Below are 72089 nucleotides of genomic sequence, written 5' to 3'. Positions count from 1 at the left end.
ATGCACAATGTGGATTGGGATGGTCTTAGTAATTGCATTGAACACAAGGCATTTCGCTCCTCACTTATAGGGGCATTAAGGATGGCTGATTTTGAAGGATCACATCCTCTCTTAGAGATGTTGGTTATAAGCTTTTAAGCAAGGTTGCATAGAATTCAAGGAATGAAAATTCTGAGATTAATCTTTCTTTTTCCATTGCTTCACTTGGTTTAGATGAGGAACATCTCATAGCATGATCATCTTCTAGCATGTTGTCATCTAAACGTACTGCTTCTTTACAACATTGATTAAATGTTTTTGGGTTGGTTACAATGATCAAGTTCTATAAACGGTTATTCTTTAAGCCCATCATGAAACATCTCTTCAACTGAGAATCATTTAATTTTTACCATGACTCACATCGTGAGTCCAAGAGTTTTATCCGAAGGATAAAGTCTCTAATGGTTTCGTTTGGTTGATGCTTAACTGAATAGAGTTCTTTTTCTACACTCCACTAATCACCTTGTCTTGAAAAACCGTGGATAAAGGCTGTTTTCAAGGATCTAAAGAAGGTGGTTTTGATCTCGTTGACATCAATGTGATGAGCCATCAACTAGCTTTTCCCTCTAATCATAAGTTCAACACATGTACCTTGGTGGGGTAGTTTGGTAGTTTTATCCGAAGGATAAAGTCTTTAATGGTTTCGTTTGGTTGATGCTTAACTGAATAGAGTTCTTTTGCTACACTCCACTGATCACCTTGTCTTGAAAAACCGTGGATAAAGGCTGTTTTCAAGGATCTGAAGAAGCTGGTTTTGATCTCCCTGCTGACATCAATGTGATGAGCCATTAACTAGCTTTTCCCTCTAAGCATAAGTTCAACACATGTACCTTGGTGGGGTAATTTGGATTTCCTAAGGCTTCACATCTCTGTTCAAACATTTGAATGAATTGAATAGGATATGTTGTTCTGTCGTATTTGCCCATGATTGTGGACATCTATATAATCGCATTTCTATATGAGTCGCTAAGGCCGTATGTGAGTGCTTTTGTGGGTAGGGACTCACTGAGTCCTTCGGCAACCCCCCTTCTTAGAGTAGTCAATATGTCTAAGGTGTGGCAATCCAGGGGTTACAAAGGGTTGGTACCTACTATAAGATTGGTGGGCACGTTAGGTAAAGGACAAAAGGCCGGTGCGATTGAAGTAACAAGGAGTGTAAAACCTCATGACACGCTTGTTATAGGCATGTCCAATGGTATTAGGAGGTGCATTTAGGGCATAGATCTCAATGGCTTGAAGATATCAGTCATTGGGTTCAGTGAGGGTGTCGGCCCACGTAGTCCCTCTATCGTTGCCATGTCTCGTTGCCTAATTGCTCCTTAATGAGCAAGCACAGGTGTTTTTTTAAAATATTATTTTTGTATTTTATATTTTCTCAGAGCCTGTTATAGCCTCAAGAGGCCTGGCGTACTCTTTTTTGGGCTAAACGAGTGTTAGTTTTTGTACTAATTAGCTTAGATGCTACATGCACGTGACCGATGTCTTAGGGATATTTTTGCAAAAAAATTGCACACTAGTAACTTCCTAGATAAAACAGGAGGTCCTAAAACCTATTTTCCATCACTCTCTGAAGATTAAAAAATTTTCTCATAATTTTTCCCTGTTTTGCAGCACGTTTTTGAGGGTGTTTCAAAAGGAATTTTGAAAAACTCTGTATGAGAGAGTTGTAGTATTTTTGGAGTTCTATAACTTTGTCTTCTTGAGTCGTTCATGCTTTTGTCGATTAGACCCTCAAAAAGTAGCTTGAATATATTTCAAAGTCGTTTTTGTGTTGTTTTTTATGATTTTGCGTGCTTTTTGAGTTGTTTTTTGCCTTGATTTTTGGGTCGAATTTTGAGGCTACTGGTCGAAGGTCAGAAACGATCAATTTTGACTTCGGACAACCAAGACCAAAGTTGAAGAGCTCGATGTCAACTTTCCGACATGAGTCTTAAAGTGCCTTCATTGGATTCACGGTTTATGAGATATGAGCCTCCAAGTAAGGGTGTTTTCCAGAGCCCCCTTTTTTTATCAAAGGACCTCCTTTCACGTCGTGAACTAGCAGCATGCAGTTCACGACGTGAAGTAGACTTCACGAATTTTATCAACTCAAGAGGAATTCATCCAACTTATTGGCAGGAATCAAGAATTGGAGGAAAGAATGAGAGCCATGTGCGCTCGAGCTTCCATGAATTTGAATGAAGAAGACAGATATGACCGAGAAGATGGAGAGATGGAAGATCGTCTAAATTTTGATGATAGACAGGGTCAACGAGAAGGGCAAGGAGAGAAATTCTGACAAGAAGCAGCACATAGAACCTAGTGAAATTTCTATAAGCCCTTAACCAAGAGTTACTACGCGGGTTGGTTCCGATCTTTCAATACATTGAGCTCTTAAGGAGTTGCAGGATATAGTGCAGGCCATGAAAACTGCTATGGGCACATGATTTAAATTGGGACATGTATATGACTTTCCCTCAAACAAGTTACAAAGAAAAGGTCACCACTAGCAACCTTTAATGGAAAGGGGAAGAGGAGTGAAGAAGCAGAAGCATGGATTGAGCAGCGTGAAGATTATTTTTGAACATGTAACTTCAGTGAGGAGGCTAAGGCAAAGATGCCAGTACTTCTTTTTTAAGGTTTTGTAAAATTATGGTGGAAGTCTATTATGTGCAGCAGGGACTTACGGAATGAGGACATCACATGGCCTCTGATAAAAAGGCAAATGATTCAGCATTACTGCCTGCCAGAATACCACATGAAGATAATGAATGAATTTTTAAACTTGGAACAGAGGGCACTTACTGTTGTAGAATATCATGATAAATTTTGGGACTTGTAGCAATATTCACCCTCTTTAATGGAAAAGGAAAGAGCTTCTTGATTTGTGAATGGCTTAAATAAGCAAATCGAATTTCTAGTTAAGGATAACAAGCCAACTATAGTCCAAGATGTTATGCTGCATGCCATGACATATGAACAGATGGACAAGAATGAAGAAAGCTTTGGAAATAAATGAAAGGTATCAAATCTGTTTTATGATGAGAAGGGAAATTTTATGCACAATAGGAGAATGTAGATTGGTGAGAAGAAGAATGGTAATCAACCTTTTCCTAGAGATGGTAGAAAAGGCATGACGTGAAGGGTAATGTTTTCGTTGTTTATGAAAGGGTCATAGAACTTTTTTTTGGAGTTAATGCATAGCTTTAGGATTATCTTTAACCTTTTTGGTGGGTACTTTTACAAGGAGCAAAAGAGATTAGACAAGCTAGTCAGAAATAGGAGTCTAGGTGGCATGGGTGTCACATGGCATGGGTCAAGTGGGAACCCTATTTGAAGAGGTCTTGGAGGTGGCCTTAGATGCTCTCATAAGGGGAACTAGACATCATGGATGATGTCATGGAAGTAGGTGCCTTCTTCCCCCTCTCCCTATAAATTTGGAGGTGACACTTAGCTCCTTATATCCATTGTTTAACTCTTGTACTAGCACTTGAATAAAAGAGTGGTGTGCCTAGTTCTTTGTGGACTACATCTAGTATCTTCTTGAGTTATTTTGTTGCTTACATGCTTATGGAGTGCTTGTAGATTTTGGGTCAATTTCTAACATGGTGTCAAAGCCATGTTGCATGTTAACACTCTCTATGTGAGTTTTTTTATTGGTCAAGTACTTGGTTAAGCATGTCTAGCTTGTGGTTTATATCTTTGTGATGCATGTTTGGGTAGGAGATAAATTTGTGTGAAGTTCCTAATCTATACATTGATTTGGAAATATCTTAGTGAGGATAGAATCCTATGTGGAGCTATATAACTAGTTAAGTCATTATTATGTTTCATGTCTCTCTAATCATGCTCTTTAATCCTATAAAGCTTATATAATAAGAAGCATTCTCTAAACATTGTTAAGAGAGTAGAGGCTAATATTATATAGGGCTAAATTCTATTTTGAGAAACAGCTTCGAGCCTTGCATCTAAAAGAGTGTTTCTTTCAAATAAGGAGCATTACCTATACTGATTTGTTTGCTGAGGCAATTTGCTGCTGAGGCCAATACTGAAGCTGCAAAAGAGATTGTTTTTAATTGATGTCTAACTGAAGGACAACAACTACAGCCATAAAAGTGGAGAGTGCTGCACTACATCAAGTAGAGGCAACTATGGGCATAGAAGAGTGTGGTATGTTGCGGAGGACACCTTGGAGAGTGCTGGCCGCCGCGACTGATAGACGAATGCAGTGGTCATCCTATAGGGTCAAAGCATTGGAGGAAGCACTAAAAAAGCATTGTCTGGGGACAACATGCTGAAAGCACCTCATTTGTGCTTTGAAGGGATTTTCTTGTCTTCCAAAAAGTGCATATAGGTTATTTTTTGTTCTTTGTTATTCCAACCATTACAATAAAAGAGGAGTGGATTGTTAAAAACGGAAAAATGTGGGACGTTTTGTGTCCCTCTCTCTCTATCACAGTATACTTTCTAGCATAGTGATCTCTTTGAGAAATTAGGCAATTGCTTCTCTCCACTGTAAGCAGAGCTCTCTCTCTCGCTCCCCCTCTCTCTATCTTACTCTCTCTCTCTCTCTCTCTCTCTCTCTCTCTCTCTCTCATATGGAGAGTGTTAAATCAATAAGGCTAGAGAGTGTTGAAGCAATAAGGCTAGAGCAGATTGAAGCAAAACTGATTTTAGATTTACAAATTCAAGGGCAACCACACTCTCAATGGATTTTCACGTCGCTAGAGAAGAGCATAATTAGATCTTGGGAGGCTTTTCTATGAAGAAGAGAGCAAAGTGCCACAGACAAACATAAGAACAAAATTGTGATGCTTGCATGTGGAATGCAACTAGGATGTGTGTGAATAAAGCCTATGTAAAGAAATGGAGTCACATAATAGTCATTCCTGTTAAAGATGCTGCTATATGCACGAAACTATGTTTGAGGGACCATATGAATTTATTGGAAACAATTAGGGGACCAGATGAATTTATTGGAACTTACTTACAATTAGGGGGCCAGATGGCTTTATTGGAACTTACGTACAATTAGGGGAAATTTTGTTGTACTTGCAAAAAAGAATAATGAAGAGGGTGTGGACTTTTACATGTTGAGGTGAGCACAACACTATAGTTTGTTGGATCAAGAGTGTAAGATTCCTCCCTCCAGCTTTTGAGGTATGCCAGTGTAAGAACCTCCCCTTCTGGTCTTATAATTATTTCCCTCTCTAAAATAAAAGAAATATCCTATTTTACTCTGTTTTGGCCTAGAGAGAGAAAATATCTAGAGAGAGGTATTTCAAAATTGAGATATTTTTGGATATAAAAATCCTCCTAGTGTCTAAAATGGTTTCCCCTGAAACAAAAATTCAAAAAGAACTTTCCAATTTGCAATTGGAATTAATTAAAAATAGATATAAAAATAGGTATAAAGGACCTTAGCCTAAGGGTCCAAATTTTTAGAAAATTTTGGATTATGGTCCAATTAAGATTCCTATGCACCAATAGGATCAATCCAAGTGTAGGGAGGAGATAAATTGAAGAATAAAAGAAAAACCCCCCAAAAATGAGTAAATGCTCACATAAGATGAAGAGTGGACTAAGGACCAAAGAAAAGAATAAAAAAAACTCAATTTTAACACCTCAGTGTGGGGATCTCCCCTCATGAAGTAGGCACCTTTTTCTCATCATTATCCCTAATTTTTTAATCAATAAAATGAGATATTTTCATCTCTCCTCTCTCCTGTTTCAAAACTAGATCCAAAAAGTAAGCTAAACTGACCCAAAAATGGTCAAAAATTGACCAAACTGATCTCGAAAATTTTAGAATCAGTTTGCTTGGTTAGAGGCTCACTTTTTCGTGTAAATAGAAGCCTCCTCCTTTTTAAAAGCTTAATGGTGTTTATGCACTATTAATCTACTCCTGTCCTGAGCCATCTACATTGAACTTTTTAATAATTCAATTATTTTTGGCCTAATCCTCTCCAAAGTGAATTGGTGGCCACTATTGCTTCAAACAATAGTAGAATCCTCAATCCCTCAAGCCAAAGCAGAGCTTACAAGCTCCATGTAAGCTAATTTTCTTACTTTGTTTATAAATTTTAATGAAAAATCTATGGTTTTCTTGATTTTTATGTTTTGCAAATGATTGAATTAAATTCAAATGCTATGCCTTGGATGAAAAGGCCACCCCCTTCTCTTCTTTACATTCCAATCTTTCTTAATCTTAGAAAGATTAACTAAGTGATTAATTAAACTCTTCTTATTGTTTACCTCTTGAATTTAGAAAATTATGTTCATTAGAATTCTACAATTCTAAGTTGGGTTAATTAAGTTAAATAAAGAAAGATAAAAATGAGAAATGGTCAGCCATACAAAGGAGGTTATGGCAAAATTTTCCTGAATTTTGTGAAAAAAAAAGTTTGTTTTTATGTTATTCCAAAAGAGTAATTCCCACCATTTTTTCGTCTGAAAGAAATATTCTAATTACTCCATGTATATATTCACCTATAAATATGCATGGATATCACTGATATTAATTTTTAAATTTGATTTCTATGCATAGAAAGATGCATAATGGATTTTTTTAATTATAAAAGTGTTATTCTTATTAAATTTGATTTCTATGCATAGAAAGATGCATAAAGGAATTTTTTTTCTATAAAAGTGTTATTCTTATTAAATTTGATTTCTATGCATAGAAAGATGCATAATGGAAATTTTTTTATTATAAAAGTGTTATTCTTATTAAATTTTATTTTTATGCATAGAAAGATGCATAAAGGAATTTTTTTAATTATAAAAGTGTTATTCTTATTAAATTTGATTTCTATGCATAGAAAGATGCATAATGAAATTTTTTTTATATAAAAGTGTTATTCTTATTGAATTTGATTTTTATGCATAGAAAGATGAATAAAGGAAATTTTTTATTATAAAAGTGTTATTCTTATTAAATTTGATTTTTATGCATAGAAAGATGCATAAAGGAATTTTTGTATTATAAAAGCGTTATTCTTACAAAAGAATTTTTGATAGGAATAACACTTTTTAAGAATTTTTTATAGGAATAACACGTTATTCCTATCAAATTTAATAGGATTAACACTTTTTATTTTAAAAGTGTTATTCCTATTAAATTTGATTTTATGCATAAATAGATGCATAAAAGGATTTTTTTAATAAAAGTGTTATTCCCATTGAAGTTGAATTTTATGCATAAATAGATACATAAAGAGTTTTTATATCAAAATTAGAATTCTCTTAAATTCTATGTTTAAATCGTATGAGTATTTGATAAATGAATAATTAAATACTCTAAGAGATAAATTTCTATCGTTTTATATTCACATGGACTGTAAGAAGAAAATTCAAGAAATCTATTGAGATGAGATGTGTATGAATGAGATATGATGTGGATAGATGTGATGTGATGTTATGTGGATAGAATGTATGTGATGATATGTGATGTGAATGAGTGTGATGCGATGTGATGTGAAACGGGATAGATGTGAATGAATGAGATGTGATGTGAATGGATGATATGTGATGAAAATGGAGAATGTGTATGTTAAGAATGGATGTGGATGTGGATATGAAGAATGGATGTGGATATGCTTGTGTGAAAGAATGGATGTGGATGTATGTGAGAGAATGGATGTGGATGTGTATGTGAAAGAATGGATGTGGATGTATGTGAAATAATGGATGTGGATGTGTATGTGAAAGAATGGATGGGGATGTGTATGTGAAAGAATGTGATGTGATGTAAAGAGATGTGATGTGACATGAAAATATGTGGATGTGAAGTGATAGATATGAATGTATGGATAGATGTGAGTAGCGATACATGTGAACGATTGGATGGATGTGGACGAATGAGATGAGATGTGTATGAATGAGATATGAATGTATGGATAGATGTGAGTAGCGATATATGTGAACGATTGGATGGATGTGGATGAATGAGATGAGATGTGTATGAATGAGATATGATGTGGATAGATGTGATGTGATGTTATGTGGATAGAATGTATGTGATGGGATGGTGATGAGAATGAATGTGATGGATATGAATGAATGTGATGTGATGGAGGTGATGTGATGTGAAATGGATAGATGTGAGTGAATGAGATGTGATGTGAATCGGGATGTTAATGAATGAGATGTGATGTCATGTGAATCGGGATGTGAATGAATGGTATGGGATGTGAATGGATGAGATGTGATGTGATGTGAATCGAGATGTGAATGAATGAGATGTGATGTGAAGTGGATGTGATGTAAATTGGGATAGATGTGAATGGATGATGTGTGATGTGAATGAATGTGATGTGATGTGATGTGAAACGGGATAGATGTGAATGAATGAGATGTGATGTGAATGGATGAGATGTGATGGGATGTGAATCAGGATGGATGTGAATCAATGAGATGTGAGGTGAAATGGATGTGATGTGATGTGATGTGGATCGGGGTAGATATGAATGGATAAGATGTGAATTAATGTGATGTGATGAGATGATGTGGATATGGGTAGATGCGAGTGGATGAGATCTGATGAGAATAAATGAGGAAAGATGTGATGAGATGAAAATGATGTAAATGGATGAGAATGGGAATACATATGAAATGGATGTGGATTAAATAATGGGATATGGGTAGATGCGAGTGGATGAGATCTGATGAGAATAAATGAGAAAAGATGTGATGAGATGAAAATGATGTGATTGGATGAAAATGGGAATACATATGAAATGGATGTGGATTGATGTGGAACAATGTGGAAAGACGAGAGTTCGTTATAGAAACTGTATTTATGAACTGTTTTATGTCAAGAATGCTGGGGAAGCATTTTGATTGTCTTGTGAATGAGGTCGTCGAGACCTAACTGATAAGTTGCAATAGCTGACGGAGAGTCAATGGAGAACGTCTCGTGTAGCAAGGTCCACTGAGGTCTTGACCAGCCTCAGTTCAATTTAAATGGTGAGCTTCTTGTACAGTGGATGAGAGACCATGGAAGCGGCCTATGAGTGAAGCGCTAGGTGACCTGCGAAGGATCCTAGAGGGTGCTGACCATACGATGCTCGGGCTGTGGGTCGCCGAAGATACCCACACGTGCATTGGGGAAGATATTTGGATCAAGGAGTAAGAGTTGTTTTTTGAATTCGGGCATGGATCTGGTTGATTGACCTTGCTGGTCCTCAACGGATGAGTCCATGGCTCTTTGATATGGATCTGTTGGTTGATCTTGTTGATCTTCAATGGAGATTCCATTTTGATTTTTATAAGTGAATATATTGCTAGATTCTATGAGCTAGGAACTATTGAAAAGGCCCCTGAGTGGACAAGTGGTGAGCATTCTGGTTGCCAATGATGCCATAGGTACAAAAATTTTTCTATGGAAAAGAATCAATAGTTGTGCCTCTCAATGAGGAAAAAAGCATTGGTCTCTATGATCTAAGTGCAAGTCTCTTCCTTAATCTGACTATGGGACTTACAGGCTTGGTTAAATCAGTTCAGTTAGTTAAGGCTCTTGACTACGTTAGAGTAAAAATATCATGGAGGAATCACCCATGCTTTCCAGGCAAGGGAAGTCTTTTCGGGTTCGGTTTTGAAAGAACGGAGGGATTAGTCTCTTGTCTGGATATACATGGGCGAAGCCCTGAGTGAGGGACCCTGCCCCCGTACGTAAGAAGTGCTACTTCCGCTGCTAGCACCCCAGAATTCGTTGCGCAGTGGGGACAGGGATCTTTTAGCTTGAATGCACAATGCAACTAGGATGTGTGTGAACAAGGCCTATGTAAAGAAATGGAGTCACATAATAGTCATTCCTGTTGAAGATGCTGCTATACGCACGAAACTATGTTTGAGGGACCAGATGAATTTATTGGAACGAACTTACAATTAGGGGACAATTCATTGTACTTGCAGAAAAGAATAATGAAGAGGGTGTGGACTTTTACATGCTGAGGTGTTGCCGTGAGATGCAAGAAGCTACATGAAAAATGAGAGATGCATGGGGAAATGAGTATTCTCGGGGCTTCCACTATGTTATTGAACATTATTACAAGGCTAGAGATGCACAACACTATACTTTGTTGGATCAAGAGCCTGAAGCTATCATCCAATCCCATCTTGTAGGTGTGCCAAGTTTGAACTGCCCCTGAAAGATGAGACAAGTAATATCTACTTCTTGTCTCATCGAGCGTGCATGAGGCTATATACTGTTCACTACCTTATGTAGATAAAAACACTATGTAGCTTTCAAGTTCCATGAACTACCATTAAAATTAATGCAACTTTAAAGCACCTTTGTGTTTGACAAGCTTTTTGTTGTGTGTAAATGGATGTGTAATTCTATGTGTGTTTAACTATTTGTGTGTATAACTCTGTGTGTGTAACTGTGTGTCTAACTTTGTGTTTGTAAATATGGAGGTGTAACTGTGTGTCTAACTGTGTGTGAGTGTGTGCGTGTCTAACTGTGTGTGAGTGTGTGCGTGTCTAACTGTGTGTAACTATGAGTGAGTGAGTGTGTGTGTGTGTCTAACTATGTGTAACTATGAGTGAGTGAGTGTGTGTGTGTGTCTAACTGTGTGTGTGTCCCTCTAACTTTGTGTCTAACTGTGTGTGTGTAGCTCTACAGGTGTAACTGTGTGTAACTATGCATGTGTGTGATTGTGTAGCTATGTGTCTAAATCACCATATGCTGCCAAGTTTGAACTGCCCCTAAAAGATGAGACCAGTAATATCTACTTCTTGTCATCGAGTGTGCATGAGGCTATATACTGTTCACTACCTTATGTAGATGAAAACACTATCCAGCTTTGAAGTTTCATGAACTCCCAATAAAATTAATGTAGCTTTAAAGCACCTTTATGTTTGACAAGATTTGTGTGTGTGTGTGTGTGTGTGTGTGTGTGTGTAAATGGATGTGTAATTCTATGTGTGTGTAACTATTTGTGTGTATAACTCTGTGTGTATAACTCTGTGTATAACTGTGTGTCTAACTTTGTGTTTGTAAATCTGCAAGTGTAATTGTGTGTCTAACTATGTGTGAGTGCGTGTGTGTCTAACTATGTGTAACTGTGAGTGAGTGAGTGTGTGTGTGTCCCTCTAACTATGTGTCTAACTCTGTGTGTGTGTGTGTAGTTCTATAGGTGTAATTGTGTGTCAAACTGTGTAACTATGTGTGTCTGTGGCTGTGTAGCTATGTGTCTAAATCACGATATTCTACCACTACATTAGGCTGCAGCCCTTCAAAAAGAACCCACTCTGCTGTGCTTTGGTGCACCAAAACTGGTGCTTAAAAGCATCATAGTCAATATAAAGACATCAATATTAAAAAAGATTTTGAACATGTAAATATAGATATCCTTTGCATTATCAAAAATTTTACACATCCTCGCCCCAGGAGAGTCACAATATCGACGATTTTTACATAATACTATTTTTACAAAAAATTTGGACAAAAGGGGATTCTCAAAACTTTGGACAAAAGGGGATTCTCAAAACTTTGGACAAAAGGGGATTCATCAGCAAAACTAAGATCTACTAGTTTTACTATAGTCAATTACAAGTTGATCGATGTGATCTCGACCGTTCTGTATGGGGTTGAAAAAGAGCCACATCTTTGGGAACGATGATTGCGCCCATCTACTTAACCAAGGCAACAAGGTTTTGGTCAAGTACTTTAGATCTTGTGCATCATCCTTCGGGAGCAAACTCCTTTGGACAACCGTAGGTGTTGTCCAGATTTCGTAGACTCTTGTATCTATTGTCATCCACCAACAGGGTGTTGTTGCTGTCATATTGCAGTAGCTTATGCCAAACAGTTGATAAGTTCTTCAAAAACATTGGCTTTTGCCAAAAGTTTTGAGGAGCACCACGAACGCACTTGAAGTTTGGCAATAATATCTCACAATCCTCCTGCGAGGACAACACCGCTGAAGTAGAAACACAATATGAAATTAGCCCTAGACATTGCAAGACATAATTAAGAGGCTAGATTAAGTACAATCTACTAAAAATTTAGAGTCCATACCTAAAAAAACCATTTTTATTCCATAAAGTTGATAAGCAGCAGGTCATGGAAAATCTAATATTGTGGTATGTGCAAGTGCTCCACAAAACAATATCCCCCAACTCTTTTAAGCCTTTTAGAAAACTCCCTGATATACACCATAACTTGTTGTCCACCCTGTGTACTGTGAATTCATTCAAATTTCAAAACTTTAAATGTCATGGCTGTGTGCCCCACACCCTTTTCATCAGTATCCCATTCATGTCCACCACAAACAGTCTCCTCTTCTTTGGAATCCCATCAACTATATCTTTCATAACATGACTGCTCACTTCAGGACCGCTCTTCCGTAGCACCAATTACTTCAGCACCAACTGATGAACTACACATATTGGTAGCACTAACATGCTCCTTAGGTTGCTCTTGAACATGTGTAATCCTGGTTGAACCTATATATGAACATCGACACACTACTACATAATTCACAAAATAAGGTCATTATCAAATACCAAAAAAGAGAGACATGTTTCAAATACACAATAGAGGCATAAAGACACATGATTTTGCAAAAGATTAATACATTGAAGACAAATTGTCAGTACATAAGGTGGCAATGATTCCATGGTAGAGGATGCATGATTCCTAGAAGTTGGAACTAGAGATGATAAGAGGTGTCAACGATGCCAGCGCACACACCCCCACATGCAGGCATAGACAATCACACACTAGGATACAGATTTCCTAGATGACTTGCATCTCCTGGCTGTAACCATAGATGATACCAGCGCACACTCCCCCACACGCAGGCATAGACAATCACACTAGGATACAGATTTCCTAGATGACTTGCATCTCCTGGCTGTAACCATAGATGATACGTACACATCTTCTTCATCCTCATCATTACCACTAGGTTCTTCTTTGGGGGGATCTTGATTCCTTTCACTTGGGACTTTTCTCATCTTTGCAAGCCTTGATCTCAGAGTGTTGCACGGTGATGTCCCATTTGTGGATCTACGCTTAATAGGTGATCTAAAAGTGGACTTTGTAGGGGACTTTGCATCTATACATTTGCACTTTGGAGGTGACCTCATAGGTGGTTGCAGCTATATATCCAATTCTATTCACTCCGGATCGCTGCGTGTACCCCTTCGTTTGGGTGAATCTGCAGGTTTGTTCTTCTTAGCTTCAGTCAGTGTCCCACTAGAAGCACTTCCATCATCGTGAAAACCCAGATTAGACTTTGCAGACTTCTTTGCTGGTTTAGGAGAAACCTCCTCAAGGACAATATCCCCCTTTCCTAGATCTGTGACCTCCTTGACTGCATACGACAATATTCATATCTAATATACACTAACAAACATGATAGGGAAAGCAACAAATGATAAGACTACCAATGTACAAATCATGTCACCTGGTTTGGGGGACTTTGCATCTATACATCTACGCTTTGGAGGTGACCTCACAGGTGGTTGCAACTGTATATCCAATTCTATCCACTCCGGATCGTTGCATGTACCCCTTCATTTGGGTGTATCTATAGGTATGTTATTCTCAGCTTCAGTTGGTGTCCCACTAGAAGAACTTCCATCATCTCGAAAACCCATATTAGACTTTGCAAGCTTCTTTGCTGGTTAAGGAGAAACCTCCTCAAGGACAATATCCCCCTCTTCTAGATATGTGACCTCCTTGACTACATATAACAATATTCATATCTAATATAAGCTAACAAACATGATAGGGAAAGCAACAAATGAGAAGACTGCCAATGTATAGAGCATGTCACCTGGTTCACGGTCTTCACATGCACATCCTTGTTGATAGATTGCCTCCTTGTGTCAGTCATCTCCATCGTCTTGCCATCTCCCACTACACTTCCATGAGAATATGTGACTAAAAAAAGTCAAGACAACAGATTAATCTTCAAATCCTTCAAAACAACAACATATCAAAACATATTAGTTCACATACATTTGAATGGTGTAAGAGTTTCATCCAATTTATCACCAAAGTTGTCCTTGAAGTCCTTTAAGCATATATGTTTTGCTTGTAATGTGTGCAAGAGAAGAATAAACACATAAGCAAACATAAAAACTCAAGAATTATAAATATGCATCCTCACAAGCAAGCATAAAAGAAATTATTCAATACCTAAAGCATTGGTGCACTCTTTACCCAAGCGTCAAGACCTAACATCCTCAAGGTCCTTTCAGGAACAATCTGGTCACACTACTCTAGAGCTACACATTTCTTTACCTCCACACACATGTGCACAAGGCTCATGAAATGATAAATGTGTTGGCAAGGCAAGAAAAACACCTCGAGTGCACATGCATTGAAGGCATGACCACACCAACAGCACTCACTAAAGCCAAAAATTCTTATACCCTCCCACCACACCCGCCGGTGTTGATAAAAGAGGCCGAGCCAGGATATGAGTGCTTCCATTAGCCTTACTTTGTAGCTCTGACGCAAAGCTGAAATTCAATCTTGCTTTTTCCAGAGTTCTCTTCCAAAGTAGCCTGCCATAGAGTGCACCATAATCAAAGAAACATGAAATCTGTATGCACATAAGTATTAGCACCATGTGATTGAATCTAGCATATGTGCAAACCTTCAAACCACCATGCAGAAGTAGTGAAGTACAGCATTGAGCTAATGTGCAAAGCTTCAAACCACCATGCAGAAGTACTGAAGTATAGCATTGAGCTAATGTGGTATGCTTTAAAGCACCATGCCCATTGAAACAAGCATGTGTGCAGTGTTTCAAAGCACCTCTAGTATATCATCTTACATGTGTAGTGCTTCAAAGCACCATACAAATTAAATGAAGCATATGTGTAGTGCTTCAAAGAACCATGCAGTAGAGGGAAGCATATGTGCAGTAGTGCTCCAAAGAACCCTACAAATTGAGTCAAGCATATGTGCAGTAGAGGGAAGCATATGTGCAGTAGTGCTCCAAAGCACCCTACAAATTGAGTCAAGCATATCATTGAGCTCGTGTGATGTGCTTTAAAGCAACATGCTCACTAAAACAAGCATGTATGTAGTGCTTCAAAGCACTATCCACCAGCACATTATCTTGCATATGCAGTGCTTCAAAGAACCATGCACATTATCTTGCATATGCAGTGCTTCAAAGAACCATGCACATTGTCAAGCATATGTGCAGTAGTGCTTCAAAGCACAGTTCATATTGAGTCAAGCACGTCATCTTGCATGTATAGTGCTTCAAAGCACCATGCAGAAAGAAGCAAGCATATGTGTAGTGTTGCAAAGCATCATGCTAATTATATCAAGCACAACATTGAGATCATGTGTTGTGCTTTAGAGCACCATGCACATAGAATCAAGCATTTGTGCAAGGCTTCAAAGCACCATCGATCATATTGGAATGAGGCATGTAGTGCTTCAAAGCACCATGCAGATTGAGTAATAAAGCACATTACTGAGGTCATGTGTTGTGCTTTAAAGCACCATGCTCTATCCAACATTGCTTCAAAGCACTATCCAGCACATCATCTTGCATGTGTAGTGCTTCAAAGCACCAAATCAAACATATGTGCAGCAGTGCTTCAAAGCTCAATGCATATTGATCATCTTGCAAGTGCAGTCTAAACTGACATTAATACAAGTAAGGAAAGATAGCTACACTAAAAAGAAGAGATAGATATGGTTCCTTAGCAACTGAAACCTTCATTTTAAGCTCACGTATCTCATCCTCATTTGGAAACAAATGCTGGACCCTTGAGATTATATGAGAGACACCTTGCATTCTAGTAAGCAATGACTGAATCTCCTTGAAATTACTCTTTTGGCTGAGTGAACCTTTTGCCAAGTGTAAGGCATTATTTGCCTCTTGCAGTGATCCTCTCGCTTCTTCAATCTTTGACACCAAATCTGATATCTTCTGCAAGGCCCATGGAGACCACCATTTCATCAAGGGTATCTTCTTCTTCCTTGGTAAGGCACACTTTTGTATAGCAACCACCATAACTTTCACTTGGTTGTTGTAGGTAGTCTGAGTGAGGAATTGACCCCATGGTAGAAGTACCCTGCAATCTCTTTAGAACCTTGTTCTCCTTGAGCTGCCATCTGTCCATCTTGCCTTCCAACTAATTGTGCTTTTGTAACTAATTCATTGCTTCCTCTACAAAAGTGAGCCCAATTGATTTGTTCTGGTGCAACCTTTGACCGCTCAAGTGCAAACCCCTTTGCAAAGTAGACACCCAACTCACCATTCTTAGTAGGAAGCTCTTGGTAGACATTCCAATGGTGGAGGAGCATTAAATCCTCGTGGTACTCTTCCCTGAATTCATCATGCTTGATTTTTTTGTCCAGGCCAGGCATTGGACATGCAAACACATTGGTCCAATAAGCTTGTGAAATCTCCCAAATCTGTCGTGGGTCCTTACCGACAGTTGACAAACCATGGATAGCTACAAAATCTGCAATTGTCCTCCAAAATGTTCTCTACAATGGCTCAGCAATGGGAAGCCTCTTCTTGTGAGACCAGCCTGAGATGACTTAGTAGGCTTATGCATCTTGTAAAAGAGGTATCCCCTGCTAAGTAACCCTTGCGGTGCCTCTCTCTAGATAGCTTAAAAAACAAGGTGCATGTAGGAGAAATGGCCCGAAATGTTTAGAGGGAGCTTGGAAGGAAGCATGTAGGGCTGGAAAGCTTACCTCTACCTGTGAACAACAAAGCATGCAGAATTGAGTGGCACCCTACTCCAGTCATGACAGTTACAAAGGTTCAAAGGCACCCACGTCTTCAAATGAATGCCCCATCACTTTTTTCTAAAATTGAAAGGCTTTTTAAAAATGTATCCTATAGTCTAGAAAAATGGCCTTTATAAAAAAAATGAATTTTATCAGTCTTTTGAAAGGAAAAATAAAACCTTCAAAAGGTGCTCAATTTCCATGCTTGAAAGCCAAAATAGCATGACACCTGCCCATGCTTTTACCCTATAGTGGTCGAGATAAAGGAGGTTGACTGTCACTTTTAACTACAAAGACAAGAGGAAGGCTTAAAACTCTTGACAATGCTTGACCATGTGATTGAGATCATTGGGTGAGATCCATGGCTGAAGCTGAGAACTGATTGTGGGGCTGAGAGTCAGTGTAGCAAGGAAAAGATTGCGGCAAAGAAACTAGTCGTGGCCGAGTGAAAGTGGCAAAGCGACTGTAAGTTCAGTTATCGTGGTCAAAAACAGTCAGAAGCTGCTCAAGTGCAAGGCAGTGAGCAAACAAGCGAAGGCCGATTTGAAAACAAGGTGGTGATAAGGAAGAGCTGGCTATGATCAAAGTGGCAAGCTCGTCCTGGTGCAGGCACCATTTTTCAGTAAATGGTGTAGAAGAAGGTGGGTTGGAAGATTCCTTCAAAAACATGGGAAAGTTCAAATATGGAAAGGTTCCATGTGGAGGCTTCTGAAATGAAGTAAAATAAAATCACTTTAATGCACCATTCAAAAGAGGTATTTTTTGGTGGGTGGGTCAACCATAGTATATTGATGTGAGAGTCTTACTTGGGGCAAGTTTTGTGTACACTCATTATTGTGAGAGGAACAAATCACTTGTAAAAGGTTCTTATTGGGTATGATGAAATGAACATAATAGAATTTTTTTTAGATACCAAGGAATCAAGAGCACAAGGGGTGGTAGAAGTATCTTCAGACTCCTCTGTTGAGTTTCAAGAGAGGAACAAATCACTTGTAAAAGGTTCTTATTGGGTATGATGAAATGAACATAATAGAATTTTTTTTAGATACCAAGGAATCAAGAGCACAAGGGGTGGTAGAAGTATCTTCAGACTCCTCTGTTGAGTTTCAAAATACTCAAGCACGGGTCGAGAAGGAGTACTTTGTAGCTCAAAGCATAGAGGAGGTCACATCCAAAAAAAGGGAGTAGACTTCCAGAGTAAAACAAAATGTCAAAAAAAGGACAAGGCATTTTGATACACTTCAGGTTTTGGACAACCTAAAAAGCAAACTTCAAAAATGGAGCAATCAACTAGGAAGGGAGAATCACACAAGAAAGGAGTAGAAGAAAAGCGCTGGTATTACGAGGCTACCCTAGCTCAAGGACTTGGACATTTCTTAGCTTCTAATATGGAGCTCTATGGCTGTGGTGATGGATTCTAAAACATTGGTTTTATCATTTGACTTGTATTAATCTTTCAGTTGTTTCTAAATAGCCAAAGTTGTTTGATTTTGCTTAATCTTACTCTTCAAAATCTTAGTGATGGGGAAGGACTTCTTTGAAAAGAGTGATAGATTTGATGGTACAAAGTATCACACATGGTCCATAAAAATGCAAATGGCCATGATAGAGGACTATTGGACCATAACAAAGGGTGATTACAAGAAACCAACCAAGGATGCAGAGGCACAAAAAGTCTTGGAAGCACTTGACATGAAGGCTTTGGCCTTGTCAAAGGATTAGATGACACTCAAATACCACAGGTAGCAAGTGCTGCTTTAGCTAATGAAGCATGGACGAGGCTTAAAGGTAGCTTTGGTCAAACTAATGCTCCTTCAAGATTACGAAAGAGACTATATCGACTTGACATGGGAGACAAGGATAATGTTGCAACCCATCTAAGCAATATCATTATGAATCAGCTTTCAGGGACAGGGGTAATCATTACCGAGGAAGAAGCTATCTTTGTGTTGCTTTCTTCAATGCACCCAAAGTTTGATAATGTGTTTGGTGTTATTTCCAACCAACCAAATTTAACGTTACCCTTGTAAGTGTAGCATCTCATTTGGTCATGGAAGAAGCTCAACTTGGAGTTTCAACTGATGGCATTGAGTCCTTAAGTGTGGAAGTACCTGTTTCAGAATCTACCATGATGTCCAAGGAAGAGAACTTGAGAAGAGAAAGAAGAAGAAGGGACCCAAACCTTGCTTCTACTCCAAGAAGAAAGGTCGTATGATCAAAGACTGCTTTCAGAAAAAGGCTGATGAAGAAAAGCTGAAGGAGATTAAAGGACAAGGGCAAGTAAGAGGCCAACACGGTCATTATTGATTCAGACTATGGTTTTTAGCAAAGAAATGAGTAAGCGTTGTAAATCTTTTTAGCCAGTGGGTATTTTTATGTTTTGGTGTGTTTTCAAAGAACTTGAACTTGGTGAGAGCTTACCTTGTGTGGTGAAGCTAAACCAAGAGGGAATATTGGAATTAATGGTTTAGCTTTAGGATTATCTTTAACGTTTGTGGTGCGTACTTTTACAAGGTCGAGTAAAAGGGACTAGATAAGCTAGTTAGAAATAAGAGTCTAGGTGGCATGGGTGTCACATGGCATGGGTCAAGTGGGCACCCTATTTGAAGAGGTCTTGGAGGTGGCCTTAGATTCTCTCAAGGGGAACTAGACATCATAGATGATGTCATGGAAGTAGGCGCCTTCTTCTCCCTCTCCCTATAAATTGGGAGGTGACACTTAGCTCCTTATGACCATTGTTTAACTCTTGTATTAGCACTTGAATAAAAGGGATGTGTGCCTAGTTCTTTGTGGACTACATCTAGTAGCTATTTTGTTGCTTAACATGCTTATGGAGTGCTTGTATATTTTAGGTCAATTTCTAACACTTATGAGTGCAAAAACAAACCAACATCGCGTGAAGAACGTCAGGGATTAATTATAAGAGATCAAAAAATAAGAAAAAATTTGCAGCAGAATGTATGTGGATTTTCAAGTAGTAACAATGCTCGTGGAGCAAGAAGAAAAGTTGTTGAACCTTTGGCCGAGGAGATTGAATAATATGCACATGTCAATGCTTTTGTTCATATAGGTAAGGCTGAAAATCGAGCCTCAATTATAAAAATCTCCATCAAAATTACAAATAATGTTTTTCAAGTGTTGATTGACTCGGGAAGCACCCATAGTTTTCTATCACCCCACATGACAAAACAATTAGGAATAGCTAAATCTTATCAAAAGAATCTTATGGTAGAGCTTGCTTCAGGAAAGCAATAGACATGTAAGGATTATGTCAAGAATATGCCTTTCGTCATAGGTGATCTCAAGTCAAAAGCAAATTTCTATGTGTTGCCTTTAGGAAGGTATGATGCAATTTTAGGGATGGATTGGTTAGTGCCTAAAAAGGCTAGAACATTGTGTCATGAGAAGCACAATTGCATGATTGGAGATGACGGTAAAGATTATTGCTTTAGAGGGTCAAATATGTGATGTAGAATTTAGAATGATGTCTGGTATATAGTTTGTTAAAACATCAAGAAAAGCTTGTCATGTATATGCCGTGGAATTGCTGATAGAAAGTCTTAAGGAACAAAAAAAGGGTGATGATCATCCTATGCTTCAAGAATTTCAAAATTTGTTTCCTAATGATTTTCCTAAATTGCCTCCGCATAGATTTGCAGATCACGAAATAGAGCTGATACCTGGTGTAAAACCTGTATGTAGAGCTCCTTATTGTTTATGTGTGGAGGAAATTGTAGAGTTGAAAATGTAATTGCAAAAATTGCTTGATCAGGGATTTATTAGGCCTTGTGTGTCACCATGGGGTGCTCCTATTCTCTTCGTAAAGAAGAAGGATGGGACTATACAGCTGAGTGTTAATTATAGGGGGCTCAATAAGTAAACGATCAAGAATAAATACCCATTGCCAAGAATGGGGGAGATTTTTGATGAGCTTGTAGGGAGTTGCATATTTTCTAAAATCTCAGAAGACATATGTTAAGGCTCAAAAGAGTTTCTTTTGTCCAAGAATGAAAGATTATGTGGCAAAATGTAAAAAATGTCAACAGGTGAAAGCTGAGTGTAGAGAGTGTCATTTGTCAGGAAAGTTGTCATTAGAAGTGTCATTAAAGATGTCATTAGGTTGGAATATGAAGGGTCATTTTGAATATGAAGAGTCACTAAGATATGAAGGGTCATTTTGAATATGAAGAGTCACTAAGGAGTCAGTTAGTCAGTTAGTTGTAATGGAAAGAGTCGCCTAGGAGTCTTTTTAAAGGCATAGCCTTCTTGTAATCGTGTGTGGTGTGTGAGAAATCAAGAATCAAGAAATCAGTTTGAGTTTCGCCTCTCTCTCTCTCTCTCTCTCTCTCTCTCTCTCTCTCTCCGTTTTTCAATCTCTCTGTGTAATGTTTCCATGAGAGTCGTGTGAGTGTGTGTAACCTTGTTGAGGGCTACGGCCTTTAGCACTTGGCGATCAACGTTGGGTATCCTATTTTCTCCTACTAGCGGAGGTGTGTGCTGAATAAAGCAATTTGGTGGAGCAGCAAAAGGAATCGGCTGTCAAATGCAGTTAGGCTTTGTAGTAGGGCAAAGTGTAGAAGGAGGCTGGCGTAATCAAAGTCTAGTACGGGTTGCCGACTGTATTGATGAGTGGAGATGGCAAGGTCACAACCCAATAAGGGTACTGTTTAATATGAGCAATCCGTATAATTCAGCAGAGGAAGCAATTTCGTTGGGCTCAAGCAACGTGGTGATGCTATTTCAAATTCATTCGGTGTGAGCAGTTCGGATATTACAGCAAATGCAATGATTTCGCTTGCTTTTAGAAGATGGGTTGAATTCGAAGCAGAATTCGAATCAGGGGGATTTAGTGCAGCGCTTATGGAGGAGTTTCTGAATAATAAGCAGTCACAAGGAGGAGTGAAGTTGAAGGTGTTGGTGCAGGCCGAAAGGGGGAAGATCCTGTTGGCAGAAGGGCGAATCAGAGAAGCCATTAATATTTCTAGAATTATGTATGGTTGTTTTTATTTTCGTAATTGAAGGGGGCATTCATGCACAGAAGTGCATATCTATATTGAAGTCGAGGATGCTAATTGCATCCAAAGAGCCAATGAGATTCAGGTCTCTCAAGGTGTCGACATCAGGAGGAACTTTTGGACACGCAAATTCAAGCGGGTGACTTTTTGCAAGGATGGAGTGATCCGAAGGGGACATACCAGGCAAGAGACCGGATGTACCACCTGGCGACGCGAAGCCTGCAAGAAGCGCAATCTTGGATGAGTTGATGGAGGAATCTTTTGGTGAATCGATGCCAAGACGAGATTTGCAAACTTGTCATTTATTGTCTCAAAAATGAATGTAAACCCTGGGATAAGGCATTTGACCTCTATCAAGGGTGTAGTGGGTCCTCAATTGCTTCGCAACTATTCCCTCGGGCGTGCGTGTCATTAGAAGTGTCATTTGTCCAGAAAGTTGTCATTAGAAGTGTCATTAAAGATGTCATTTAAGTTGTCGTCGCTCGAAAGTGTCATTAGGTTGGAATATGAAGGGTCATTTTGAATATGAGTCACTAAGATATGAAGGGTCATTTTGAATATGAAGAGTCACTAAGGAGTCGGTTAGTCAGTTAGTTGTTATGGAAAGAGTCGCCTAGGAGTCTTTTTAAAGGCATAGCCTTCTTGTAATCGTGTGTGGTGTGTGAGAAATCAAGAATCAAGAAATCAGTTTGAGTTTTGCCTCTCTCTCTCTCTCTCTCTCTCTCTCTTTTTCAATCTCTGTGTGTAATTTTTCCATGAGAGTCGTGTGAGTGTGTGTAACCTTGTTGAGGGCTACGGCCTATAACACTGAGCATGTAAAGAAACCACGCTCTATGTTACCATTAGATGTGCTAGAGATGAAGTGGCAGTGTGTATATCAATGGACTTTATTGCTGGGCTACCAAGGACTAAGAGGAGGTTATGACAGCATTTTTGTGGTGGTAGAAAGGCTTACAAAAGCCATTGATTTCTTTCCTATCAAGAGTTCATATACCGCTATGGATGTGGCAAATGTGTTTTTGAAGAATATCTTCAAGTTACATGGTATGCCTAAAAGTATAGTATCGGATCGAGATTCTTGATTCGCTTCAAACTTTTGGCAGGCATTCTTTAAAGCTTTTGGGACATCACTTAATATGAGTACATCATATCATCCTCAAAGTGATGGGTAAATAGAAAGAGTGAATCAAATCTTGGAGAACATGTTAAGAATGTATTGCATGGATAAACCTAGAAAGTGGGATGAATACTTACATATGGTGGAATATGCATAATAGTAGTCCATAGTCTACTATTGGAATGTATCCATTTAAAGAATTATATGGGCAAGATTGCATGTCACTTGTATTATGATATGATCCTCTTGGGGGAAGGTTGAGATAAGTAAACAGATGCTTGATGAAATGGAGATGTAGACAATAGACATAAGGGAATGCATAAGAGTTGCATAAAGTCATAAAGAGTTATGCAAACAAGAAAACAAATCCAAGAGAATTCAATGAGGCTGAAATGGTATTTTTAAAGGTGAAACCAAAGAAGAGTTCTTTAAGATTTAGAAAGTTTACGAAATTGGCACCTAGATATGCAAGACCTTTCCAAATACTTAAGAAGATTGGAACACAAGCTTATCGCCTACAACTTCTAGAAGGCACTACAAGAGCTTGAGGGCATACCGACGCAAATGTCGAACGTTGGTATGCCCATGATAATGTTGGAGGAGACAAGTCGGGCGGGGTATTTTCAAATTTTCGTTTCCCGGTGCGTATACCGACACGTATACCGATGCTTATTCCGACGCATATACCGACGCACATTCCGTAGTATATACCGACGCATATTCCGACGTATATTCCGTAGTATATACCGATGCTCGTAAGTTTTTTACAGCCGAGAGCCTATTTTCTGATTTTTTCGCAGAGTACAGCGCGTTACAGAGAAGGTCTCTTTCTCTCCCTCTCCTCTTTTTTCCTCTCTCCTCTTTTCTCCTTCTTTCTTCTTTTCTCCTCTTCTCCTTCTTCTAATATGTTCTTTCTTTTACTTTTTGATTTAAGAATTAGGACGTTTAGGGTTTTGTGTTTTTTTGGCTCTATATGCATGTTGAGAGCTCTCTATGTATGCATAGATCTCCTAATGCATGCATAGAGATTTTAGGGTTTTGTATTAGTTCTTATTCTTGTGTTTAATTTACTAATTATTTTGTTTAATATTTTGTTTTGCAGCTCTTTCACCTCACCAATCTTCCACCAATCCTCTCCTTCAGCTTCGCAAAAAAGAGGTAGATCCTCTTTCGATTTTTCTTGTTTATGCTATTTTCTATGAATTATTGCATCCCTGTTTTATGGTTTAGGGTTAGTTTTGGGTTCTTGTAAGCTTATACATAGGATTAATTAAATATCTATGCATAAAACCTATCATAAGCTTGCAATCTCTATGCATAGCCTTCTTGCAAGCTTTATGCATAAGCTCTATTCATAGAGCTTGCGAGCTTATGAAATCTCTATGCATAAGCTCTATGCATAGGCTTTATGCATAGAGTTTACAAGCTTATAAAATCTCTATGCATAGGTTTCTTGCAAGCTTATAAAATCTCTATGCATAGGTTTCTTGAAAGCTTGCATGGACATTGTACATAGAGCTTGCGTAGCCTTCTTGTTGAAAGCTCTATGCATAGCCTTCTTGTAAAAGCTCAATGCATATGCTCTATGTATAGGCTTTATACATAGAGGTTGTAAGATTATGAAAGCTCTATACATAGGGCTTGTAAGCTTATGCAAGCTCTATACATAGAATTTATGCATAGAGCTATATGAATCTAGCTGAATGCATGAATTAAGATCTATCCATAAAGCTTAATACATAATGTTTTATGTATAAATCTTATGGATGAGCTTTATGCATAAGGCTTCACATGCGTTATGTTTCTTTGCATAAACCTTTTTTTGATGTAGAGTGCCTTGCATGGATGGAAAGCATAAGCTTTTTGAATGTTTATACTCTCTTATACATATAACATATAAGTCTTATGCTCTGTTTTTCTATGCATAAGGTATTCTCTTTATTCATAGAGTTTATATATGTTATCAAGGTAAGATCTCTTATCCATGTAAAACAAGATCATGTTTATTACACCATTGGGTGATGGGATTAAGGGTTAGCATAGTGCATAAGGCTTAAAGCATAGAGCTTATGCATAGAGCTTATGCATAAGTGTTGCATAGAGCTTATGCATAAGACTTATGCATAGAGCGTATGCATAAGACTTATGCATATGGCTTATGCATAGAGCGTATGCATAAGACTTATGCATAGAGCTTATGCATAAGACTTATGCATATGGCTTATGCATAGAGCTTATGCATATGGCTTATGCATAGAGCGTATGCATAAGACTTATGCATATGGCTTATGCATAGAGCTTATGCAAAAAGCTTATGCAGTTGGCTTATGAAGTTGGCTTATGCATAGAGCGTATGCATAAGACTTATGCATATGGCTTATACATAGAGCGTATGCATAAGACTTATGCATATGGCTTATGCATAGAGCTTATGCATAAGGCTTATGCAGTTGGCTTATGCATAGAGCTTATGCATAAGGCTTATGCATAAGACTTATGCAGTTGGCTTATGCATAGAGCTTATGCATAAATCTTGCAGCCTTATTATGCAAGCTTATACTTATGGCTTACAAGCCTCACTATGCATACGATTGCATAAACCTTATTCATAAAGCTTGCATAAGACTTACGTATAGAGCTCAATGTGTAGGCTCTATTTACAGAATCTATGCAGAGATAAGCTAATGTATGAGTTATTTTTAAAATCTCCCTCAACGGCTAGGGAAAAGAAGCCCGTTTGACGCTTTTTTAAATATTTTTAAAGTCTCCCTCAACGGCTGGGGAAAAGAAGCCCGTTTGACGCTTTAAATGTTATTTTTTAAAATCTCCCTCACGGCTGGGGAAAAGAAGCCCTGTTTTATGGTTTACATAGTGCTTTGTGTAATGCATAATGATTTGTGTTTAATGAGCTGCATATGTTATCCTGCTAGATGGAGCCTCTCAATCTTGAAGAGAGAACAGCGTGTCCATGCATGCGATGTAAGTACCAAATCTTTCGAAAACGAAGGATTTGCAACCAGCACGTTCATGACGCTGGCATATTTCCAATGGAGCGCTTGCAAAATTTACGGTTTCAATCGTACAACCAAGCAAGTGTGCAGCCGCATCTTGATAACATTGCGCCTGTGAATTCTCGTCCCCAACAAAGGATGAGGATATCGCAGGAGGGAGTGACAGATGGAGCTCAATTAACAGCACCCGAGGGAATGGAAGAAGGTCAGCAAATGGAAGAAGGTCCAATGGAAGAAATGTTGGATGCCTTCATCGAGCAACAAGAAGCTCTCTTCGAGGAGCATGAACATGAAGATCATCAACCACGACATTCTCAACGGTCAAATTATGAACCAGAGGAAGAGGCCATGCGTAAACTTGCACGCCTTCCATTATACAATGGTGCCAACATATCTGTATTGCGTGCATCTCTTACGATGCTAAATTTGCAGTCAATTTTTGGATGGTCTAATACAAGTGTCACTGAACTATTCAAGTAAGGACTTTTTTTGGAGATTACACCTACTGTTGAAATGATAAATTATAAACTTGTATTTGAGAAAATCTTAATAGTAACGATCAGATATTGCCATACTTACAGGCTTTTGAAAGACCAGATATTGCCCCCTGGCAACGAGATGCCTCCATCTCGTGCAGATGTGAAGAAGTTATTGAAATCCATAGGCATGGATTACAATAATATTCATGCTTGTCGCAATGATTGTTGCCTCTTCCGCCATGAATATGAGCATTTGCAAGAATGTCCCCATTGTGGCTCTAACAGATATAGAGAAGATGTTCAGGGGGAAGCTGTCCCGGTAAAGTTTCTCAGGCACTTTCCAATCATCCCAAGAATAAAAAGCATGTTCAGGTGCAAATCTATAGCAAGCTTGATGACATGGCATGCCACAACTCGATCCACAGATGAAGTGATGCGTGTGCCTGCTGACTCACCCGCATGGAGACACATTGAAGAGAAATGGCCGGCTTTTAAGGAAGAACCTCGAAACCTCCGTCTTGACCTAGCAATGGATGGTGTAAACCCTTTTGGTTTAAGGAGCTCTTCATGGAGCACATGGCCTGTTTGCCTTGTGAATTATAATCTTCCGCCATGGTTAGCAATAAAGAAAGGTCATTTGTTGCTCTCATTAATAGTTCTAGGAAAGTACAAGGTGAAGAACATGGATGTATATTTGGCACCACTTATTGATGAGTTACGCACCTTGTGGAACGGAATTGAAGTGAAGGACATGTCAAAGCAGCAGAGTGGCCAAAGACTTACAACTGTGCAAGGTATTCTCATGTGGACAATGCATGATTGGCCTGGATATGGAGAATGCTCAGGTTTGTCTATATCGGGTTACAATGCATGTCCTCTATGTGGTCCTCGACTTGATTCAAGATACTCAAAAGCATTACGAAAGAATGTCTACCAAGGACATGTTAGGTATCTTCCAGAAAATCATGAATTGCGGGATGGTAATCTAGGAAGACCTCCTCCAAGTGCATTGAAGGCAAGCAATTGGAAGATCAAATGGGAGGAATGTGGCAACTTGGCATGTCCTGGGATGAAGAGGCTCTCTATCTTTCACCAACTCCCCTATTGGGGTGATCTCCTTATAAACCATTTGCTTGACCCGATGCATATTTTCAAGAATGTAGCTGACATTCTGTGGAAGACCATGATAGGAAAAAAGGAGACTAAAGGCCAAAGGGATGACTTGGAAGAGATTGGTTGCATGCAAGAGTTGTGGGCTCGCACTAGACCGAATGGAAAGGTGCTACTTCCAAGAGCCCCATGGGTTTTTAGCAAGATGGAGGAACAACAAGTCAAGAGGACAATTTCAGAGTTTCGGACTCCTACAGGTTGTATGCATTGCTTGAAAAGTGCATTTACAAAGGATGATGATCTAAGTGGCCTCAAGAGTCATGATTGGCACAAGTTTCTACAATTTGTGCTACCCATAGCAATAAAAGATTGCCCCACTGAAGACATTAGAGCTACTATCTATAAGATTGGCACATTGGTGCGCTGGATTTCTTCAAAAGAGATAAAGAGAGACACTTTGGAGACAGCGCGTTTAAACTCCATAGAGGCAGTCTGCATGGTAGAGAAGTTTTTCCCTACAATTTTATTAACAATCCAGATGCATCTGCTAGTTCATGTTGTAGATGAGGTTGCAGTTGCTGGAACAGTCCATTCAAGATGGATGTTCTTTTTGGAGAGGTTTATGAAGACATTAAAGGGATTTGTTCGCCAAATGGCTCGCCCAGAGGGTAGTATGTCAGAAGGGTGGCTGATACAAGAGTCCCTTGTTTACATCACTGAATATTTAAGTTCCTCAGATCCAGAGATACCTCGACTATGGTCTCAAGAGTCTAACAGGCGAGTCATTGGTGAAGAACCTCAAGGCGGCCAAGGCATTAAGAGAAAGATGGATAACAATTTGAGGGAAAAAATCAACAAATTTTGCATCTTGAACTCTCATGTAATGGAGAAGTGGATTGAGACATATGAAGCTCTCAAGCGACAGCGAGTACAAGATCGTTTAAGTTTCACAAGGAATCGCACTACAAGAAATCTCCCATATCCAGAAGGTATGCAAGCTCTTCCGGACTTTCCCACAGGTAGATGGCTAGAAGCTACCATTTTAGAAGCCAAACGTGTTGGTTTAACTATAACAGAGGAGGAGGAGGAGCTTACAAAAGGATGCGATTGGCATGTAAGTGTTTAAGTTCTACATGTCTCTCTTTTTTTTCTCTACATGTCTCAGTGTTTGATTCTCCATCAACAATCTTTTTGTGCTATTTGTAGTATCACAAATATGGGGCGTTTTGGTCACATGGATGTCATTTTCGAGTAGAACGAATAGACCAAAGAAGAGCAACCTTTGATTGTGGTGTCACAGCACAGTTTGTTCAAGAAATTCATGCAAGTGCAAGTGATGATAACACAATTACTGGAATGCTTGATTACTTTGGAACCATTTAAGATATATTAAAGGTTGGCTTCAGAAGTTTTGAGTTGTTTATCTTTGATGTGAAGTGGTTCAAGGTAATCATGAATGGGCCACATGCAACTGTACGTAGAGACAAGAGTGGCCTCATCCAAGTGGACTCCACAAAGGTATGGACCGATCAGCAAGATACTTTTGTGCGCCCAGAGCATTGTGAGCAGGTTGTCTTTAAAGCGGATCCAAAAGATCCACGCTGGCTGTTTGTGGTTCAAGTCGTCCCCCGCAGTAAGCAAATTTTTGAAGAATTTGAGCTACAACAAGGTGATGTGGATGCACAAGGTAATGGAGAGCAGCAAGAACAAGCCGATATCAACAATGAAGAGGAGCAAGCAATTGAAGAGGAGCAACTAGAGCAAGATCCAAATGAAGAGGTGCAAACCAAGGAAGCTGAAAAACATGTTGAGGAAGAAGACATAGATGATGAAGACATCCTTCATCAAGGGACTTTTAATGATGAGGATGCTGAAATGTACATAGACATAGATCTCTTTGGGGCTACTGATCTTAATGAGGATGATAGAATAGATAATGATTTTTAAAATGATGTATCTTAATGATTATGCAAATAGTTATGACATATTTGTAATGGTTTTATGACATTGAAGGTCCTTTCATTGTTTACCATTGTTAATGTTTACCATCATAATCGCTACTGTAGGAGCAAGTTGATATAGTTTTACCAATGTTGTTTATCATTGTTAATGTTTGTCATATGGTTCTTTCATTGTTTACCGTGTAATTTTTATTTCGCACAAGTTTGTCATATGGTTTTTTGTCCAACAGGCCATGGGTGACTCACTTAATCCTACACCGCAGGGCATGAGTCCCCAGCAGTTATATGGTTTTCTTTCGTCCATGACTCCAGAGCAGAGAGCCATGGCTCAGAGTTATTGGGGTTCTGGAGCAGGGACATCTGCCTCACCATCTGGCTTCCCGACGCCAGTTCCCACACCCGTGGGTACAGCTCCCACATCTCATACAGCCTTCCACTCCTCTTACAGCTCGATCTACCACCTCTTCACATAGACGACGTTCACGTAGTAGGTCTTCAGGGGGAGGTTGTTGTGGTGGTAGTGCCACAGATGCTGTGACACCACCACCACGTGAGCGTCGTCCTTCGCTTTACACAATTAGGGATGGGGCACCAATAATGGATAGTGCAGGGAAGGCAATGAAGACATGCATTCGACAATTGTGCACTATACAGTTTCACGACTCTGTCATGACTAAATGGGATCAGCAAGATAAGGGAAAGAAAAATTATATAAATACAAAGATAAAGCAAGAGTTTCAGCCATCTGACCCTATGAATGTCGTCTCTAATGAGTGGATACAGTATACAGCTCGCATTTTGATGGGGCATCGTAGGTCAGAGGGGAGGGACGCATTTAGAGAGGGGGAAGAGAAACCTGTTTGGCTAGATGACAGGGAGTGGGCAGCCATTGCTCAGGAGCTCACCGAGACACCAGAGAGGTTTCAACAACAAAGAGAGGCGGCAAGGGCAAGACTCCAAATAGTAGGGGCTTCTCATCTTGGGAGTGGTGGTTACGAAACCATGCGCCATGAATTCGTAAGTGTTTGTAGCAATTTTATTTATGTAAATGTATGTATGTGGGCTAAATGTTGATTTCTAAAAGTTATAATTGTTAATCGTTTGTGCAAGAGTTGGCCATGAATCGCCCACCAAGTAGGCGAGAGGAGAAGTACGCTCACAAACATGGCCTTGTGGCCTTGTTTGAGATGCTTGAAGAAGAAGGAGAGACCATCAATTGGGAGGCATTACCATGATGTAAGATGACCTTCAAACTAATGAAATATGATCAAAACATTCTTGAGTATTAATGTTTAATTTAATTTCTTGTTTGTCGATCAGGAAAATAAAAAAACGAGCACGGTTGTTTTTGTGCTCTATTTTAGACAGAATGGTGCTGTCTGTTTGCTGTTGTTGATCTTGCTCATTTTGCAGGCAGCCAGGCAACAGCCAGGCAGCACTATTCTGCCCAAAAAAAAATTTCTGCTGCAGCATCGGTATATTCCCCGGTACTCGCGTCGGTATATTCACTGGTATATGTCTCGGTATTTACATCGGTATACACCCCGGTATACACCCCGGTATATGCACCGGTATAGAGGCCGGTTTAGCCGCCGGTATTACCCCCGGTGAGCGTCGGTATAGACAATGGAATATGCGCCGGTATTGTTACCCGACGCTTATACCGACGCTATGGTTCCGGCGCTTATACCGGCGTTTATACCGATGACGAGGCTTTTTTAGACCCCGTTAAATGACGCCGGTATTAGGCTAACATGTAGTAGTGAGGAGTTAAAGCACATAATGTATTTCACATTAGCTTACTAAAGAAGTACATGGTTGATCCAAATCGTATACTTGGTAATAGTACAAGAGTGGAAGAAGTGTGAAATTTTGAGATAGAACCAGAGACAATTTTGGATCGTAGGGTTAGGAAGCTTAGACATCAGGATATAGTTGATCTCCTAATAAAATGGAAGACCTATGCAGTTAAATATGCCACTTGGTTGTCCAAGGATCATGTGAGGAGTCACTATCCTCAGTTCATGCGATGAGGACAATGCTCTTTTTCTAACCTGGGGAAAATGTAACATACTCATATGTACATATTTTTGGGTCCATTTGACTCGGTGATTTTCAGCATATACATTTAATGTTTAAAAGTGGGAAATACTTAGAGGACATAAAATATTAAGTTTGGTCACAAATTTAGTAATTTTAGAGATGTCGATTTTTGGTCGATTTTTGGGCTTTTAATGTATGTTTTGTGGTGTCATTTGTAAGCAATGTCTATTCTATAATTAACCATGTTAGATAATGTATAAGAGGTTCACATAGTGAGTAGTTTAGCCTAAAGGAAACTCACATAGGGGTTTACATAGTAAATATAGCCGCAATGGGCACCCAAAACAGGGCTTCGACACCAAATAGACCCTTAATTTTCAGTAATGGCCTCGTATGTGGGGGTAGATAACTTTATTTGTAAGAGAGACGTATTAAAGAAAGTTAGTTCATCACAAGAAGAACAAAGTCCATTTTCAGATAAGTGGAAGATTCCATGCGGTGGTCGATATTCGCAAAACGAATCTAACACCACTGTATCTTACAACTCCTTAATAGCTCGATATACTGAAAGATCGAAACCAACCTGTGCAATCGAAACCAACCTGTGCAACAACTCTTGGTTGAGGGCTTATAGGAATTTTATCAAGTTCTTCTTGCTGCTCGTCATTAGAATTTCTTGCTCCTTGCCCTTCTCAGTTGACCCTATCTATCATCAAAATTTAGATGATCTTCCATCTCTTCATGATCTTCTCGGTCATCTTTGTCTTCTTTATTCAAATTCATGATCTTCTTGGTCATCTCTATCTTCTTTATTCAAATTCATGGAAGCTCGAGCACGCATGGCTCTCATTCCTATCAATAAGCTTGATAACGTCCTCTAGAGTTACACCCACATGCAATAATCCTTGTAAAAGCTCCTCTTCTTGGCCAAGGTTAACTACTAAATTTGTTTGATGTGTAGTCATCTTGTGATTGTACAACAAAATTGCAAAACAATTCTCAAGAGAAGAAACTCCTCGCTGTATCACAAAAGTTAAAAATAATATTAGTCATCTAAGACCTGAAATATCCGCAATCAAGTGTGGATTTATGAGGTCCCACTGCCCCATCTGCGCACTGTGGGGGTTTTAGCCACTGCCCAACCACTGGAATAGTAGAACCAGACAAGTACTCACCCACCCATAATTGAATGCCTTTCTTAACTTTTGCTTTAGAATACAGATACGCACACACTCCTCTTTAAACTTTAACTTATAAAACAATCCATTGACAAATGGTTACACATGTCATAACTCTAAATTTCCATTGAGTCTTTGTTTCTCACAAAACAGTACCACTCTGGACTCTCCGTTGAGACCAGCCGGGTCAACAACGAGATCCAGTAATAGATTACAATAAGCATTCGTCCATCATACAATATCTTCCTCGACATACGTATGGGTGTCCTTGGCACCGCGAGCCCGTGCATCGCTCAGAACCCTCCAGGATCCTCCTTAGGTGTCCTGGCACTTCACTCAGGGACCGCTTCGTCAACCCTTGTCCATCGTACCGGAAGCGCAGCATTTTAACCATATCGAGGCTGATCATGACCTGGGCAGGCTTTGCTGCGTGAGCTGTCCTTTGAACACTCCCCGCCAGCTGTTGCAACCAAACTTCCCTTAGAAAACACATATCGAGGCTGATCATGACCTGGGCAGGCTTTGCTGCGTGAGCTGTCCTTTGAACACTCCCCGCCAGCTGTTGCAACCAAACTTCCCTTAGAAAACACATATACCAAATGCTCCCTCCACCAGCATTTTGGTGCGTAAGACAGTCTTTTAAGAAAATAGGGTTTCTATGTAAGTTTTCAGTTTTGATTTTCTTTTGAATACAATGAGTATATCTTAATTTCGTATCCCAAGACTTCTAGATCACAGTCTGGATTCCCAAGCAGAATTCCTCGAATTTTGAATTCTTAATCGTCAGATCAAAATCAAGGTCTCAACTTAGTTTCAGATTCGGTGGGTGTTTTGAGTATAGATTATGGAACTGGTCACATCGTCATTTCTTGAAACTCATGAAGGAGTTATGTCATAGTCTGATTTAGGTTTTGAGTCTGGAAAGGTTCTTCTTGAACTATCTTTATCAAAGGGAAATATTTCAATTACTACTTTACTGAATTTAAAACTAATCATGAATTCCTATGAGGAATCATTTATCTAAAATTCCGATTTCGATAGCTTCATTGAATTTTCTCATTGTCATCTTAGAGAATATGAAACAGTAGGATTTTCTTTCACAGAGTATTTACTAAATCATTTACCAATATTCATGGGAATTAAACATAGGATTAAAGAGAACTCTTATTTTGATATAAAAATAAAATTAATTTATGCATCCTTTTATGCATAAAAATCGATATTAGTGAAAGTAAGCTTTTATAAAAAAAATCTTTTATGCATTATTCTGTGCATAAAAATCAATAATAATGAAAGTAACACTTTTATATTAAAAAAAATCTTTTGTGCATTATTTTATGCATAAAAATCAATAATGATAAAATTAACACTTTTATATTTAAAAAAAATTATTTTATGCATCTTTTTAAATGATGAAAGTAACACTTTTATAATAATAAAAATCTTTTATGCACTATTCTATGCGTAAAAATAAAAAATAATAAAAGTAACACTTTTATAATTAAAAAAATTTCTTTTATGCATCCTTTTATGCATAAAACTCAATAATGATGAAAGTAACACTTTTATAATAAAAAAATATTCTTTCATGCATACTTTTATGCATAAAAATCAATAATGATGAAAGTAACACTTTTATAATAAAAATTTTTCTTTTATGCATCCTTTAATGCATAAATATCAATAATGATGAAAGTAACACTTTTATAATAAAAAAAATTCTTTCATGCATAAAAATCAATAATGATGAAAGCAACACTTTTATATAATAAAAAAATTCTTTTATGCATAAAAATCAATAATGATGAAAGTAACACTTTTATAATAAAAAATATTCTTTTCTGCATACTTTTATGCATAAAAATCAATAATGATGAAAGTAACACTTTTATTTAAAAAAATTCTTTATGCATAAAAATCCATTTTGATGAAAGTAACACTTTCATTAAAAAAATTTATTCTTTTATGCATAAAAATCCATTTTGATGAAAGTAACACTTTCATATTAAAAAAGATTAATCTATATGCATAAAAATCCATTTTGATGAAAGTAACACTTTCATAATAAAAAAACAATTATTCTTTTATGCATAAAAATCCATTTTGATGAAAGTAGTACTTTCATAAAAAAAAAATATTCTTTTATGCATAAAAATCCATTTTGATGAAAGTAACACTTTCATAATAAAAAAAATTATTCTTTTATGCATAAAAATCCATTTTGATGAAATTAACACTTTCATTAAAAAAATTCTTTTATGCATAAAAATCCATTTTGATGAAAGTAACACTTTCATAATAAAAAAGTTATTCTTTTATGCATAAAAATCCATTTTGATGAAAGTAACACTTTCATAATTTAAAAAAAATCTTTTATGCATAAAAATCCATTTTGATGAAAGTAACACTTTCATAATTAAAAAAATATTCTTTTATGTATAAAAATCCATTTTGATAAAAGTAACACTTTCATAATAATAAAAAATTATTCTTTTATGCATAAAAAAATAATCAATATGCATCTTCTATGCACAAAAATGACACTTTTAGAATATAGAAATGATAGGGATTACTCTTTTAGAATAATAAAAGATAATACTTATTTCCAAATTTTTGAAAAATTTTGCCATAACCTCCTTTGTATGGCTGACCATTTTTTAAATTTTCCTACTTATTTTTACTTAAAAATTAACCTCAATTGGCTTTAAGCATTCTAAAATTTAAAAAAAAATCACTTTTTAAAAGAGAATTAATATGAGAGTTTAATTCTAAATATTAGTTCACTTAACTAGGAAAAAGAAGGGCTGATTTTAAGAATGAGAGAGGGGGAAAGCCTTTCCACAAGGCATAGCATCCATTTATCACTTCAAACAACACAAAAATTGGAAAAGCATAAAAAGAATAAAGAGAAATATAAGATTTCTAACTTACATAAATTCTGGGAGCTTTTCTTTGGCTTGATGGTTTGAGGGTTCTACTCTTGTTTGTAACAAGAGTGGCCACCAATCTTTAGAAGAGGGAAAGGTCAAAAACTAGTGAATTATTAAGAAATTCACAGTTCTTGGCTCTTGGGAGGAGTAGAGTAATAGTGCATAAATACTATTATTTTTCAACAAAAAGGGGAGGCTTCTATTTGTAGGAAAAAGTGAGCTCCTAACCAAGCAAACTGATTCTAGAACTTTCCAAATCAGTTTGGTCAACTTTTGACCATTTTTAGGTCAGTTTAGCTTACTTTTTGGAACTAGACTTGAATTAGGAGAGAGGAGAGATGAAATATCTCAATTTTAAGGATTTAAAACTTCATTACACATGTGAAGTAGGTGCCTCATTCATGAGGGGGGAATCCCCATTGTGAGGTGTCAAAAATCCATTTTTTTAGCTTTTCCTTTGGTCCTTAGTCCACTCTTCATCTTATGTGAGTATTTACTCATTTTTGGGGGGATTTTCTTTATTTCTTCTATTTATCTTCTCCACACATTTGGATGAATTTAATTGGCCCCTCAAAACCTTAATTTGAAATTTTTCAAAAATCTCGACCCCTAGGTTAAGGCCTTTCAAACAGATTATACTTAATTTCTAATGCACCTTCTGAAAATCTTTTTGAACTTCTGTTTCAGGGGAACTTATTTTAATAAGAAGAGATATTTTTTCATCCAAAAATATTCAAAATTTGAATATTCTCTCTCTAGAATATTTTCTCTCTCTAGGTAGAAACAAGATTTTTTATATTTTTGAAGAGGGATTTGATTACAGGGAAACATGCTGGACATCTTGAGAGGCTGGGGAGGAATCTTACATTCTCTCCCACTTGAAAAACGCGAGATGTCATCTCGCAAACTGGGGGTAATCCCGTAACAGTTTGGCTTCCTTCTCCTAGGTGGCATCTTCAAAAGGATAGAGCTTCCATTTAACCAATAACTCTCTCAGAATTCTGTTCCTGAGAACCTTTTCTTGAACATCAAGGATTTCTTCAAGGAATTGCTGGCATCTGCTACTCCATGTCGTCAACATCTGTCTGGACATCTCGACCCTAATCATCAATGGGTCAGACCAAGTGATTGAAGTTAAGCAATCTTGTCCATACAAAGCTTTGAAAGGACTCATCCCAATACTTCTATGATAAGAAGCATTGTAGGCAAACTCGGCTAAGTGTAGATAGATAAGCCACTTCTTGCGTTCCCTGCCACAGCATGATCGAAGTATATCTTCGATTACTTAGTTTACCCTTTCTGTTTGACCATCGGTCTCAGGGTGGTAGGCTGTGTTGAGATCCAAGAAAGTTCCTACTGCTTCAAAAAATGCAATCTAGAATCTTGACATGAATTTGGGGTCTCGATCACTTACTATTCTTCTGTGTAGGCCATGCAATTTGAAGATTTCCTTGAGAAACACTCTGGCCATATCCACTGCAGTTAGGTTTCTTTTACTAGAATCGGATGGGCAACTTTGGTTAATCTATCAACTACCATGAAGATGGAGTTGTAACCTGATTGCACTGAAGGTAATCCAATAATAAAATCCATACTGATACATCTCCACTTCATCTGGGGGATGTCTAAAGGATGTAACTTCCCATGAATTTTTACTCTCTCAGCCTTGACTTTATGTGACAGGTCAGACATTGACGTACATGATTAAGCACATCCTTTTTTAGACCAGGCCAAAAGAAGCTTTTCTCCACAGACATGTAGGTTTTGATGAAACCTGGATGTCATGCAATAAGGCTGTCATGGGCTTCATTCAGAATTTGACCCTTCATTCCCTCATCATTGGGAATGTACAGTCTGCGATTATAATACATAATTCCATCATCCAGGCTGTACCCTTGAACACGGTTCAACTCCTATGGAGTTTTTCTTTCCTGCATAAGTAGGGTAGCAATAGGGCCAAAGAATCTATCTTGCATGATCTTCTCTCTTGCTTCAATAATCAAGGGATTTGACACTACAATAATTGCAAGCAAGGAGGCTTTTTTACTGAGGGCATCTCCTACCACATTTTCTTTGCCTGGGTGGTACTTGATTTCAAAATCAAATTCCTGTAGGGTCTACATCCACCTTCTTTGGCGCATGTTGAGATCCTTCTGAGTGAAGATCCACTTAAAGCTCTGATGATCTGTCATCAAAGTGAATCTTGACCCAGTAGGTAATGTCTCCATAACTTCAGGGCATATACTACTGAAAGTAGTTCCAGGTTGTGGATAGCATAATTCCTCTCATGTGTTCTGAGTTTTTGGGATTCATAGGCCACTGCATTACCTTCCTTCATGAGTGCGCCTCCCACGGCAAAACCACTGGCATCAATTACTACTTCAAAGGGTAGAGAGAAATCTGGGAGCTTCAGAACGGGATTGGTTACCAAGGCGGTCTTCAGCTTATCAAAAGTACTCTAGCACCTGGCAGACCATTGAAACGGAATATTCTTCTTGAGAAGATTAGTCAAGGGGGAAGCTATGAGAGCATACTTTGGTATAAAAATTCTATACCAACCAGTCAATCCCAAGAATCCCTTCTTTCACTGTCTTTGGTTCAGGCCAATCTATGATTGCTTGGACTTTTGCGGAGTCTGGAGAAATTTTATCTTTTGATACTACCAGAAAGCCCAAATATTCAACATGGTCGATAGAGAAAGTACATTTGCTCTTTTTTGCAAAGAGTTGGTGCATCCTTAGAATCTCAAGAACATTTTTGACATGAGCTTCATGGTCAGTTGCATTTTTTGAGTAAATCAGAATATCATCAAAGAAAACAAGAACAAAATCATCCAAGTATTCTCTGAGAATGTCTTGCAGCATTAAGCGATTGAATGTAGCTGGGGCATTTATCAATCCAAATGGCATGACAGTGAATTCATAATGCCCATACCGAGTATTGATGGCTGTTTTTGGGATATCTTGCTCATTAATCCTGATCTGATAATACCCTGATTTGAGATCTATCTTTGTGGAGATCTGGGCTCCACTTATCCTGTCCAAAAGCTCATCAATTCTGGGGATAGGATACTTATTCTTAATTGTCAGCTGATTTAGACCTCTGTAGTCCACACAGAGTCTTAGCATTCCATCTTTCTTTTTCTGAAAGAGAACTGGCGCACCCCAAGGTGAAACACTGGGTCTTACAAACCCTTGTTCTAACAGCTATCTAAGCTGTTCCTTGAGTTTGATGGCTTTAGAAACTGGCATTTTGTACGTACACAGGGCTACTGGCTGAGCTCCGGGGGTCAATTCTATCACATGATCTACTTCCCGAATTGGAGGCATCTCTGTTAGCTCTGCTAGGAATAAATCATCATAATCACTCGATCAGGTTCTTTAACTTTTAACTTTAAGTCTACCGGATTCATTTTGACAAGATAAATGCACTGTTTCTTTCTAACTCCTTTTAGTAACTTAGAAGCCTTTACTAATTGCAGACTTGGGGATCGTGAAATTCCGATTCCTTGAACTCTGTTTCCGTGAAGATCACAGAAGGAAATGGTTTCATTATGACAGTGAATGTCATAATGGTTCCATTATGACAGTGAAGGTCACAGAAGGAAATGGTTCCATTATGATAGTGAATGATATGCATAAAAATCCATTTTGATGAAAGTAACACTTTCATATTAAAAAATTTATTCTTTTATGCATAAAAATCCATTTTGATGAAAGTAACACTTTCATAATAATAAAAATTATTCTTTTATGCATAAAAATCCATTTTGATGAAAGAAACACTTTCATAATCCTTTTTGATGAAAGTAACACTTTCATAATAAAAGAAAAATTATTCTTTTATGCATCAAAATCCATTTTGATGAAAGTAACACTTTCATATTTGAAAAAATTATTCTTTTATGCATAAAAATCCATTTTGATGAAAGTAACACTTTCATAATAAAAAACATTATTCTTTTATGCATAAAAATCCATTTTGATGAAAGTAACACTTTCATAATTAAAAAAAATTATTCTTTTATGAATAAAAAATCCATTTTGATAAAAGTAACACTTTCATAATTAAAAAAAAATTACTTTTATCCATAAAAATCCATTTTGATGAAAGTAACAATTTCATAATAAAAAAATTATTCATTTATGCATAAAAATCCATTTTGATGAAAGCAACACTTCCATTAAAAAAAAATATTCTTTTATGCATAAAAATCCATTTTGATGAAAGTAACACTTTCATAATAAAAAACTTGTTCTTTTATGCATAAAAATCCATTTTCATGAAAGTAACACTTTCATAATAATAAAAATTATTCTTTTATGCATAAAAAATAATCAATATGCATCTTCTATGCATGAAAATGACACTTTTAGAATATAGAAACGATAGGGATTACTCTTTTAGATAATAAAAGATAATACTTATTTTCAAATTTTTGAAAATTTTTGCCATAACCTCCTTTGTATGGCTGACCATTTTTTAAATTTTCTTACTTATTTTTACTTAAAAATTAACCTCAATTGGTTTTAAGCATTTTAAACTAAATAATTTTTACTTTTTAAAAGAGAATTAATATGAGAGTTTAATTCTAACTATTAGTTCACTTAACTAGGATAAAGAAGGGCTGATTTTAATCATGAGAGAGGGGGAAAGCCTTTCCACAAGGCATAGTGTCCATTTATCACTTCAAACAACACAAAAATTAGAAAAGCATAAAAAGAATAAAGAGAAATATAAGATTTCTAACTTACATAAATTCTGGGAGCTTTCCTTTGGCTTGATGGTTTGAGGGTTCTACTCTTGTTTGTAACAAGAGTGGCACCAATCTTTAGAAGAGGGAAAGGTCAAAAACTAGTGAATTATTAAGAAATTCACAGTTCTTGGCTCTTGGGAGAAGTAGAGTAACAGTGCATAAAAACTATTATTTTTCAACAAAAGGGGGAGGCTTCTATTTGTAGGAAAAAGTGAGCTCCTAACCAAGCAAATTGATTCTAGAATTTTCCAAATCAGTTTGGTCAATTTTTGACCATTTTTAGGTCTAAGGTCACTTTAGCTTACTTTTTGGAACTAGACTTGAATTAGGAGAGAGGAGAGATGAAAATCTCAATTTTTAAAGATTTAAAACTCCATTACACATGTGAAGTAGGCGCCTTATTCATGAGGGGGGAATCCCCATTGTGAGGTGTTAAAAATCCATTTTTTTAGCTTTTCCTTTGATCCTTAGTCCACTCTTCATCTTATGTGAGTATTTACTCATTTTTGGGGGGATGTTATTTATTTATTCAATTTATCTTCTCCACACATTTGGATGAATTTGATTGGCCCCTCAAAACCTTAACTTGAAAATTTTCAAAAAAGATAAGGCCTCTTGAATAGATAAGGCCTCTTGAATAGATTATACTTAATTTCTAATGCACCTTCTGAACATCTTTTTGAACTTCTGTTTTGGGGGAACTTATTTTAATAAGAAGAAATATTTTTCCATCCAAAAATATTCAAAATCTGAATATTCTCTCTCTAGAACATTTTCTCTCTCTAGGTCAAAATAGGTAGAAACAAGATCTTTTATATTTTTGAAGAGGAATTTGATTACAGGGGAAGATACTGGACATCTTGAGAGGCTGGGGAGCAATCTTATAGGATTACCCAACCTAGGCTCTAATACCAACTGAAACATACCCATATTCTGTTCTATGATCTATGCACAAAATTTCTCAAAATTTATAGTAAAAACACATCATACTTCATAAAATGAAGAGATTTTCAATAAACCATAATCGTTGACAATACAAAGTAACATAATAATTGCCAATACAAAATCTCAAAATCACAGAGAGAATCACCAACAAAAAGATCTAGCTAATAGGAGTTTCCTTCGACACCACTTTCGAGTGTTTTTAAAAAAATGTATATTATCTCTAATTTAGTTCAAGATAATATTTTTAGAAGGTCTTTCTATCTTTATCATTTTTTGTGCATTATAATCTACTAATTTCTCATGGGCTGTTGTTTTTGGCTTCTTCCAGAGCCTTAAGGTGATTTCTATGCAGGAGAGAGAGAGAGAGAGAGAGAGAGAGAGAGAGAGAGAGAGAGAGAGAGATTTTCAGATTCGGGGCCAGTCGTCCTCCTTAGACAGGGAACTCTAGACAAAGAACGTGATTTATGCCCTCTGGGAGCCATTTGGTAGAACCCAGAGAGAGGACGAGATTTAGAAGAGGCATACCCAAGATAGCCATGACATCCAACGTGGAGGTTGAGTGGACGGGCATTGGAGAAAAGCCCTATTGGCTAGATCTTTTTTTTTGGGTGATTCTGTTTGATTTCGAGATTTTGTATTAGCAATTATTATGTTACTTTGGATTGTCAATGATTATGGTTTATTGAAAATCTCTTTGTTTTCTAAAGTATGATGATTTTACTGTAAATTTTGATGAGAAATTTTGTGCATACATCATGGAACAGAATATGGGTATGTTTCATATGGGAATGACACTAGTTCCATCCTCTATAACCCCATGGGGGAGATTGGTAATAGTTCCACTAGTTCCGTTCTCCATAATCCCATGGGGAGAATGAATTCTCCCCATGGGCTTATGGAAAATGCTTTCTCCCCATTTCCCATAACCGCATGGAGAGAATGACACTAGTGCATTCTCCCTCATGTGGTTATGGAGAGAATGACACTAGTGCATTCTCCCTCATGTGGTTATGGAAGAGACCACCATTTCATATCTAAAGTTACATATCAAAAGTTAAACCCTAAGCCTAAAATATAATGGATGCATGATTCTTAAGAGATCAAAATGCATATGTAAAGTTTGTACAAAGGGAGAGAAGATTTATGACATGTATAAATTTCTATAAGGAACCACAAGCATCAATAGATCTAAAGTTTGTATGAAGGGAAAGATGGTGTATGACATGCAAAAATTTCTATAAGGAGCCACAAGCATCAACATACTTCATTAGAGACATTGAAAGAGAACCTACATATAATGGATGCAACATTCATACGAGATCACTATGCATATCTAAAGTTTGTATGGAAGGAAGAAAAGGGTGTATGACATATAAAATGTGTTATAAGGAACCATAAGTCTTAACATCTATACATTAAAGGACACTGAAAGATAGCCTATCTACATTATAGTGACAATTTCATATGATTAAAATTGTAGTTACAAATTTTAAGTGATCAATGATTAGCTGCTATAAATCGTGTGTATATCTTTGTCAAAAGTTACCATTTGGGTGCCCTTGATGGCAAAGTTGGCACCCATATAGATACTTACGATCACTATAAAATTTTGGAAAGAAACCAAAAGCATACACTAATTATGTACATGGGAAAGGCACGTAGAAAATCATACTCTAATTATAAGTACTAAAGTGCTAAAATTAAGACATGTTAGAGGTACATGCAAAATCATAGCGTAATTCCATTCTCCCCAGACTATGGAGAATGTCACTATTATCATTCTCTTAGGCTATGGAGAAGGGAACTATTGCTATTATTTCCCATGGGGTTTTAAAGAATGGAACTATTGACATTCTCTCCCATGGAGACTATAGAGTGAGAATGACACTTTCCCCCAAGGGCTTTAGAGCATTAGGGGAAATTTGAACATATTTTGGGCCAATAGGAATAGAGGATTGTGCACATTTGGTCTCCTTTGAATATAGGGAGGGAGACTAGGTTGGGGGAATAGGCTTTTAGCACTAATAATTATACTTGTCCCTTTCAAAAAGTAGTGTGGCCCCAAAAAATCCTTAAAATTTTTAAATTTTTTGAGATTCCCCCAAAAAGCCACTTTTCCCCCCAAAAACCCACCACCTTGAATTTCATTATAGTCAAAAATCTCCTTTTAAAGTCCACTTTCCCTCTTGAACGTCCAAATTAAACTCTTGTTAAACCTTCCTCCCTTATTCTTTCATCTTTTCAATATCCATCAAGCCCAAAACCCTAATCTGCATAGCATCTTCGCTTTTTCTTTCTTTGAGAGTCTGGATCATTAGAAGTAATTGAATTATTCAAAATAATATTGATTGCTCTTGCTCGAACACCCTACATCCAAAACTTATGAGATCCAAGAGTCTGTCAAATTAAGAAAATTTATCAAATTTAAGAACCCAAAACTATAGAAAATAACTTGAAAATTTGGGTAAAGATTTATAGCAAAAACAGTGGGTTTTTAACATAACCTACACTGTTATCAATCTCGATATATTTAGAGAAAAGAAATAGTGGAAGCTTTCTGTAAAGCAACTGTGGCTGATTTAGAAACTTATACTCTACCTCCTTTTTCAAATTTGGATATTCGTCTCCAGTAGCTTTCTTACATGCCCTATTAAATTTAATTAAATTTGATTATAAGGAAAATAAAGTATGAAGCTTAGAAGGAAGATCAATATTTAAGTTATTAAGGAGAACCACGTACAATTTAGGTTATTAAGGAGAACCACGTACAATTTAATCTACCCATGCATGCCAGTCAAGCTATTCATAAAAATAAAACTTCTTCTAAGAATATTGATAACACAAGCACTCCAGTGTCCACTGGAAAAAAGTAAAATAAAAATTTAAGAAAGCGAATATCCTTAAAATAACTCTACACATATGTCATATAGTAAACACAGGAATCATTAGAGACGAACCTCTCTACATATGACAAAACAACAAAACAACAAAACAAATGTTCTTATTCTTTATTATCTTGAAATAGGATGCAAGCTCTCAGAGGTTTTCTTCTTCATATCAATCAATGCTTTGGCGACACTAAGGGATCACCAATGAATACTTTGTTGACTTGATTTACAAGCAACTCCTTCATAAGAGCCCTAAAAGAGCCCTAAAAGAGTTTATAAACGAAAGGAAAAATAAACAAAATAGAAAATATTCATACATTAAACACATGTGAAAAATGTATTCATACCTTAAACACATGAGAACAACACTGTCATTGATCTCCCTATTCTTAACTACAAGCATGTAAATGTCTCCAAGTGCAATATAGAGGTAGTCTTCCTCCATTGTGCCAACATTGTAGAATTGGCCTTCTCCAACTGCACTAGGGTCTCTAAGATATCATGCACATGTTAGATATTCTCCTTTTCCTTCACCTCCTTCTCCCCCCCAGAACTCTTCCCGTTTGGCTTAGATTTCCTAACAAGCTTTCTTTTCTTCTTGGGAGGGGAAGTGACTTCTTCAGCTTTTATATTATTTGCCTTTGATTTCCTTTTCAATGCTGGGGGAATTGTGAGTATATCAAAGGTTTTCCTATCCCTCATTGGCAAGGGATGAAGAAATTTATCAAACCTATACCTCACTGTGCTTACAAGTGTCATGTCTACGTCCATCAAAGTGACTCTTCTTGCATGGGAAACACATATGAAGCTATCATTCATAAAGTCTATAAGGAAGTCTTCACAACCTTCTTGATGCAAGTGCACTGCTTTGCCATCTATAATGTCCATGCCCTTTGATACTGTCACATACTATTCTTACAATTCTTAGGAAGGGTGTCCTAGGGACGTCGATGAAAAGGGAAGAAGCCAGAGCGATGGAAGAAATTCTCATGTCGTCGAAGAAATGTCGCCCACCACGGAGAAATAAAGCAAATCGAACCCTACTCGAAGACCTAGATTTGCATCGTCACAATGGAATCCGGTGAGGAGGATCCACAAAACAATAGATAAAATCTTATTGTTGAAGACGATCCTTAGAATCGCACCGTCAAAGGAATGGGTCAATGAGAGGCATCCACGAAGCAAAAAGAAAAATTCAAAAATAAAGAAAATAGTTCTCGTGCCATCAATGGAACCCGACCTAAAAGAAAGAATATTTTCTCCTTTTTATAGAATGTGATGTCATCATTGTGAGGATGACATAAGCCCTACTACATGTGGCTCTTCGATGATGATGTCAGCCTTACATGTGGGGAATCGATGATGATATCAGTCCTACATGTGGCAAATTGGCACACTTCGGTGATGTCAGCCCTTCACGTCCATCCTTCACGTCCATCGTACATGGATGACGTCAGCCCTAGTAATTTCTATATATAGTCATGCCTTGTTTAAATTTCATTTTTTTCTTTCAGTCCCCCTTCCTTGTATCATAGATCACTTTTGATCCCCCTTCACTCGTGCCATGGGAATTCAGTTCACCACGCACGATTAGCAATTTCGGTTCTGGATTGTTCTTCACCCTCATGCCATGGCCAGCAATTCGAGCATGGAGCAGGTGGTTCACTATTATGATCCTATGGAAGATGATGTAGAGACACTTGAAGTTGTAATAGATCAGCGTAGGGCCAATGAAAACCTATTCGATTTGTTAAGGAGAGCTGGGCATGATGAATGTCTTCCAGATGTTGAGCCTATATTCAGTGTGTCCTTCAATTTAGAATATATAAGACATGGCAAGCTCTATGTTAGGTGAAGAGTGGGAGGCATATAGTAAATTGGTTAGTATAGAAATTATAAATGAGAGATCATCACATGTCCAGCTTTGCCCTCCTCATCTGAAAAGAAAAGCATGTCAAGACAGTGGGATGCCTATTCCGAAGATAAGAGGATAAACTGTCCTTTCCCACAAGAAAAAGTGCAAGGTGCTTGAGTAGTACTACTTTGGATGTATTGCTTATCTATTTCTTCATGCAGACAAAGAAGACTACACAAAGGATGAACTAGAAGTTCAGAATGATCAAAAGGTTTCATAAGCTTCATTTGTCATGGAGATTGAATCTAGAGATGAGGTTAGGCAGAGTTTAAGCCATCCACTGTCATTGATGAGGGATCATCCGTGCATGGAGAGCGCTTAAAATCAAACTTCATCATCCTTGGACTGCCCTCCTTTCTTATAAATGGCAAGAATTTTATCCTTCTCTCCCACATACAAAAGCTTTATAATTTAAGGGAGGATTATCGCCTCGCAATTATAGTAGATGGTTGTGAAGTTGCCAGAGGTATACTCGATGTGGAGAATGAACATAAAAAGGAGTTTCTAAAGTTGCCACAGGTATACTTGATGTGGAGAATGAACATAAAGAGGAGTTTCTAAGGTTGGAAACTGAGGTGAAATAGAATTTCATTGAATCCCCTAGAGTCATGTCATTGTGCTTTGACAAAGCCAATGAGACTGAATCTTCTCTTCCCATAGATCTAGAATTTCAAAGTCTTGTTCAGAGGAGTTGGGAATTACTGAAATGGGAAGAGAGTCCTTGCTTGGCCTTGATCAAGGAAATGAAGAAGGATCCATCAACCTTTGGGATGCATCCAAGTTGGAAGAGGATGAGAACTAGAAGGTAATTTATTTGTTGTTGAGTGAGTTTATACTATTGACTGAATTTATGTGAAAGCCAAGTTCTTTGTTTAATGCAAATTAAGCTTGATGATGCTGATGGTTTCCTTGGACGTGGAGGTTCTTCCCATGAAAGAGTTGGCCAAGATGCTTCTCTTGCACACTACATCCTATCTATTGACAAATAAATATCTATTGTCTACCATAGCAAATATTCACTACAAGACAATGCTGCCATACACGCGTTTCATACACGCGATAAATTACGAACGCGTGTATGGTCGCGCTTGTATTTGAATAAAATCGGGCGCGTGTATTTTAGCATTTAACTTCGCGTGTATATTTGCATTTATCAACGCGTGTATAAACGCGTTTATATACACGCAGTAATACACGCAAAAATACACGATAATATTCACGGGGTAATACTCGCTATTATACACGGAAAAATACACGATAATATTCACGGGGTAATACTCGCTATCATACACGGAAAAATACACGCCACTGTACACGGATTAATACACGCATGGCAGAGAAAAACTGAAAAAAAACTGAATTCCTTAACAAAATTAAAAACTATTTTCCTTAAACCATCTCATAGTACATTACAGTATACATCATTACACAATCCCACTACATGCATTTACAACAATGAAATATATTCAAAAATAAATCATGCATATGAGATGATAGAAATGTCATCAATTTAGAACATACAGTGACGGATTGGTTAGGGTTCGATCTCATCTTCAATAAGATCCATCCTTGTCAAACGATCAACATCAATATCCATTTGATCAATTGGTAAGGCTACGATTAAATTTATTCCACTATCGATATTCTGTACTCCATTGATAATGGTATCGATGTCCTGATCATCCTCATCATCATCACCATCATCCTCAATGGTAGGGTCATTCTCATGATCATGAGAAATGGCATGCTCATCCTCATTATCACGATCATCTCTTATTTCTTGATCATCGATCACAACATCTTCAATGGCATGTTCGACGTCATCTTCATTGCGGCTTGTTACATCCTCCATATGCTCCATATCAGTGAATGTATTATACATCACTTTGGAACGTGGTGCAATAGGGATGACGTACCACCATTTGATGTCATGCACCATTGGTAGATAGATAACCTACTCAAATACACACAGTACAGTAATTAATTAGCATATCAAAAGTCAAGGGGTACGCGAGCTTAGATATATATGTACATGAAACACATTAGTAAAAAAATGCATACCTGCTCACATTGTTGTGGCAATACGAGCCTATCTTTCTTTGTTTGCCAGAACTTTGTAGAGTCAATAGTTACATATCCACTTGCATGGCGTTTTATCGTTGCATCAGGCCCTTTTTCCACCACGTTCATTTGCCATTTGACATCCAAAACATACACAAAGAAGCGACGAAAGTCAAGCCTAAATATGTCTTGGATTATGCCACAATAATCATCCATTTTTCCATTAGCTCCCTCAAAGCTACTAATGACACCGCAATCTTGTGTATTTCTCTTTTCATCAATTCTTTGTGTTCGAAAATGCTTGCCTTCACACCATATAGCATTGAACATAGTGCACTGGACCAAAATAGAAGCAATATTTGTGTAAGCAATGTGAATAAATATTAAAAGAAAATCACTTACAACTAATGCAAAACATTAGTTCTATGTACCTTTGACATGCATCCTCGTGCATACTCCCATTCTTCCGCCGTGATATGCAGCCCCTCGTCACTCTCTGCTCTCTCCATTTCCTCATGCAACCAATCAACATGGATATCATTCGGAAGTGTTGCTAGATGCTTAGGGTACGCCTTCCGAGAGCCATGTTGCCTCCGAAAGAGAGCTCTTTCTGCTTGCCTTTTTGTCTTTGCATCCTCATATCTTGTAACCCATCTGCTCATCACATCACTATTAAGGATACAAGTGAAATTGAGATCATCAATCAATGTTCTGTCAATTACTTTACTCTGTCCTTTTCCTTGAGGCACAATAGAGGTCATCCTCAAGTCCTCTTCATTGCTCCATAGTCGTGGCAAAGAGCTGTCCACCTGACCAAGAAATTCTGAAATATATACAAGAGACTCTTGTATCAACCAACCCTCGGCCATGCTTCCTTCAGGCCTTGCACTTTGCCTCACAAAGTCTTTTAAGGTCTTCATGAAGCGCTCTAGGAAGAACATCCAACGTGCATGCACAGTACCACATAAAGCAATTTCGTCCACTAAATGCACAATGAGATGTAGTTGACTTGTGAGAATGGTTCGCGGAAAAGTCTCCTCTACCAAACAAACCACCTCCACTGCCATAACACGCGCATCATCCAACGTGGCTGGATCAATTGCTTTGGAACTAACATATCTGAAAAATAAATAAATAGTACGTTATACCTCATGCACGTTCATTTTGCAAGGTATAATGAAGGGTGATCTGAGCATGGGTTTTACATACCTCACAAGCTCGCCCATCTTATAAATACATTTTTTCAAACTCTTATTCGCACAATGGTCGATGCTAGTAGGTAGTATGAACTGCACACATAAGAGCACATTTATGGTTTATGGCATTACAAAATTTAGTTTCAACGTACGTACAAGACTTGGAAAACACTTACTTGAAGCATCTTGTGCCAATCGTGGGACTTCAACCCATATAGTTGCTCAACGCCTCTTTTCTTAGTGGTTGTAAAGGCTCCCTTCAATGATCTCATGCATCCAGTGGGAGTACGCAAAGTGGTGATGGCCTGCTTTACCTGCTTCTCCTCTTTCTTTGATATAATCCATGGTGCAGGCGGAAGACGAACGTGCCCACCCACCTCTCGTGGCCAAGCTTGACGCATACGTCCTGCGACCCGCAAGTCCTCACGTACGCTAACATTGTCTCGTTTACCAGTAATATGTTCCCAAATACCAGATCCCACATTCTTGAAGATGTGCATGGGATCAAGAAGATGGTTGATCTTAAGATGGGTCCAATATGGCAGCCGGAAAAAAATGGAGTACCTGCACAAGGGATTGCTCTATGTGACCTTTAATCCAATTAGAGACTACACAAAACAAGATTGAAAAAACATCACTATACCTGTTCATGCCATCTGGAGGAAGAATAGTTGTAGACTCCCAAATACGCTTCCAATCTTTTGCACGAAGTGTTTGTGGAGGAATGTTACTCTTACTAGCAACATATTTAGGATGATCTGAGGGGAGAAATCGATGATGATTATCGAATATAGTCTTACACAAACCATCAGCATACTCATGTACTAACGAAGGGCCACAAACAGGACATGCATGTTTACCCGATGTTTTCAAACCTGTTAAAATATAAATAAAAGTTAGAATAATAAAGTCAAACCGTCTAATTAATATATATAGCCAATAGTAATAGAGTAGGGAGGTAATTAGAATTCTTACCAGAACAATCGCTGTATCCTGGAAAGTCATGCATTGTCCACATCAACACTGCTTTTAAGTCGAAGTGTCGAGAGGAGGGAGGCCTACTAATGTCCACCACCGCAACACCTCTCCATAGTTCCTCCAACTCATCAATCAGTGGTTCAAGATAAACATCCATATGCTTGACTTTATGTTTCCCTGGAATTAGAAGGGATAACATAAGATGTCCCTTCTTGATCGCCATTGATGGTGGAAGGTTATAATTCACCAGCACAACTGGCCACACGCTGTACGCGGTGCTTTTGAAACCAAATGGATTCACTCCATCCATACCCAGGCCAAGTCTCAAGTTTTTGGGCTCTGTTTTAAAGCTGGGCCACTCATCTTCAATATGCTTCCAAGCAGGAGTGTCTGCGGGAATTCTCCACATGCCATCATCCGATCGATGTGAGGAATGCCATGACATGAGCTCTACTATGGATTTGCACTTGAACATGTGTTTGATGCGAGGAATTATAGGAAAGTGTCGCAAGACTTTACGAGGTACATCAAAACTCTTCATATCTGTTCTGTACCTTGCTTCACCACAAGTGGGACATGTCAGAGCCTCCTTATGCGTCCCACGAAAGAGAATGCAATCATTGACGCATGCATGTATTTTATCATAATCCAGTCCTCCAAGAGATGTCACATAGCGCCTCGCTATGTCTCTTGAGGTGGGCAGTCTATTTTCCTTTGGAAGCATGTTTGACAATAGCCTGCATCCAATATCATCAATTATAATTAGTCTTAAATCCTAAACCTTAAACCACTAATTCAAATTTATAAGTTAGAATGCTTACTTCAACAATGCGTCAAGACTTGCATTGCTCCATCCATAAACTGTTTGTATATTAAGTAGTTCAAGGGAAGCACGTAAAACTGAGAATGTGCACCCTTCAAACACCGGTGTCGATGAAGCTTTATAAAGATGCTCTTGTTCCATATCATCGTCGTCCATACCTTTGAGATCATCCTTAAAAAGATTCCGCACCATATCATCAAGCACCTCCTCTTCCACAACTTCGTGGGGTGCAGGGCTATTGTCGTCCCTTTCCCACTCATCTCTGACATTAGATCCCGAAGCTCCAGCATCATCTCGTCGACGCTTTACGTGCTCTCGTCGCGCGTAGGGTACCATGTTAGGGTGTGGTACTGCATCCTGCTTCAATTTATCAAATTATATGTTACAACTCTATTAATTTAATTTGGATACCATGAGTCATTTGAATACCATCAATTTACATCTACTCACCTCTAAACCTGTTTGATTCCATTCTCCATACATGGAGATGTGATTCAAGGTAATTCGACGTGCTCGTACAATGCATCCTTGACATCGATTACACATACATTTGATCCGTTGTCCCAACCACACATCGCGATTACGATGACGCATTGTCTCATCTTCCCCAGAACTGCTTGAAGAGGTTGATGACATCCTGTGTACAAACCAGAAAACACAAACTCATTATATATTTTTAATGAAAGCACAAAAACGCGTGTATTCACGCGGCTATCTTCTAAAACTTGCGTGTATAAACGCGGCTACTTCCTAAAAAACGCGTGTATTCACGCGGCTAATTTTTGCAAAACGCGTGTATAAACGCAGCTAAAATCATGTACACGCGAAAATACCTGCGTTGATAAACGCGCCCATAAACGCGGCGGCATATTTAAACTAAAAATAGCCCGCCTTCCCCAAATATAGATTTTGAACTTAGAAATCAACAGTGCATGCGTTTTCGCCTGTTTTCGCCTCTTCCAATAGCAAGGAGGGAGCAGAGAAAGGAGCACACACACGGGAGAAGGAGGGAGCAGAGAAGGAGCAGAGAGGACTCACTTTTTCAGAGGTGAGTCACTTTGTCCTGTGCCTTGTCTCTTTTGTCAGATTTGTTTACTTTGCTCTTTGCTCTTTGGGTTTGTCTTTTTGCACACGATTGGGTTGCTGCATCCTGACAGGGGCGACAATGGCTGGTCCTTTTATAAGGACATTCTGTTTTTGTCGGGGGGTCGGTCTTTTCGAGAAATTTTTTTCGCAGGTCGCGTGTACGAACGCGTGTAGGAGCGCGTGTAACCTGTCTGCAGAGTTTTTCCACGCGCATATACACGCGTTTTTTGCCGGGTATATACACGCGTTTTTTAACGGGTGTATACACGCGTTTCTGCAGACAGAAAACTGCGGCGTTTCAGATTTCATGGTTTGCAGGCATTTGACTTGTGTAATGACAATGTGTGAGTCAATGATGTACATGATGATGTTTGCTGCAGGTTCTTTATGGATATTCCAGGTTCTTCATCCGATCCATTTGCGTATAGCAGTTGGTTGATGGAGATGATGAATCACTTTGGGCGCCAACCTGGTCCGGTTGAGCTTACAGAGTATATGTATGCCCATCCCCCTCCTTCCCTGCCTGGTGTCTATACCCCTACCGCGAGTATCCAGGGCACTCCAGTGCCGTCTATTCCTCCGAGTTCGACGAGACGGCATGCAGCTTCTCCTCTTCCACGTCCACCGAGGAGACATACCTCGTCCCAGACACACTCACGTACACCCTCACAGCCACCATCACGTGCTCCCTCAGAGCCACCGTCACGTCAGGGCTCACAGCCACCGTCACGTAGACAATCCCCCAGTCGTGACTCCACCCGTAGCAGTAGGAAGAGTGGGAGTGGAGGATGCGGCGGGTGCTTTGGTGGGGGAGGTGGGGGAGGTAGTAGGGCACGGGATGAGAGAGGAGATAGAGGGAGAAGAGTTAGAGGAGACAGTTCGGAAGAGGAGGAGATGAGAGAGATGGAGAGAGTGGTTTGCTATGATGTGACGGATAGGGGCGGGATAGTGATGGATGCGAGGGGGAGGGAGGTAATGGAGTACATGCGTGGGGTAGTATCAAACTCATATAGAAATTGTTTTATTAAATTTAAAGATCAAAATAGCCGATTAGTTGGGGAGGTGATAGAGGCTGTACACAGTCGGTACCCCAATCCCCCACATGCTACATTCTCGGATGTATGGGGAAGGACGCGAATAAGGGAGATCTTAAGTAATAAAAGATCTCACCTTAAAAAACTCGCGTACGATGACCGGCTAAATGTAGCTGCGGGTGGCTATCCTGCCGAGAAACCTGCCACTGCGCACAAACGCGAGTGGAAGGAGGCAAAGAAACGAGCAGAGGGTGGCGTGAAGAGCAGGCAGCATGTGGAGGCACGACGGATCCAGATGGAGACCGTTGCATCTTCGCATTTTGGATCTGGCGGCGTCGAGTCATGGGAGGCAGAGTTCGTAAGTATCCTGTCACTTTATTTGATTGTTTACTTAATTCATTGATTCTATGAATTGTTTTAATCTTACAAATTGTGTTGATTATGATACAGCGACGGGTTACGGGGAGGAAGCCCACAACCCACGATACTGCGTATGCTCGCCGGCATAGCAGACGTGACACGTGGGCCATCTTCAGAGCCGAGGGACGTATTACGGACGCGCAGTTTGAGTTGGCCATGAGACCATACGGTCGACAGGTACTTGAAAATTCGTAACGAATGGTTTTGGTTTATTGAATTGCATATATATATATATATATACTTATATACTATATATTACTTGAACAGGCACAAGCTGCTGATGATCCACCGGCCGCCGCTGCAGAGGGTGGACGTGAGCACTACTCCTCGGACATTCCGACCGATGCGAGCTCATCTGAGCATGAGGGGAGCACCGAGTCATCATCTGGGTCTGAGTAGTACTCAGATTTGTAGTATCACATTCCATATTTAGGATGTGATTATATATATTTTTTTGTAAACTCAAGCCATGGGCTACTTCGAGATATGGACTCCCTTGTATACATGTATGAAATTTTGATAGTAATATTGAATTGATTGATCGATAGTATTACATTCATGGCTGTCTTGAATCGTGTAATGACAATGTATGCATTCATGTCGTTCTTGTCTTAATCTCCCTCGTGCATATGTTCTTCGTGGATGGTCTAATGGGATGGTCTAATGCACCAAAAACCCTAAACCAGAGAGTGCTATTGGGTGCTGGAATGCTGGAACAGTATTCAGGCACCAAATAGCACTCTCTGGATTTTTTTTTTTGCTCTCTGTTCGCGTGTATAAACGCGTCAAAACTGCTAAAAATTGCGTGTATCTGCGCGGATACACTGGAAATTACGCGTGTATAAACGCGTATAAACTGGCAATAACGCGTGTATACGCGCATCTAAATAAAAGAAACGCGTGTATAGACGCAAGTAAAAACGCGTCTGGGACATTGGAACTGAACAGGATGCGGCTATACGCCCGTGTATAACCGCGTCTAATAGAATAAGAAGCGTGTATACTGGCGTGTATTAACGCGTCTGCGAAAAAAAACGCGGCTACACACCCGTGTATACGCGCGTCTGAGAGGTATTGTACACGCGTTTTTACACGCATGTCTCTGGCCGCGATTACACACGCGCTGATACACGGGCCCGCTACTTTTTTTCACAAGTCATTTTTAGCGGCTAAGAGCGCGGGTATGAGCCCAATCCCTTGTAGTGATTCTAGTGATGCTGAAATTCCCCTTCTCACACTCAAGGCACTATCAAGATATTCGGCCTATTCTTTTATCCCTTACAATACACATAAGATCATGCTTATAGAGATAAGTGTGCTGCTATTGGTATCTTTGGATATGGTATAGGATTTTGGCCTTCCAGAACCAGATACTTCCTCTATTATGCTAGCTATGTTGCTAGGTGACTAGATGATGTAAATGCACTCAAGGGTTATAGTCCCAGTTTTTGCGCTATAGAGGAAAAATGCCTAGTGCGAGGAGGAAGAGCAAGTAGAGAATAGACTCAACAGCAATTAATTATCTTATTGTAAATATTTTGTTATATCTTTTATGTAATGAAATGATGCGATAAAGTTTTAATTTCAAGTTTGTATTAAGCAAAAATGTTTAAACACTCTTCAAAATGTTGTCTACTTGTTATGGCATATTCTTAATTGTTTGGTATACAAAATTTTGTTATATTAAATTTGAGTTCTTCCTTCTTGTCTTCTTCATGATCTCCATGCCACATGACGTGTTGGTCTTGTGCCAGCTTTCCACTTCAGTGATCTCCTTGTTTTGGCTTGATTTCGTGTTGCCTTTGCAAATCACTCATACGCGCCTTTTCCATTGATAGTTTTATCTGTAAAACCAATTTAACATTTCTTTGAGGTAATTTGTACGAGTCTTTCCTCCTCCATGTGAGGTATTCTTAAAATATACTCCTCGAGCTCGGTAGTGAGATTTTTCCATTCCTTAGGTACTCCACATGTCAAGAGAGCCATATTCATTCATGAAGTATGCACCATGAGTATACAAAATGTGCTGCAAAAGAAAACAAGACCAATTCATAAGCTATTATTTATAATCATTTCAAATTGATGAGAGTAGAAAGAAACTCTACATGCTTACCATGTAATGTGTAATGTTGGAATCATCCCATGTATTGACCATGGCTTTTGTAAAATTTTGAAGCTCTTGTTGAAATTTTTGGTGCTCCTCTATAGTCATCTTGGTTTTGGTCATTAGTTAACCATCTTATTGATTTTTGACCAAACCTTCTGATGTAGAACTACAAGGCTTGGATTTGTGCAATCAAATGGGTATGGGTAGGGACCTTATGCAAGACTTTGTGGATAATAACTCTAAGCATATGCCTCACAAGATTAGAACCATGTTGGATCATTCTAGAGTGACACAATTGGTGATACTTGAAGTACATAAGTAGGTAGACATCCTACGTGAGGTCAACACTACACTACACCAATGGGGCTAGGAGAGTCTATCAACATCTACGTTTGGTAGGATTTGGAACACAGAATTCAAAAATGTGGACGTTACTAATACTAGTGAGTTCTCTAAATGTAGTTTGTGCAATGGGAGCAAGGCTTAGTCAATAGCCACAAAAATCAAGAAGGGCACAATATGCTGATAGAGGAAAGAAACAAGCACATGATACAACAACAAATTTGCAAGAACCTATACTACGCATTGATAGGTACTTAGATATGGACACACAAATAGCTATGTATAATCCATGACAAGATGGACTAGAAAACAATTCCTAGACTTTGGGTGAGGTCAAAGGACACATATTCCGCATGGCAATTATAAGTGTCACTAATTGGAATGATTACTCATGGTAATGGGCATGGTAATTATGGGCACTTCACCCTCAATGGTTGGTGGCCATCTGACCCCAACCTTATGATTAGCTCCATTTCATTTGTTTTTGTGCAAGTTGGAGAGGATGGACACACATAACCTTGGAGACCCAGCTACATATGGGATTCCAAGAAGCAGTGTGCTTCTAAATGATCTAAACTCCAGAAAGACATTGGACTACCATTATGTTTCCAAAGGTAGGAAACCTATTAGTATGGGTGGCTCATGTGAAAGTGTAGATGCCACTATCATAATTGAAGATCTAAAGACCTCAAATGGTGGCCCAACATTGACCACGAGTCCACAACTTCCATTATGGAGGCTACAACCACATGCAGGGATCCCATGCCATCACATGCACATGGAACCCCCCATTAGAGAACAAGAACATATACTTATTTTCATATCTTTCTCTGCTTTTTTTTCAAGAGGTGTTTTCAAGAATATTCAGTTGGGTTTCTTGATGGTAGGGCACACACATGAGAATATCAATGCAGTGTTTAGTAGTTTCTTTGAGAGATTTCTATTGGGTTAAACATTCATTTTCCCACATGTGATGGATACAGTAAAAAAATCTACATCATCCTCACCAGTACCATTTTTTCTTACACCAGTACCATTTCTTCTTACACTAGTACCATTTCTTCTTATATCATCCTCACCAATCCTATTTCTTCTTTCATGAGCTTCTAACTTCAAGAGTTATGGGATGACTACCTATATGATGGGCAGGACATGTTCGTGGGTCATGCAAAACCATTACAATTTTGACTTTTCATGTAGGGTGACAAATCAATGATGTAGTATAAAGTGCATCCAAAAAAACTTGATTGGATGCCCAAAGAATGGGGCATTGATTTTTGGAACAAAAATAGTGAGGGAAAGCCATTACTATACCAATAAGTTCTACTAACAAAGGATGAATTTGTAAGGGACGCTCATAAATAATATTAGGGATAAAGGATTACATTAATTTTTGGGAGAGGTGTGAAACTAGAAGGAATAAGAATGCATCACACAAAACCTATATCAAGTTAATGATAGATTACTGGAAAAACATGATTGGAGAACTTGAGTAGCCAAATATCTCAGAGGTAGGAATGCACATAGATTTTCTGCCAAGCACATACTTACCCCATAATTTAGATAATGAATATGCTCACATTAATGATTTCCAAGTCTATGATGAATGGAATGACCCATACTGTGGGCCTCAAAGTTGTAAGCCAAGGGAAGAGTTTTGACTAATGATAGCCACTAAGCAAGGTGATTTTGTCTTAGTGAGGCCATGTGACCCTATATACCCCATATGGCTTGAAGTTGCCCAATGGGTAGATTCATCCTCATCAGTTTAAGGGCAAGAAGCTAATGCAAAAAACCTCATAAAAATTTTCATCCTCAAGCTTAATTTCAACCTCTAAATTATGTCACTCTTAATCACTATGATTAAGCATTAATCACTATGATTAGTGTATTATTAGCAAAAATTAAACTACTTAATGTTCATAATAGAACAATTAAGATGTAAATCTACAGTGGTCATTCCTCTCTTGTAAGTCCATCTCATCCATTTTCTTTACTCAATTTGAGCATTTTTCACTGCATTGAATTCATTTTTAGTATATAGTTTGCATCTAAATCATCTGTATTAGCCTGAAATTATCATTGCATTAAAAACCAAAGCAGATCCCCAATCTTGTACGAGATTAGACACTGCCAATGAAGCAAAACACAAGCTCATTGGTAAGATCTTCTCAAATGGCAAAGCATTTTGAACTTCTAAGCATCATTTGGGGAAGGGTTAAATCCTTGGGAAATTAGACATGGAAAAATGCATGTGCATAAGCATCAAAAGTAAAGAAAAGGTGCATTAAACACTACCCTAAGAATTCTCAAAGCACAAGTGCATGAGATGACCACAACACACAACATGATGTCCATACTAAATTCATTAAAGGCACATAAGAGAATCCAGAACAAAGTATCAAAAGAATCATCAAGTTGCAGTAAATACAAAGTCTACACCAAAAGCAAAATGAAGAAGATAACACCAAAAGGTGGACATGAAGGCAAGCAAGAACAAGCATTTAGCAAGAAGAGGCACAAGACTATAGCTAGGCGTCTCAAGAACATTATCAGTTAGCCTAGAAAATTATCATAGATACTGTGTTCGACACTACTACTTTGTTAAGGACAATCAATGTAACTCCTTTTTATTAATAGAAGTGGGTTTTTCTATACATAAAGTCTACATAAGGTTTGAATAATGTAAGCTTCCATGATATGAGAGAGAGAGAGAGAGCCATTGTGGATAACACCTAGATTGCATGCATGTTTAGTTTGTGGTGTCAGTAGTGGTTAATTTAGGCCAACTTTCTATGATGTCCCCCCCTGTCCTCTCTGACCACAATGAGTGTGTAGTTCTATTTGATTTAGCCAACACCCAACTCTAATTAATAGCAAGGCCTATGTGTATGTGTATGTGTATGTGAATGTGAATGTGAATGCTTGTACATGACAATTGGAGGCCACCAAATACAAAAAAAGCCCCAACCTGAACAGGGCGACTTTTACCCACACAGGCTTGCTGTCTTGGCAAAAGTCACCCTATTCAGGTTGGGGTTCCTTTTTCATTTTCTATCCTTCAATTCTCATGTATAATAATTCATATAGGCCTTGCTATAAACTAGGTGCTTAAAATTAAAGATATATAGTTCCCTACAAAGTAGTATTAAGATCATAAAAGATACCCTTTTACATGACGAGAGAGTTCTTACACATGGAAGGAGAGAGCTTGATTAATATGAACCATATATAAATACATTTTTCCCATGATGAGCTACCGATAAATTGAAAAATGTGGTCCCTTCACAATGGCCCTGACATCACCTAGTTATTTAGAGTTCAAAGTAAATTGGTAAAATGTTACACTGTCCATGATGCTGAAATTGGAAGCATATTTTGAGAACTATCTATATCATACATTGTAAGCATGTATCATTTAAAGGCCTAGAAAATAAAAAAAGGCCCAACCTGAACAGGGTGACTTTTGCCCAAACAAGCTTCCGATCTGGGCAAAAGTTGCCCTATTCAGGTTGGGGCTTTTTTGGCTTTTTTAGGCCTTCAAATGATACATGCTTGCAATGTATAATATAGATAGTTCTCAAAAGGCTTTATATTCTTTGCAATATATGATACAAATAGGGCTCACTTTGATAATTTAATTCTATAAGATTTAAAACACCAAACTATACATAGATTCATCAATAATATGAATGAGTAGCTATCCAATGGTATAATGAACATCACCATGAAGTGGACTTTATGATCCTCCATATATCATCCATGCTCAACACATGCCTATATCTTTACTTTGTCTTCATAGACACCTCTAATCACCCATGCTCACTCCATGCCTAAATCTATGATCTGAGTACATGGACACCATGTAAAATTGTGAACTTACACATCAGTATCTATATGTATCCAAGGTACTGTAAAGATAATTTAAAAAATTGAACCCCATTTTATGAATTGAATCCCATTTCATGGTCAAAATTTACATAGAGGAGGAGGTTCAGGCTCTAGGCCTTGCTATGACCCTTTCAGAGAGACTGATCCCCTTAGACATGAATTAAAAATATTCATTCTTCTACATTCAAAAATTGATCCCAACAAATTCCAAGTGAGTTTCTACACTTACAAGGGGGATTGGATGAGGTTTTTTGATAGTAGCCTTGCTATCACCAAGCAATTTACAACTAGAAAATATCAAAATAAAAAAATATTGATACATATGATTGAGAGGAAGCTTTACAAAGGCAAAAAGACCCCCAACCTGAATAGGATGACTTTTGCCCAGACATGCTTCTTGTCTTTTCAAAAGTCACCCTATTCAGGTTAAGGTTTTTTTAACTTTTCTAAGCCTTCAAACTATACATACTAGCAAGTGAAATATACAAATAACCCTTGCAAATGAAATATACAAATCAAATACATGTAGGATTTTTTGATAAAATTTTGATACAGACACATGGAATAAAGGCCTTGATGGACAACTTGAGAAGCACCAAAAAAAGAATATATTGAGTAAATTTTTACATTGTCCAATCATGTACATCATAAGGAGGAATATTTAGCTGTTATCACATCGAATGGTGCGTGCGAGCTTCATGTCTTTGCACGTGGTTGTGACCCGCTTTGCATGGATTGCACACATGTTAGAATCCTCAAACATGGTGACCAAAAGTGCCTCCGCTCCTTCTTGGATTACAGCCAAGGCAAGGCTTTTTATCCTCTTGTCTAGGCCCCCAAAATTATATAGTATCTCTTTGATAAGATGTGCAAAAGGAGATCTCGGGATGAGGAGGTCGACACTCTTTTGGAACCTAAAAATCTCCTTTAGAGCTACCATGCCTGTAAGATTCCTCCCTCCAACTTTTGAGGTATACAGGTGTAAGAACCTCCCCTTCTGATCTTGTAATTATTCCCCTCTTTGAAATAAAAGAAAGATTCTGTTTTGACCTAGAGAGAGAAAATGTCTAGAGAGAGGTAATCCAAAATTGAGATATTTTTGGATATAACAATCTTCCTAGTGTCTAAAATGGTTTCCCTTGAAACAAAAATTCAAAAAGAATTTTCCAATGTGCATTTGGAATTAATTGAAATAAGTATAAAGGACCTTAGCCTAGGGATCTAGATTTTCAGAAATTTTTGGCTTATGGTCTAATTAAGGTTCCTATGGGCCAATTGGATCAATCCAAGTGTGGGGAGGAGATAAATCTAACTTATAAAAGAAAAATACCCAAAAATGAGTAAATTCTCACATAAGTTGAAGAGTTGACTAAGGACAAGGTTTATTAGTAAAAAACTATGAATATTACTAAAAAAATGAGATATTTTGCGTATAATGATTCAATTTTGTTACCTTGGTAAAGGAGAAGGGGGCTCTTCAAGGAGGCTCCTATTTCACATGTGTGGTGGAGTTTTAAACTCAAAAATATTGTGATATTTTTATCTCTCCTCTCTCTTGGATCAAACCAAATCAAAAGGGAGCCAACAAATCTTGTCCAAATGCCAAACTGAACCTGGAAAATTCTAGAAAATAGTTGGACTTGGTTAGAGGCCTCCCTCACCTATAAATAGTTGGACTTGGTTAGAGGCCTCCCTCACCTATAAATAGATCCTTGGCCCTTTGTAAAAAAATATGAGAACTATACCATGCGAGTATTATACTGAACTAATGATATTTTTTATCATCCTCTAAAAATCCTCTACAAATTGAAGAGATTGATTAAAGAATCAAGTAATCTAGGAGGTAAAGTGTGGTTTATGGTCTTTTTTTCTAAATCTCCAAATGTTTCTCTCTTCTCAACTCCTCTCAAGCTTGAGAAGCATTCAAGTGAATGATTTTTTAATACAATTGAAGTTCTTTAGTTAATTGTAGTGATAAAACACATAAATTTTCATTTATGCTTAAATTAAATGTTTTTTAAAGCATATCTCTCTCTCCCCCAAAGATTGGTCATACCTATGACCTATTCTATATTCAAATGATGCTTCTCACGAAGCAATTCTTTAATCTAAAAGTAATTTCCATGCTTGACAAATTAGAGGAGGCCAAAGAAGTGGCTTTTTAATGCTTGACAAATTAGAGGATGCCAAAGAAGTGGCTTTTATGCTATTTAATTTATGGAAAATCAGGAATCAATTCCATAATTGGATAGTGATCCAATTAATGGTTATTCTATCATATGATATTACTAAACTTTATGCTTTACAAATTATTGAGAATTATCAGAATAGTAGCGGAGCTATGGCAAAATTTTTAAAAAATTAACACAAATCATTTTCATTCATAATATGAAAAGAAGACTTCCTATCATATTATAGGATTAATCATCCTAGGTTAATTGATTAATTCTCATCATAACCATGGATAAATTGATTTTAATATTTATACACAAATAGTTGTTAGCAAAAAGAGAAATTTTTAGTAATATATTTAAATGTTAAAAGAGGAATTCCTATAACATTTGGAATTCCATAATTGAGATGGGAAAAGAGAAACTCCTAGCATATTGGAATTAACGAGTATTTAAATTAAATTCAAAGATAAAATTTAGATAAATTTATTTTATCTATGAGAAATATTTAAATGTTAAAAAAGAAATTCCTATGACATTTGGAATTCCATCATTTGGATGGGAAAAGAGAAATTCATAGCATATTGAATTAATGGATATTTTATTGAAATTCAAAGATAAATTTTAGATAAACTTATTTTATCTTTGAGAAATATTTAAATGGTAAAAGAGGAATTCCTATGACATTAGGAATTCCATCATTTAGATGGGAAAAGAAAAATTCCTAGCATATTGAATTAATGGGTATTTTATTTTAGATGAAATTACTTTATGAGAAATATTTGATGATAAAAGAGGAATACCCATGACATTGGAATCCAATTAATTAAATGCAAAAACACGAATTCCCATGGTATTTGAGATCCAAGAAATTAAATGAGAATGCAAGATTCCTCCCCAGCCTCTCAAGATGTCCAGCATCTTCCCCTGTAATCAAATCCCTCTTCAGAAATATAAAAGATCTTGTTTCTACCAGTTTTGGCCGAGAGAGAGAAAATCTTCTAGAGAATGGTAATTCAATTTTTAAATATTTTTGGATAGAAAAATATCTCATCTTATTAAAATAAGTTCCCTTGAAACAGAAGTTAAAATTTTTTTTTCAGAAGGTGCGTTAGAAATTAAGTAGTATAATCTGTTCAAGAGGCATTATCCTGGGGGTCAAGATTTTTTCAAATTTTTAAATTAAGGTTCCTATGGACCAATAAGATTCATCCAAATGTAGGGAGGATATAAATAGAAGAATAAAAGGAAAATCCCCCAAAAATGAGTAAATACTCACATAAGATGAAGAGTTGACTAAGGACAAGATTAATAGTTAAAAAAGAGAGATATTTAGGTGAAATGATGCATTTTTGACACCTCAGTATGGGGGAATTTCCCTCATGAAGGAGGCACCTCTTTCACATGCTTGAATGAGTTTTAAACTCTCAAATAATGAGATATTTTTATCTCTCCTCTCTCCTATTTCAACTAGATCCAAAAAGTGGACTAAACTGACCCAAAAATAGTCAAAAATTGACCAAACTGATCTGGAAAATTCTAGAATCAGTTGGCTTGGTTAGAAGCTCACTTTTTCCTATAAATAGAAGCCTTCCCCTTTGTTGAAACTCAATAGTGTTTTGCACTGTTACCCTGTTTCTCCCAAGTGCCAAAAACTGTGAATTTTACTCATAATTCATTAGTTTTTGACCTTCCCTCTGCTAAAAGATTGGTGGCCACTCTTGTTTCAAACAAGAGTAGAACCCTCAAACCATCAAGCCAAAGGAAAGATCTCAAATTATCCATGTAAGTTGGAGATTCTTCTCTTTTCTAATTCTTTTATGGTTTTTTATGATTTTTGTCTTCTCTAAAATGAAATGATGTTATGCCACATTGAAAAACGGCATTCCTCTCTCTTCTTTAGTAAATCCAACCATTGTTTATCCTAGATGATTGATTATTGGATAAATTTAAAATTTTCATAATGTTTCTCTTAATAAATAAGTAGAAAATGTTTACATTAGAACGATTTAAATACTCTTGGTGAACTTCTAATTAATTTCAGAGAGTTAAAAATTGAAAAATGGTCAGCCATACAAAGGAGGTTATGGCAAAATTTTTTGAAAATTTGTGAAATAAATTTCATCTTTTATTAAGAAATTGTTTTCCGAACTTCTTAAGTCTCGTGAATGATATCAAAATAAAAATTCAATAATATATAAATTTTTGGTAGAATCATGAGACGCCGTCAGACAGACCCTATCTCAAAAGATGACGAGCTTGACCCTGATGTTCGTAAGGCTCTTCATACGACTCAGCTATAGGACCCTTCAAAGGAGAAGGGGAAAACCTGGGCGAGGCTGTGGAGAAATGGGTGGAAGCCATGGAAGAATATTTTGACATCACAGGCTACAATGAGCAGAGCAAAATGGCTCTTACCCGGCTGAAAATAGTGGATTTGAGAAAGAGATTTTGTCCCCCTGTATTTTTGGAAATCAAAATGAACAAATTCTTAGAGCTAAAGCAAGAGAGCAAAACCATCAAGGAATAACACCAGGCCTTTGCTCTTCTACTCCACCTCTAGATGAAGAACAACTCATGACCGGGGAATGAACGAACCCGTGGACACACTGGTCAAAAAATGCCAAGCCAGTGTCCACGGCTGAAGCAATAAGAATGGCAAAGGATTTTTCCAAAGCCTTTGTAGTAAAGGTCCTGCCAAAGCCTGCACCCTCTAACTTTAAAAGATTCCAAGCCCACGGAAGCACACTTTCCACCCTCGAAGAGACAGCAAGGCCCGAATCATCAAAATCAGGATGCAGGATGATTTCAAAGTGAAGGAAGACCCTTCCCCCAGAATACTTTCTCAAGAGCCCCCCCTCTTTCAAGGAATCAGAAGGATGAACTCAGAAGTGAAAACCGATGTTTTGGATGCCAAGGTTTTGGTCACCAACTGAAAGACTGCCCGAGGGGATAGGGAAGTCAAGGACCCCAAATTCAGAGACCAACCCCTTCATACCAGTCCAACCCCTTCATACCAGACCAACCCCTTCATACCTGTCTCGCCCAAGCCACGATAACCCCAGAAGAACTCCAGCTCATCCATCTGCCTCTGTCCAGAGTAACCTCAAAACTCCTTCCCAGAACTGGGGCAACCAAAGAGAAAGAGTTCCACCTCAGATTGCAGCAGCTAGAGCACTCACAATTTCAGATATAGTAGAAGAGGAAAGAGGGTAGATCTTTGCTGCAATTGAAAACCAAGGACCTAACCATCAGCTCTCAGTCATCCATACTCTAGCAGAATATCAGGGAAAGCCTTTTAAGCTTTTGATTGATTTAGGCAGTTCTCATTCATTCATTTTCCTTGGATGCTTACATAAGCTAGTCTTAGAATAGAAATCAGGGAAACCTATGCAAGTTGAATTAGCCAGTGGTGGTGGGAAGACTCTTTTCACTCACCATGAGACAGATCTTATCTAGTTCAATCTAGATGGTAATGTAACCGACTGTTAGTTCAAAGTCTTACCTCTGGGACTTTTTGATGGGATCCTTGGAATGGATTGGCTCCACAAAAATTAAGCTGACATACACTATCACAATGGAACCATTTCCTTCCATGACCCCACGAGAACAAAGTTCAAGGAACTGGAGTTTTTGGATCCCCAGACCTTCAATTAGTAAAAGCTTCTAGGTTGCTAAAAGGACAGAAAGGAGCAGCAAATTTATGTTGTCAAAATGAACCCAGTAGACTCAAAGCTTAAGGCTAAAGAACCAGAATGGTTAAATGAATTTGATGATTTATTCCCAGTAAAATTAACAGAGATGCCTCCAATTCAGGAAGTAGATCATGTGATAAAATTAACCCTCTGAGCTTAGCCAGTAGCCCTGCGCACGTACTAAATGCCAGTTCTTGAAGCCATTGAACTCAAGGAACAGCTTAGAAAGCTGTTAGAACAAGGGTTTATAAGACCCAGTGTTTTACCTTGGGGCATGCCAATTCTCTTTCAGAAAAAGAAAGATGGAACGCTTAGATTCTGTTTGGACTTCAGAGGTCTAAATCAGCTGACAATTAAGAATAAGTATCCTATCCCAAGAATTGATGAGCTTCTGGATAGGCTAAATGGAGCCCAGATCTTCACAAAGATAGATCTCAAATCCAGGTATTACCAAATCAGGATCAAGGATCAAGATATACCGAAAATAGCCATCAATACTCGCTATGGGCATTATGAATTTACTGTCATGCCATTTGGATTAACTAATGCCCCAGCTACATTCAATTGCCTAATGCAGGACATCCTCGGAGAATACTTGGATGATTTTGTTCTAGTTTTCTTTGATGACATTCGGATTTAGGATCATGAGACTCATGTCCGAAAAGTTCTTGAGATTCTAAGGAAGCACCAACTCTTTGCCAAAAAGAGCAAATGCACTTTCTCTGCCGCGACCACATTGAATTCTTGGGCTTTCTGGTATCCAAAGATGGAATTTCTCTAGATTCCGCAAAAGTCCAAACAGTCATCATAGATTGGCCTAAACCAAAGACTGTGAAAGAAGTCAGAGGATTCTTCGGATTGACTGGTTGGTATAGGATTTTTATACCAAAGTATGCACTCATAGCCCGTTCTGAAGCTGCCAGATTTCTCTCTACCCTTTGAGGTAGTAACTGATGCAAGTGGTTTTTCCCTAGGAGGTGCACTCATGCAGTGGCCTATGAATCCCAAAAGCTCAGAACGCATGAGAGGAATTATGCTGTCCACCACAACCCAGAATTACTTTCAGTAGTCTATGCCTTAAAGTTGGAGACATTACCTACTGGGAAAAAGATTCACTTTGATGATAGATCATCAAAGCTTAAAGTGGATCTTCACTCAGAAGGACCTCAACATGTGCCAAAGAAGATAGATGCAAACCTTACAGGAGATTGATTTTGAAATCAAGTACCACCGCCCAGGCAAAGAGAATGTGGTAGCAAATGCCCTCAAAAAAGCCTCCTTGCTTGCAATTTCAGTAGTGTCAAATTCTTTGATAATTGAAGTAAGAGAGAAGATCGTACAGGATAGATTCTTTGGCCCTATTGCTACCCTACTTATACAGGAAAGCAAAACTCCACAGGAGTTGAACAGATTTCAAGGGTACAGCCTGTATGATGGCAATATGTATTATAATCACAGGCTATGCATTCCCAATGATGAGGGAACCAAGGATCAAATTCTGAAGGAATCCCATGAAAGCCTTTTAGCAGGACATCCAGGTTTCATCAAAACCTACATGTCTGTAAAGAAAATCTTCTTTTGGCCTGGTCTGAAAAAGGATGTACTGAATCATGTACGTCAAGTCTGACATGCTAGAAAGTCAAAGCTGAAAGAGTAAAAATGCCTGGAAAGTTACATCCATTGGACATCCCCCATATGAAGTGGGAATGTATTAGTGTGGATTTTATTACTGGATTACCTTCAGTGCAGTCAGGTTACAACTCCATTTTTGTAGCAGTTGACAAACTGACCAAAGTTGCCCATCTGATTCCAGTAAAAGAAACCTACACTACAGTGGATGTGGCTAGAGTATTCCTCAAAGAAATCTTCAAATTGCATGGCCCTGAGACTGATGGTCAAATTGAAAGGGTAAACCAAGTAATCGAAGATATACTTCAATCATGCTGTGTGGTAGGAAACCCAAGAAGTGGCTAAGCTATCTGCACCTAGTCGAGTTCGCCTATAATGCTTCTTATCACCGAAGTATCAGGATGAGCCCTTTTAAAGCTCTGTATGGACAAGATTGCTTAACTCCATTAACTTGGTCCGACCCATTGATTAGGGTCGAGATGTCCAAACAGATACTTGACGACATGGAGCAGTAGATGCAGTCAATTCATAAAGATATTAAAGCTACCCAGGATCGACAGAAGCAGTATGCAAATAAGAAGAGGACAGACAGAAAGTTTAAAGAAGCAGATATGGTCTTCATTAGAGTACGGCCCAAAAGAAGTTCTCTATCTCTTGGGAAGTACAAAGTTATCCCCCAGATATTGTGGGCCGTATCTGATTACAAAGAAAGTAGGTGACTTAGCCTACGAGCTTCTTCTGCCTCCTCACCTCAAAGTTCATAATGTATTTCATATAAGCCTTCTAAAGAAATATGTGCCAAGCCCAAATCATGTACTTATGATGAAATCCTAACCTCTTCAACCCAAGGGCAGATGGAACTCCAACTTGAAGAAATTCTTGATGTTCGAGAAAAGATTCTTAGGAATAGAATTCTCACAGAATTATTAGTAAAATGGAAGTTCTATCCTTTTGAAGATGCCACCTGGGAGAATGAAGCCGATCTGTTGTTGCGGGATTACCCCCAGTTTGCGAGATGAGGGCATCTTACGTTTTTTAAGTGGGAGAGAATGTAAGATTCCTCTCCAGCCTCTCAAGATGTCTAGCATCTTCCCCTGTAATCAAATCCCTCTTCAGAAATATAAAAGATCTTGTTTCTACTAGTTTTGGCCTAGAGAGAGAAAATCTTCTAGAGAGTGGTAATTCAATTTTTAAATATTTTTAGATAGAAAAATATCTCATCTTATTAAAATAAGTTTCCCTCAAACAGAAGTTCAAAAAGATTTTCAGAAAGTGCGTTAGAAATTAAGTATAATCTGTTCAAGAGGCATTATCCTGGGGGATCAAGATTTTTTTAAAATTTTAAATTAAGGTTCCTATGGACCAATAAGATTCATCCAAATGTAGAGAGAAGATAAATAGAATAATAAAAGAAAAATCCCCCAAAATTGAGTAAATACTCACATAAGATGAAGAGTTGCTAAGGTTAATAGTTACAAAACAGAGATATTTACGTGAAATGATGCATTTTTGACACCTCAGTATAGGGGAATTTCCCTCATGAAGGAGGCGCCTATTTCACATGCTTGAATGAGTTTTAAACTCCCAAATAATGAGATATTTTTATCTCTCCTCTCTCTTGTTTCAACTTTATCTCTTCTGTTTCAACTAGATCCAAAAATGGACTAAACGGACCCGAAAATTGTCAAACATTGACCAAAGTGATTTGAAAAATTCTAGAATCAATTGGATTGGTTAGAAGCTCACTTTTTCCTATAAATAGAAGCCTTCCCCTTTTTTGAAGCTCAATAGTGTTTTGCACTATTACCCTGCTTCTCCCAAGTGCCAAAAACTGTGAATTTTACTCATAATTCATTAGTTTTTGACCTTCCCTCTGCTAAAAGATTGGTGGCCACTCTTGTTTCAAACAAGAGTAGAACCCTCAAACCATCAAGCCAAAGAAAAGCTCTCAAATTATCCATGTAAGTTGGAGATTCTTCTCTTTTCTAATTCTTTTATGGTTTTTTATGATTTTTGTCTTCTCTAAAATGAAATGATGTTATGCCTCATTGAAAAAATGCATTCCCCTCTCTTCTTTAGTAAATCCAACCATTCTTTATCCTAGATGATTGATTATTGGATAAAATTAAAATTTTCATAATGTTTCTCTTAAATAAGTGAAAAATGTTTACATTAGAATGATTTAAATACTCTTGGTGAACAGCTAATTAATTTTAGAGAGTTAAAAATTAAAAAATGATCAGCCATACAAAGGAGGCTATGGCAAAATTTTTTAAAAATTTGTGAAATAAATTTCATCTTTTATTAATCAAAAAGAGTAATCCCCATTGTTAGAGTTTTCTAAAAGTGTCATTTTCATTCATGAGAAAGATGCATATTGATTAATTTTTATAAAAGAATGATTTTTAATAGAATTAAACTCTATGTATAGAAAGATACATATTGATAGTTTATGTTTTTATTATAAAAGTGTTACTTTTATCATTACTGATTTCTATGTATAAAGGTATGCATAAAAGAATATTTTTTTATAAAAGTGTTACTTTTATCATTATTGATTTTTATGCATAAAAGTATGCATAAAAGAATATTTTTTTAATTATAAAAGTGTTACTTTTATCATTATTGATTTCTATGCATAAATGTATGCATAAAAGAATATTTTTTTATTATAAAAGTGTTACTTTTATCATTATTGATTTTTATGCATAAAAGAATATTTTCTTTATTATAAAAGTGTTACTTCTATCATTATTGATTTCTATGCATAAAAGAATATTTTTTTATTATAAAAGTGTTACTTTTATTATTAATGATTTCTATGCATAAAGGTATGCATAAAAGAATATTTTTTTAATTATAAAAGTGTTACTTTTATCATTATTGATTTCTATGCATAAAAGATTTTTTTTAATTATAAAAGTGTTACTTTTATCATTATTGATTTCTATGCATAAAGGTATGCATAAAAGAATATTTTTTTAATTATAAAAGTGTTACTTTTATCATTATTGAATTCTATGCATAAAAGAATATTTTTTTTAATTAAAAGTCTCATTTTCATCATAAATGATTTTTATGCATAAACATATGCATAAAAGATATTTTTTATATTAAAAGTGTGATTTTCATCATAAATAATTTTTATGCATAAATGGATGCATAAAAGAAATTCTTTTATATTAAAAAAGGATTTTTATCATAAATGATTTGTATGTATAAACATATGCATAGAAGATATTTTTTTATATTAAAAGTGTGATTTTCATCATAAATGATTTTTATGCATAAACATATGCATAAAAGATATTTTTTTATGCGAAAGTGTGATTTTCATCATAAATGATTTTTATGCATAAATGGATGCACAAAAGAAATTCTTTTATATTAAAAGAGTGATTTTTTTCATAAATGATTTGTATGTATAAACATATGCGTAAAAGATATTTTTTTATATTAAAAGTGTGATTTTCATCATAAATGATTTTTATGCATAAACATATGCATAAAAAATATTTTTTTATATTAAAAGTGTGATTTTCATCATAAATGATTTTTAGTTGGAGATTGAGATAATTGATTATTTTATTCCTCATAAGAAATTCATGTTTTTAGAAATCTGTAAGCAAATATTAGTCATCGAACAAAATTTAGAAAAATAGAAATTGAAATAGTACTTTTTTGAGAAAGATAGTTTAGGAAGAACCTTTCCAGACCCAAACTCTGATTCAGACTATTGACCAAGACCTAATTCCTTCATCAATTTCAATCAATGACGATGTACCCAGTTCAGGAAAAATGTACTCAAATCTCCCACCGAATCTAAAACTAAGCTAAGACTTTTGATTTTGATCTTAGGATCAAGTTAACAGAATTCGAGGAATTCTGTTTGGAATTCAGACCTGGATCTAGAAGTATTGAGATACAGATTTAAGACTATTCATGGTTTTCAAACAAAATCAAAACTGAAAACTTGCATAGAAACCCTGTTTTCTTAAAGGACTGTCTTACAATGGTATAATTGATTTTTGTAAATCCCATGAATTCTTTTATTCAAAAGAGAAATATTTAATATAATTCATTTGAGAAATTGAGAATGAATATGGAAATAGTCGTCGAGAAAAAGAACCTTTAATTAGGCCAAGCAATTGGCAGAAATTTAGAAAAAGTCCCTATATCGCGATCAACCTAGAAAAAGCTATGAAATGGGAATAGCATGGGAATGGATGAGATAAGGTGAAAAAACGATGCGATAAGATGTGTATGGGATGTGATAGGATGTGATAAGATGTAAATGAGATGTGATAAGATGTGTATGGGATGTGATAGAATGTGAATGGATGTGTATGGGATGTGATAGAATGTGAATGGATGTGATAAGATGTGAATGGGATGTGATAAGATGTGATGTAATGAGAATGAATGTGGATGTGTATGTAGAAGAATGGATGTGGATGTGTATGTGAAAGAATGTATGTGGATGTGTATATGGAAGAATGAATGTGGATGTGTATATGGAAAATGGATGTGGAAGAATGGATGTGGATGTGTATGTGGAAGAATG

General features: G+C 37.5%; 1 protein-coding gene across 1 annotated transcript; it reads right to left on the bottom strand.

Moving 5' to 3' along the window:
• Positions 1-21772: 21772 nt before the first annotated feature.
• LOC147602623 (uncharacterized) lies at positions 21773-48469 on the bottom strand. The gene is made up of 3 exons (XM_086797814.1): positions 48154-48469; positions 47671-48046; positions 21773-21978 (listed from the first exon to the last, which is right to left on the bottom strand). Exons 1-3 carry the CDS (start codon positions 48367-48369, stop codon positions 21773-21775), a joined length of 798 nt encoding a protein of 265 aa, XP_086653940.1. The 5' UTR covers positions 48370-48469.
• Positions 48470-72089: the final 23620 nt, after the last annotated feature.

The sequence above is a fragment of the Cibotium barometz genome, unplaced genomic scaffold (genome assembly GCF_041138505.1).
Source record: "Cibotium barometz isolate CiBa-2024 unplaced genomic scaffold, ASM4113850v1 ctg368, whole genome shotgun sequence".
NCBI classification, from domain to species: domain Eukaryota; kingdom Viridiplantae; phylum Streptophyta; class Polypodiopsida; order Cyatheales; family Cibotiaceae; genus Cibotium; species Cibotium barometz.
This window is presented reverse-complemented; position numbering and strand designations above follow the sequence as displayed.

Coding starts and splice junctions, on each gene's coding strand:
- LOC147602623 (XM_086797814.1), bottom strand. CDS start 48,369: ATGGATGATTATTGTGGCATAATCCAAGACATATTTAGGCTTGACTTT. Junction 48,047..48,153: donor TGCCACAACAATGTGAGCAG/GTATGCATTTTT, acceptor GTATTTGAGTAG/GTTATCTATCTACCAATGGT. Junction 21,979..47,670: donor AATGGATATTGATGTTGATC/GTTTGACAAGGA, acceptor CGCTTCTTGCAG/GCTTCGCGTCGCCAGGTGGT.